The 60,948-nt window shown below is 39.7% G+C and overlaps 2 protein-coding genes across 3 annotated transcripts; one reads left to right on the forward strand and one right to left on the reverse strand.

The window, feature by feature from the left end:
- Nucleotides 1-29,567: 29,567 nt before the first annotated feature.
- Nucleotides 29,568-30,356, reverse strand: LOC308694279 (uncharacterized protein; the record flags this gene model as incomplete). Its single annotated transcript, XM_081371738.1, has 1 exon — nucleotides 29,568-30,356. The coding sequence occupies one exon, from the start codon at nucleotides 30,354-30,356 to the stop codon at nucleotides 29,568-29,570; it is 789 nt and encodes a 262-aa protein (XP_081227864.1).
- Nucleotides 30,357-49,702: 19,346 nt separating this feature from the next.
- nufip2 (nuclear FMR1 interacting protein 2) lies at nucleotides 49,703-60,730 on the forward strand. Of its 2 annotated transcripts, XM_081371300.1 has the most exons (5): nucleotides 49,884-50,103; nucleotides 53,103-54,797; nucleotides 56,554-56,667; nucleotides 57,004-57,036; nucleotides 57,220-60,730. In XM_081371300.1, exons 1-5 carry the CDS (start codon nucleotides 49,959-49,961, stop codon nucleotides 57,270-57,272), a joined length of 2,040 nt encoding a protein of 679 aa, XP_081227426.1. In that variant the 5' UTR covers nucleotides 49,884-49,958; the 3' UTR covers nucleotides 57,273-60,730. The 2 variants fall into 2 exon arrangements, with proteins under 2 accessions (XP_081227427.1, XP_081227426.1); XM_081371301.1 differs by lacking the exon at nucleotides 56,554-56,667 and having other exon boundaries at nucleotides 49,703-50,103.
- The last annotated feature ends 218 nt before the right edge of the window (nucleotides 60,731-60,948 follow it).

A 60,948-nucleotide genomic window follows, 5' to 3' on the forward strand; every position in this document is an offset into this window, starting at 1 on the left:
GCTTGCATCCTGTTCACAAGCACTATTTGCCTTGATGTTAGCGCCAGCAGCAAGCATGGACTGTTTGTGTACATTTTAGTGAACATGGCAGCAACAATTCATCAAATAATAATCAAAAGATGGAGAACAGCATTATAGCTATTATTACTACATTATAACACAAACAATGCGAGAAAATAGCGATACTCTTAGCAGACGTGTTTTCCCTACGTCCGCTAGTCAGGTTTAGTCAAGGACGTATTAGGTTTAGTCATGTTTATTATGACTAAACCTAACTGTGTCTTTATACTTCTATATTTTTTATTCTTAAATTTTTTGTTGTAGGCTATATGTTAACGGGAAGATCGGTACCAAGAAAAATGTCTTGTGTGTGCAAGCAAGCACACTTGGCAATAAAGCTCTTTCTGATTCTGAGAAAGGGTACACTCCTAAAAGTAAGGGGGTGCTGCTCATAGGTGGCATACATCCATTTACATGGCAATTATAACCGTAAACTTTGATACTAGGGGCTGAAGTGGGTCAGAGCAGGCAGCTATGTCAGTCTTTTATGCAGCATTTTATGCAGCATTATGTCTTAACAGAATTTTAGGCAGACACAGAGCAGCCTTAACTCAGCTGTGTAAATGTAACTGGTCCTACTCAAGCGGAACTCGAACTAGCGTCTCCAGCGTGGGAGGCGGGCACGAAAAAGCCCCCGTTATACTTAAAGTGAAATCAAAGGACGAACCGATGTGACATAATTTCAAACAAAATCAGGCCGTGTTTCATTCGTGTTTAATACGGTAAAGCTGCTTGATTTTAAGCAATCTATTGTATAAAGTGCGATAAATAAACATGACGTGACTGTACTAAAGTGCCGAATTGCAGCAGAGCTCGTGCAGACAAACATATCCAAGTTGCTATGATCAGTTGCTGATCCTCTTATACTTTATTTAAAATGCTTGCTGTTTTCTCAATTTTTGTTGGGTTTATTTTAACCTCGACTCGACCTGCTCCAAACGGGATTCGAATCGGCGTCTTTGGCATGGGAGGCAGACATGCTAACAAGGACGCTAAAGACCACAGCCGCTAGCATCAGTCACTAGCGCACCTCTTGAGGCCAGGGGAGTCTTACTGGCATATGTCCATTACATAAAGATACCTTTAAAAGAACCGTTATTTTCTTCGTTTGAAGAACATTTTAATCTAAAGAATGTTTTTTGTTCTATTCTTAAAAATAATTTAATGTTCTAAAAAGTTTTTTGCAGCAATGCCATAGAAGCATTTTTGGTTCCTCAAAGAACCTTTCAGTGAACAGTTCTTAAAAGAAGTGTCCTTTCGATTGGTCAGTCGTACTGCGTCTTAGCTTAAGACGCTAGGGGAAAACTCCTTTCTCCGAAATACTGAAGCCTTTATAAAATAACGCAGTGCTACTGCACAGCCATACAGTGCTGAGGCTTACTCGCATGCTATTGGCTGGTCAGTGGGAACTGCGCGAACCAATCGGTGCGAAGCCCGCCGAACTGAGCACAGGGAAATCCCCAGGGAAATTCCAGGGGAATCCGCCTATAAAAGATGCTCAAATTGCCATGGATTCAGATTTAATCTCCTTCAGCGACGATCTTCGGACCTTGCTGATCCTCTCTACATTGAAGCCTACGGAACAGCAGCGAGCCAGCAGCCGGCCTGATCCAGTAGCGAGTCAGCGGCCTGACTGATCAGCGCGCTCAATCGCCAGCAATCCCGCGAGCTGTCGCACTGTCTCCCCTGCGCTCTCTGGCGAAACACCGGCGTATCCTTTTTCATTATAAGCTTTCACAAAAAGAGCAAATGGCGTTGTAAGGCCGCGTCACACATGTGGCACATGCAGAGCCTCTATCATTGTCCGCTACCTGAAGGGAACCAGGAGGCTTAACCCTCCCACGGACCCCTACGGTGCCCTCCTGGGATCTATCAATGGTCCTTCGAGCACTGAAGGGGCCCCCGTTCGAACCACTGCAAACGGCCGAATTAAAACCATTTTCGCTGAAAACTGTGCTACTGTTAGCCTTAGCATCAGTTAAGTGAGTTGGTGACCTACAAGCGCTCTTTGTGAGCGCTTCTTGTCTGGAGTTTGGCCCAGGTGACTCTAAAGTCATCCTCAAACCAAGACACGGCTATGTGCCCAAAGTGCTTTCATAGGTGATCCAGCTCTCTGCTCTCCTCTCCACGGAGGACGAGCAGCAGTTGCACCTGCTCTGCCCAGTCATCGCTCTGAGAGCATACATTGAGCGCTCCGCCCAGTACAGGCAGTCGGAGCAGCTTTTTGTAAGCTTCGGTGGCCACACCAAAGGGCTTCCGGTTACGAAGCAGAGACTATCTAGATGGTTGGTGGATGATATCACTTTAACCTACGCTTATATGGGCCTGCAGTGCCCCATAGACGTCAGGGCCCACTCCACGAGAGGCATGGCCTCCTCCTGGGCATGGTCCAGCAGGGTATCCATTGGTGATATCTGTAGAGCGGCAGGCTGGTCTTCGCTGTCTACTTTTACCAAAGTCCTCTACGAGCCCAGCCCTTCACAGTTAGCCCTGTACAACAAATACATAACCCTTCACTAGGATGGTGGCTGGCCTCAGTGAGCCCGACCCTTTACAGTTAGGGTCCATACTCAGACACCCCTGCGCTGCAAGCACACAAGCCCCTTCATCACGATTGTGGCTTATATGATATGTCAATAAACTCTAGCTTGGGACCCTTATTAGTGTCCCAACTTGGGTGGTGTACATGTCGTTGCACTCAGTGTGACTGAATAGGTTCCCCTAGCATCTTAAGCTAAGACGCAGTACGACTGACCGTTCAAAAGCCTCAGCACTGTATGGCTGTGCACTGCATTATTTTATAAGGCTTCAATATTTCAGAGAAAGGAGTTTTCCCCTAGTGTCTTAAGCTAAGACCCAGTACTCGTTCCCTTATCTCAGGGAACCGAGGTTACGTTAGTAACCAAGTACGTTTTTCTTAGTGTGAAGAACCTTTTTCCACCATAAAGAACCTTTTGTGCAATAAAAGGGTTCTTCATGGAACCATAAATGCGAAAAAGTAAGTTTATCTTTAAGGCTATGTTCAGACTGCAAGAAAATGTTTTGCATATTCCAGATTTTATCCAGATGGGTATTTGAAAATCTGGACAGCAAAAAACTAAAGAAAACAAAAACATGAAATCTCGTAATTTTTATCAGATTCAAATCACATTTGGAGGTGGTTTGGATTGCGATTCCAATCAGATTTCTACAGATGCGTGTCAGTCTGGTCACTCTGGCTGTTTAAATTGGATTTCAAATGGTCTTTTGCATCACACTTAAGGTGACACACAACAACAATGTCAAAACCGGTGATGGAAATGCGGGAAGTATTCATCCATTCATACATATAGACATTCAGACAGAGGAGTTCTGCACCACAACTCGATGGGGCACATATTTGGAGAGTGAAATGATGCACTTCCATTTTTCCTGCATCTGTTTTGAAAGCCTTGTCACATATGGTACGTCTATGTCGTTCCCAATGCAACCCATGCAGAAAGGTTAGTTATGTCTGGACACGCATCTTATGTGTTCATTTGCAATTAATAGTGCCTAAAAAAAAATCTGATTTGCCTGTAGTCTGAAGCTTTTATGCAATGGAAAAGTTCCATAGATGATAAAGGTTCTTCATGGAATCATCAATGTCAATTAAAGAACCTTTATTTTTAATAGTGTAGAAAGAACATCTAGAAAATGCAATGCATTTCATAAAACAGTTCCACATAATTCTTCTGTTTCTTTTGCATAAATTCGTATGATTAATTGGGTATTAAGTTGTAAACATAGTTATGTAACATGCAAAATTGAATCGCATTATCTTCTTTTGTAGCAGGAAATTATCTCAAGCAGTGCACACATTATGAATCAGTTCATTTCCCATAATCCCCAGGTGTCCAAGAACAGTAGGAGCTTGATGTGGCTCCAGAAACTACCACAGAGTGTGCCAGTGGCTCATGGTGCAGCGCAAGCGTGACATGACAAGAGCAATTTATCAAACTATTACTCACGTAATGTGCTCTTAACTGGAAGCGGCATGTGCATACATATCGTCATAAATGTCTGGAGAGCGAGGACACCGCGTCTGCCATCATCACTGGAGGAGCAAGAATAACTACCCTCATCACTGACGAATACAAGACATTTAGATTTATGAGTCTGACTGAAGCTCTCTCAGGAATAGTGATGTCTTTGTGGAAACGAGTGGACTTCTGCACGTGTGAACGTATTCATGCGTTGCCATGTCTCGCTGATGCCATCCTTGTTTGCATGCAAAAAATGAGAAGCAAGAAAATGCAAGCCTGAGGACAAGAATCTTTTGTCCCTGATCATCTTGACATCCTGCTGTATCTGTAATGGTGTGATAAAGTAAGTGTTTTATGCCCACACTGATCTGATTATTAGGATTTTACAACAACAACACGGCCCCTGCTGTGAATCTGCTTTATTGTAATGATGCGAGTGAGAAGTTTTGCTGATTTATATCATCTGAGAAGAGCTGAGGTGATGTTTTTTCTATGATGGCTTATATCACTAATGTTATTTTCCCACAGCTGTCCTTTTGTTTCCGAACAAGGAAGCTTGAAACGGCTCCGCTCTCACTGTGGTGCATGAAGAACATCTGCCAGGACGTTCCCTGCCTCATAAAAAATTAAATGCTTCCTAGATGTTTTTCTTTCAGGGGTATCATCAGAAATTAACATTGACAGACATGTTGGCAAATACTCAAACTGTAGAGTAATATTATAACTACAGTTTCAATGCATGCTGTTCAATAGTCCACGTCTACATCTGCCGTTCTGCTTGATACCACCTGTCAAAAGTTTCATCCACACACACACACACACACACACACACATATATATATATATACACACACACTTTATATACTTTATATATATAAGCTGCATTTATATATTTTTATGTAAATGCAGCTTAAAGAAAAAAAAAATCAGATTGAAAATATGTGATAAACCTTAAAATGACTAAATATATTATATACAGCTAGGATCAAGAAAAAGAGAATACATTTCCAATCTCTGGATATTGGATAAATGCAAAACATTGAAAAAAAAATTATGTTGGACCATAAAAATCTATTTCAGTTGAAAACATAGATACATTTTTAGTTACTTACATGTTCTAATATGTTTTGCCCATTTTCTATGTCAATATAGTTTGAATTATTTTCCGTATGGGATGAAATAACTGATAATTCTTCTTGCTAATTTGAGGTTAAATGTATTAATTAAAAGTTATTATTAAAAGTATTATAATTGAGGAGAAAGGGAGTACCAATTTTCTTTCTTGTCATTTTTGTCACCACAAAAAGAAAGATGGATCCTAATTTAAGGTGTAAACAGGGCCAAATTGTTTGCAAGCAGCGGATACATTCTGTTATGTATAGCCAACTATGACAGATCCAAAAAAACATGTCAACTTTATTCTTCTCGATGCTCATTATTTTTTCATGCCGTGGAAAAGGCAGTGATGGTCTGGATGAAATGCAAGCTAGATTTGGGTGTCAGCCATCCCACTGTGTTTGTCCACTTGTCATTGTGAGTTAAAGCTCTCTGCTGGCTATCAGGAGAGGGGCCAGGCTATTTGTCATCACCTTTTTTGGCAAAATATCAGCCAATTTGCCAGTTCCACACTGTCTCGGACAATCGGGTCATGTTGTCCCTTGGACCTCTGGGGAGGGCATTAATGAAAACTCAGGGGAGTGCCAGATTAAAGTGCAGCCATTCTCCATCGCCTCCACCGAAATGATTTATCGGCGACAACACTAACCCCACAAACTCCTACTGAACTAATAGCCTTTGCAGGATATAAACCATGTCTCAAAGTAGATAAAAATGCTTGTGGTGTCAGATAGCACTTTCCTATCTGCCAGATTCTGTGCATGACAAATATATCACTGCATCAGCAAATAACAGCCTGATGATAGCAATTGGTTCTTTGAAACGTTACACTCTTCCTCTTGTAACATCCTCTTGTAACTAAATGACATGTCAGCTGTTTGAGTCTGGAATGAAAAATTACAATTGAACCCATTAACACCAAGGACGATAGCTACAATGAAAAATATATTGCTCTAAAAATGTTCTAAATGTAAAAGAATAACCACATCACAACTAACGGTAATGGCACAGATAAATTATTTAGTTTGAATCACTTTCAGAATGATTTTTCTTCACCTGACGAATGATAAAAAATATTGACAGCCAATCAGAATCCATCCTACTTTAAAGAGCTTGAGCATTTAAAGCATCAGACGACAAAACTGCAGTGTGTGCTTATAATAAACAGAACGATATTGTCCACTGGTATGAATGCTAAAAGTTATTATATTTATAGTTATAGTGTGAACATTTTTACCAAAAATGGGAATTCTGTCATCATTTACTTACCATTGTAATAAACCTGTATGAGTTTCTTTCTTCTGCTGAACACAAAAGATGATATTTTGGAAAAAGTTGGTAACCAAACAGTTAATGGACCCCATTGACTTCTATAGTATTTTTTCCATACTATGGAAGTCAATGGGATCCATTAACTGTTTGGTTATCCATATTTTTCAAAATATCTTCTTTTGTGTTCAGCAGTAGAAAGAAACTCATACAGGTTTGGAACAATGAGCAAATGATGACAGAATTTCCATTTTGGCTGAACTATCCCTTTAAGGCCCACCTTTTCTGATCAATCCTACCCTCGCAACTGTTGCCATCCATAATTTAACAGACCAACTTTAGGTATTTTCTGATTTAAGTCTATAGAATATATGTGTGCATGGTTACTTTAAATGTAATATTCCAAAATTATGGTAAAACATCACTGCTGTGGCCACTCAGAGAGGATATACTGTACTGATTCTGTATAACTTCAGTAAGGACAACTACATTTGAGCTAAGATAAATTCATGTTGAAGACATAATTATAATTAATTAATGTGACCTGATACACCCTTTTGTATCAGTTTAACCCAGAAACACATTTTGAGACTTATGCACAAAAGTAAAAAAGAAAGTCTTCTAATATTTCTACTCCAACCCGTTCCTGAGATACAATCATTGGCTACAATTTTTCTTTTTACTTTAGTGCATAAAACACAAAACGTGTGTCTGGGTCAAAATGACTCATTGATTCAGGTCATTGAAGAGGTGGCAGTACTAGAGTTCACAGTAAATTGGTTGTAGAAACATTAGGAAGCAATTTCTTCACTTATACCTTATCACTTGTAATCACTTTTAAATGAGGGTTTTGTCTTTTCAGCTGACGTGGGAAGGAAGCGTTTGCCTCGATTTGCCTCTCCAGTTTTAATCACATTGTAATGTCACACTTAATTCCAGCCCATGTGAGGATCATGTTACGCTTTTTCGTGAAAATCTCGATTCCTTCTGTACTGTAATGCTTGTCTATCCGAGCGACAGTAAGAGGGTGGAGCTTAGCAAAGGGACGATTATGAAAATGACAACTTGGCATTGTGCTGCATGCATTCTATGAGAATCTGTACATTGTGCCAATTTTTGAACAGCGATAGAATATGTATTGAATTGCTCACTTTAGAGTCCAAATACATATCTTTGACTTTGATGTTTTTGAAAGAAAGCCTGGATAAACCTGAAAAAAGAATATCTTGTTTATATCTCTACCATTATTTGGCAAAATTGAGCAATTTCACCCAGAAAGGTGTGATTGAGTTTAATGGGATATTACTGAAATGCGTTTGGACAATTTTCTCTCTCCCCCGCTCTAAATCCTGATGCACTTTTTATTTTATCCCATGTCTGGCTGTTGATGCGGAAAATAAGTTGAATATAAAAATTTTGATGAAGAAGAAAAAAAGGCCAATGGTGCCTGGTGTGCATAGAGAAATTAATTGTGTTGCTCAGCCAATGTCTGTCACTAGGTCCATTGAACTGTTAGCAGCTAGCCAATGATGTCATCCATTCATTGACAGGCGCTGTTAAAAGCCCTGGATTTGATGGAAATGCGGCCTAATTAATGACAAAATCCTTTGAAAAGACAAAATGCTGGCACAGGTTCTTAATCTTTTTATGAAATAACAATCATGTGTTCCTTTTTGTGCACTCTGACTCAGTTTTATCAAAAAGTTCTTGTTATTGCTGCTTATGAATTGAAATCCAAAGTGTTTGTGTGTGCGTGTGTGTGCGTGTGTGTGTAATCTTACCTCTCGATTGCATTTAAACCACTTTGTTTATCAATTCTTGAGTGAAGTTTTACATTTCAAAATTGAACAAAAAAAGTAAACTGGTTATGTGGACTGAACTGGCCCTGGTTATGACCAACGCTAAAGACATTATTTCTATACGCTTAGCCTCGGGACTATCGTAAACCCCTGGTGATGCAATCAGGAAATGACAGACAGACAGAGACAATAAAAAACATGCCACACAAGTAGTTGAATTGTGGCTGACGAGATCTTGATGACCCCTTGCACAATAGCTTTAGATTTCACATCCTAAGAGTTTACAAATGAGAAACTCCCTCTGATTGGTGTAAATGTTCCTTCTTAAAAAGGAGGCGTTAGCTTGCTGGAAAGTAAATGGGTGTAATCAAGTCTCAGCCAATCCATCTGTGCTGCTTGACGTATTCGATGAACATACACACCCACCTCTAAATATATAAATCAGTCTAAATGAAAGCATTGCTCTCTCTCTCACTCTGTCTCCCTCTTAGTCTCTTGATTTTGCAGATATTTCATCAGCAGCTATAGCCTCAGGTTTGTTTTAAAGATTTCCTCATAACTTGCACGCACCATGGTTATGAATATTAAATGACACTTTTTTAGGTTATTCACAGATCACATATCCACATGTTGCTATAATTTTGCCTGTAAGCTGCCTATTTTAAATTCAGCAGGTGAAACACAGACAGTTAGACAATTCGTCTGTGAAGAGGGCCGATGTGTCTTTTAAAATTTGTGTGAGGTATTATATTCTTTTTTTTTCTGACAGGGGCAATTTACATCTTGTTTGGAAAGACTGTTATTTGTCCATTTTTATATCCATAGTCATTTATCCATTAAACACAATACCAGTCAAAATGTAATAAAAATGCATAGATACCCTGTGGCCGACTGCGACACGGCAAGTTTGAAGCTGAAAGCAATCTAAATAATACATAAATATAATATAGTTACTACTAAATGTTTAGTAAAATATACAGTCATTATCGCAAAATAAAACTTAAAAAATTAAAATGTATATTATTCGAGTTGAAATTAACAAACAAATGAAGACTGCAACAATACTGCACTAATATCAGCCTAATACTGAAGTCTTCTGTGGTCATTTATATGACAATCAATAACTGATGCGTTTGAATGAAACAAGAGAGAGTGAGTCCACAGTGTGATACAAGTAACATTAAAATAACGCAGATTTCACAAATTTTCAGGGAATAGGCTATCACAAAATATTTGACCTCCAAGTGCTGTGACTCACCAATCAGAATTCAGTATTCCAGAGAGCCATGTAATCATAATATAATAAAACAGATTGTGGTTAAAGCCACTTCCGCACTGTGCATCAGAATCTTCCGAACTGACTGTGGTGAGAATGGCACAAGACTACTAATACTATTACAACACAGACGTCTTCTTTATGAAACGGCCCTGTTCCTGACACATTTGAATCGACAAACAAATGAACAAGACCATCTTATTAAATTACATATTTTGCCAGTTCCTATGTTCCCAAGTCCCTGTTTCATGTTAGCTGCAATTTAGAATCAGTATTTACTGTTGTGCCTGAAACCCAAATCTTGTACTCTTATTCCAAGACTGATGTATTTCTGGGAGCATAAAAACGTTTGACTTTGATATGCATCTATGTTTGTTTTTTTATCACTTGCACATCATAAACTCTGCAAAATTTACAGAACTCCACAAATGAAAAGCAGTTTGATACTTTAAGGGCCCTAGGGATAAATAAAACACAAGAAAGGATCTATCCGTCTAAAACCACTCTCCTGCAAGATACAGCTACTGAACATGAAATCTTACTATATCAAAAACATCACATTTAGCTGCTGTTTATTGCAGTAAACAGGCCAGAAGCGCCTGCAACCACACAAGAGCTGCATACTCCCAAAATGAATGAGTCTGTTTACAGAATAATTAAAATTTAACTGCCTGATCGATGGCTCTGTTTGTGTGTTTGATAGGGATGGTCCTGAGGGGGGTTGCTGGAGCCTGGAGCAGCATGCAGAAACCTATGCGCCTCAGATATTAATTAATGCATGGATTTTCTGTCAGCCACAGCAACGGTATTATAGGAGCCCAATAATGCTTTTAAATACAGTATTTTACATCTCCATTGATCTCTGGGCTTAACTTGATCAGCAGAACAACAAACTTAAGAGTTAGGAAAGTTTTCACATTAGATGAGAGTATTTAGCAGGGGGGCAGAGATTGTCTCTGCATTGCAGTATCTTCTGAGGAAGAGAGAAAGCATTGATTCTGCACCATTTCAACATCTGTGCCTGTCCAGAAAATGGATTATGGCAAAGAACTATAGTATTATAATGACACCATCACCGTGCCAGACAGTGATGATGGTATAAAACATCTGCTCAAACTGAACCCTTCCAAGCTCCAAAAGATAACACAAATATGCTTTATTTTATTCTTAACTGTTACTGCAATATCAGGAGAGTTTTATATTGTTGCGAAAGTTAGCGACCCATCCATGTTAGATTGAGATCCGGGTCGCTAAAGACCCGAATATGTAATAATGATTGGCAAAAACATTCATGCATTTATGGGTTAAATAATAACAGTTTATTTTTAATTTTTGTATTTATTTAACTCTCCATTTAACTTCTATGTTGTCCACATAACCAGTGGGTTTCAATATGAGTCCAATGAAAATCTGGGATTCAAAACATAATTTTAACAGAAAAATTATTTTAACGTGAACAGACATTCTACACTAAAATAATAATAATAATAACAACAATACGACTGGGGACAGGCCAAAAAGACACCCTTCATGATGAAAGAATAAACTGAATCTAAAATATAACATAAAAAATAAGATAAAATAAAATACAAAATACAAGATAAAAAATTCATATCTCATAATGCAAGGGGTCTAGGTAGAAGCAAGGCCCCATATCAGCGGAGAAGGCCAGCAGGGAAATAACACTGGCCCAGCCTGTGTGGGCAATATCTCCTCACTGCCATCCAAAGAGCAGTCACATTTCCCAGTCCCCATCTGTTACATTGAAAAAGCCATTGGATGCAGGATACTGGCTGCAGTGGCTGACAGTGCGGTCCCATTTCTTTCGATCAGCACATTACTCAGATAGCTCATCAGGGTGACAACTAACCTGCTCGCAGCCGCCAGGCACAACAAGCTGAGACAGTGATAAAGATGCACTTTCAAATCCCTGCAGTGGTGGTCTGCGAGTAGAGGTCTTCGCTGTCATTTCACTGATGTTGATATACGGACTGCTTGTGTGTCATGTCTATTTTTAACACTAGGGAAATTTTTGAAAGTTAGGTCAGGGACGCAGAAGGAAGGGTTGATGAATATGTTCCCGCTGTTTATCTTCTCTGTGCGCCGCTGTGTTTTATCACAAGTATTGCATCTGGATGGGAATGCCTGAAAAGTCAAAGGAGCTTTTGTGTCATTCTATAAAACAGTGCCTTTCCGGTTTGATGAGGTGATTTGATGAAGTAAATGTTTGTAAGATTTAAAAAATTCTATGAGATATAAAAAAGAAAGTGTTTAAGTGTTATTAAATTGGTATTTGCCAACTCAAGCTAAATGTACCAATTATAAATAATGTCTATATCTGCTGGCACATAATTATGGTTGATTATTTTCCAAATAATATTTAATAAATAACTATAAATTGCACACATTTGAGATGGTTGTGCAACTAAAAGTTGTTTTTAGAAATATTAAATAAAATAAAATGAAATTAAATGAAATGAAATAATTCTTGCTGCAAAATAGAAACATCTAACATACTGTAAAAGTCAATTTTATACATGTATTTATGGGAAACAAGTGGCACATGATTTGTAGAATGACCCTTAAAGCGTAGAAAGCAGACTTTTCCAAAGCTTACTAGATTGTTTTGTGTAGAAGAGCTACACAGCTTCTGCACCACATATACTGTATATGATCTATAAGAAGGACGAACACCATGACCTCCATCTGATTACATCCATCCAGGCATTTCATAAGCTGCCTCTGCTATTTGAGCTGAAATTTCATGGCTGTCACTTTAAAATGACTTTTTTTTTTTTTTCTTTTTTTTTTTTACAGCATAAGAGGTCATCAACCTTTATAAGCCTGACTATTTTCCCAATGCCAAATCGCAGAGCCTGCATCAACGTGCAATGCTGAGAGAGCAGCTGCGGGCCACATTTCATTACAGCTGTTTGCGGAAACAATATGTCAAGCAGGACATATGATGGTGGCGGGTGCTATCTGAGAGCTGAAATATTCCTCTATCTTGGTCCTGTTGGATAAGTAGATGGAAAGGCAAGAATGTGTGCGGTGCATGTCGCAAAAGACATTAATGTAATGGAAGAAGTTGAGGGCCCTCTGTCAAACTCAATGCTCTTCGCCTCTTCCTTTCCTGCTGCTTGTCTGTTGATTCATGCCAGATGAATTGCCTCTCTGCCAGCCTGCCCTCTCTAACTCGATGTAAAAGCCTTGAGCTCAGTGCATAATTCATTAGCAATGTGATTAGCTTCAAGTGCTACACTGATCGGTTGAACTGAGCTGGAGCTAGAAAAGAGCAAGGCAAGGAGACTTTCAAATAGCTCTAAGCTTAAACATTAAGCATGTTCTTCTAGGTCCTAACCACATAATTAACTAATGCAAGTATTTCAATATTTTGTTTCTTGATGTACGTAATACCAACATTATGGGATGGATGTTATTATACTAGTGCTGTTCTGTTTTGATAGAGGCCATAAACTATAATCGCTCTTGAGTACCAGCCTTATTAACCTTTTCTTAGATGGATTGGTACACAAGTCATCAATTTGCTCCAAGAAAACTTGCTTTAAGTTCGCCATCCGTCTTTGTCAGGAACAATCGCCCACTTCATCACTCAAGCCAGGAAGCCAAGCGAGCAGGATTGGCACACCGGTTCTTGTGCCTTTCTTACTCTTTGCTGCCAGATTTGGTCCTCTCCCCATCCTCTGTCAGAGGGGTTCCTCCAGAAGGTTGTCAAGGGCAAGGACAGTAGCCATGCCCCAGTGATAACATTTCTTTGCCAATACGATTATACACACTATCTGCAAGCAGTCAGGCCTTATCGGGGTGTCCTATCCAGGACCTCTCTAATCTGAATGTGTGTGGTCAGAGAGAGGTCAGGCTTCAATGCCTAGCAGAAAAAAAGAGGGCACTTTGGAAGAGACGAGAAATGCTCTTACCAGGGTGGTGGACTATTCAGAATTAAATTAGAATTTTTAAAAATTCTTAAATAATTTTTTTATTGAATTTGAATTGAGGTAGCAAACAGGACACATAATTGGAAGTTAAATGTAATTTAAATTATATCAGATAAATTCAAATAACTCTAATCTTTAACTTTAATTAAACCATTGAAGGCTTATCAGCCTGATTACGGATGGACGGATGGATGGATGGACTGATTGACTGAAAGGATGCCAATTCTTTCATTCTGAATTTTGTGCAACCCTGGAAGAAGGAAGACACAAACAAGAAGGAAGACAAATGCCCCAGTCATCTTTTTTCGCGCTCTCAGCCTATTGTTATTACAATCTCTGATTGAATGCTTCAGTTCACACCTTATTGAGTTTTGTGCAGTCTTTGCAATTTCCTGCAAAGTTGCCTCTTCCTCCATTTCACCCTGTACGAGCACGAGTCTGTCTGGAGCTGTCCGTGGTGCTGAAACATGAGCTTTGCCGAGCTAAACTTGAAGCTTTCCACTCTGTTCAACTGCTTTTGTTTCCCTCCGCAAAACTCCTGGCGTGACTGCTTCTATTTTGTCACCAAGTCTTCTGGGATGACATGCAATACTCCTAACCTCGCCTTTAATCCACAGTGCAACAGTAAAGAAATACAACTCAGAGCTGCACTAAGGGCCAATTTACACTGAGTCTGACTCTTGAGGTTTTTAAGCTCGGGGAGCAAATGAGCCAAATCGATCAGGAATGCCATCTTCTTTAGTAATGAGAAGACACAGGCCTCCCTGTGGGGAGAAGAACCTGGACTGCACGCAAGCTGGAAGGCAGCCTATTCACAATGAGATCCCCAGAGAAAAGACAGTGGTCCAAACAGCCACAAAGGGCTCTACCGGAGACCAATTAGGGACATTGCAATGTCAGGTAGAAAGTAGGTGAGCTGAAAAGGTTGCATCTTTAAAATCGACAATAACAAGGCATAGTGCATTTTTGGGTTTATTATCTTTTGACCAATGTCTATAGTTTTTACCGTGGATTTCGATCACTTAATACATCAGAATTAAGACAACTAATGGAGTTTCGCTTGGGTTTTGTTTTTAGTTACCTCGCCGAGTCTATTGTCACAGAGACTAAAGCTTGAGAGGGTTACACTCGCTCTCCTCCACACCCCCTGCCATCGCACCGGTGGAGAAATCAGCAGGAGATGACGGCTTTCATTTTCACATCCTCGCTATCTGACAGGCCTGAGGGCACTATGTTTTAATAACAAATCAATAGCTGAGAGAAACTCCATCCTAACAGCAGCCAGAGCTGACAAAGTACCAACAAAACCCAGTTTTCCTTTCAAACGTTAATCTATCCTAACATGTAGCACAGGAGGAGGCAGCTGAGAATACAATCTATGAGAGAATGGGTGCAGCGAAACAAGGTTATTCCATCAAATGTGAATGGGAGATGTAATGATGAAGATAGCAGGAAATTATTTCTTTGCATGGGAAGCTTTTCACTCGCAGATATAATATGAGTGTTTAATTGAAACATGCAGCGCTCCCCACGAGTTCTGCTTTCTAATCGATAGTTTTGCTTCAGGCTGACTTCACATTTGCTGGAGAATAGGGAGGTGGGATGGGGCAAAAGGGAAAGGAAATGTGCACGCAATTAATTATAAATGGAGCTCTGCAGATTGAGCAAACTGCACGGGTCACAGACTTCGCAAGAACGCAGTTCAGCTGCCGTTTCCCCCTGTAGATTGAAGCCCTCCATCTTGGCCATGGGCTAATGAACGGCCTGATTGCTTTCCCTAATGAGAACCGCACTCTGGGAAATAGGTTCCTGCATCAGAATGGAACAGTGGGTCAAGAATTAAGAAGAAAAAAAAACGAATTTGTCATTGATACAAAATTGCATTACTTCCGAGTCTCCCTCCTTTGGATTTTACAGGCTAATCTAGAAAAGCCAGGGATGCACCATATATCTGTACCACATCTGTGACACTGAAGACTGGAGTAATGGCTGCTGAAAGATCAGCTTTGCCATCACAAGAATAAATGACATTTTAAAATAAATTATATTCCTTACAGAACCCAAGCTTTTGAACAGTAGCTTACATTGCCATGCGTGTTTAATGTTAATCATTAAAAAATATATACTTTTACAATAGAATGAAATCTCACTATCCAAATCTCAAAATAAAACTATTTTTTATATTGTACATTATAATGTTTTCCATATATTCACTTTAGAATTTAAAGCTACCGATTTTAGTGATTTTAGTGTTTTATTAGTAGAACATCATTTCAAAATCATACCATAAAATTACAGATCACCACATAAACATAATTATCAGCTTACCTGTAGGGACCAGAACTGTAATTTCAGCGCATCCCTACACAAAATCAATACTGATAATGGTTGACAAATGGGGACCCTACATTGGAATTGGGTGTATTTTGAGCCTTAGGCCCAAATAATATAACACAGATCTTATTGTCTTGAAAGTGAAGGTAATATCAGGATTTCATCTCTGGAGAGTCAGTTGTTTGTTCTAGCAGAACAATTTACCAGGCTGGAGTCATGAATCCGGTTGTGCATTAATTGACCTGAGAACACAAAAATAACCACACCATGTCTGCACTGGTTATTGTCAATTAGATGATTCTACATGACTGCATCTCAGTTCAACCTTGCTTACAATTACAGATTGTGTCAAGCAGATGACCACAACCCTTCCACTTGCCCTGTGGGTATTAACAAGCTGATTTTACTCTCTGGTTTTAATTAACAAAGACATACCATGCTGCAGACAGTAACTCTGGGGAACAGCGGCATTTCATGGATAGATGAGGCACAAGCTACTTTTCCCTGTGCGCTGCATGTGCTTTACTCTATAAGGATGCAGTAAAAGTCAAGTGGATATATGTAGCAAATGCTCTTGCATATCAGGCCGGGCACAGCACATGCAAATGAGAGACTGCAGGAAAATTGGATTGCAGAGCTTTGAAGGTTATCACTGCATGTCTGGCCACTGGCAGCTCTCTAGTAAATAAGCATTGAGAAAAGACTGAGAGTCTATCTTAGCAAGCAAGAAGGTGAGTCACTTGAATCTAATGAAGAGATAGTGTCAAAAACTCTCTTTTCTTGAAATGCATTGCATCATATGCGGCAGCTGGACTTGTTCAGGGATTTATTTCTTAGATATCTCGAGGGGGAAGATTTTTTATTTCTTTTTTATCCATTATATAGATATAGTATACAGTATAGAGAGTATGGGGCCCAAATGTGACACTCAGTTATCATTTGAGAAACTGATGAGTCAATTAATAGCCCAATGGTGCGCAACACAACAAAATTTACAAAGTAAACAAGCACAAGGCACAACACGGAACTGAGACACATCAAATACTGTAGATAAATCCATCAAGAAATCAAGTGAGAAAACCAACATCCACTGAAAAATCAATTAAGCAATCAACAAATGGATCAATAGATGAAAGAATATGCAACTGGATCATCAAAAATAATAAATTAATTAAAACGTAGACATTGTACGTTGTATTTTCAATCTGTTAATTTTCTGTTTTTAATAAATTGGTCATTTTTGATGATCAAATTGCATATTCTTAAATCTATTTATCCACAGCTGATTTCTTGATTTGATTTCTCAATTTTAAGCTCAAATTCTTTAAAATATGCAACCACATAATGACCTCAACTCGTAGTTAAACATGTAAACATGCACAGCATGTGTTGGACATTAAAGAAGCAATGACATTGAAAGTTTAGTGATTTATTTAGTTTTTCAACTGCAGGCTGTTGATAAATGCTACCCCATTTGGCATATCACAGTTACAAATAACACCAAGCAGCTGGGTTCATCCCCCGGTGTTGCCTTCCAGGCAGATAGGCAAAGCTTGATGTCCCCAGGGAGGAAAAAGAGATAAGAATCTGCGCTTGAAGGGAGGCAGCAGAAGGCAGCACACGGCGCCTGTGAGCACTGGGCTCAAAACCTCTACACCTGCTTCCTCCGAGCAGCGCATGTCACCAGGCAGCCTGAGTGGCAGCTGATACAGTGGCCCAAAAAACTCATTAGTAACTAATAAAAATGTCTGAATGTCATATGACACTATGGCTCAGAATTGCCTTGACTTTCCTGAGCCATTGTTGCAATTAAACCATGGTTGTCTATTGGTTATCTATTACAAATAAATGATTTTCTGTGCATCAAAGAATCCTGAAAAAAACAAGTATCAGCTTTCCACAAAAATATTAAGCAGCACCACTGTTTTCAACATTGATGATAATAATAATAAATGTTTCCTTGAGTACTAAATCAGCATATTAGAATGATTTCTGAAGGATCATGTGACAATTAAGACTGGAGTTGTCACGTTTCCGTTCGTGTTTGGACTGTGTTGTCATTGTCTTCAATTCACCTGTCTCACCTGTGCCTTGTTAATCACCTCATTTAGTTATCTCGTTTGTTTTGCCCCAGCTGTGTCTTATTTCCCTGATCTGTTTCCTTGTGTATTTAAGTCCTGTGTGTTCCTTCAGTCTTTGTCGGTCGTTGTAGTGTCAAGGTTTGTGTTGAGTGTTCATGTAATCTGTGTTTGGGAATAAACCAGATGTATTGAAATCCTGTCTCCTCGTCTTCAACCTGCATTAACCCTGACAGAACGACCGACCACATCATGAGCTGGGAGCTCACTGGACAGATTGCGGCTTTGGCTCGGGATAGCCGCGATCTGTTGCATCATGCCAGTCCAGCCGAGCCTGCACTTCACGCCAGTCCAGCTGAGCCTGCACTTCACGCCAGTTCAGCCGAGCCTGCACTTCACGCCAGTCCAGCCACGCTTGCACTTCACACCAGTCCAGCCGAGCCCGCACTTCACGCCAGATCTGCCAAAGCTAAGGCAGTTCGCGTCATGCCCGCCGCGCCTGAGATTGAGAGCGTCATACCTGCCGAGCCTGAGCCAGTTGTTGGCCTAGAGAGGCCAGATCCAGTTTCGAGTCCAGTTCCGAGTCCAGCCGAGCCCGCACTTCACGCCAGATCTGCCGAAGCCAAGGCAGTTCGCATCATGCCCGCCGAGCCTGAGACAGTTGTTGGCCCAGAGAGGCCAGATCTAGTTCCGAGTCCAGTTCCAAGTCCAGCCGAGCTCGCACTTCACGCCAGATCTGCCGAAACCAAGTCAGTTTGCGTCATGCCCGCCGAGCCTGAGCCAGTTGTTGGCCTAGAGAGGCCAGATCCAGTTTCGAGTCCAGTTCCGAGTCCAGCCGAGCCCGCACTTCACGCCAGATCTGCCGAAGCCAAGGCAGTTCGCGTCATGCCCGCCGAGCCTGAGACAGTTGTTGGCCCAGAGAGACCAGATCCAGTTCCGAGTCCAGTTTCGAGTCCAGCCGAGCCCGCACTTCACGCCAGATCTGCCGAAACCAAGGCAGTTCGCGTCATGCCCGCCGAGCCTGAGACAGTTGTTGGCCTAGAGATGCCAGATCCAGTTCCGAGTCCAGTCCCGAGTCCAGTCCCGAGTCTAGTTCCGAGTCTAGTTCCGAGTCAAGAAGTCTGCTGCCCAGTCGAGCAAGAGCCAGAGCCAGTCTTCGAGCAAGAGCCAGAGCCAGTCCTCCCAAAGGCGTTTTCACCGCTGGTCCTGTCCAGCTCAGAGCCCTCTTCGCTGCTGGTCCTGTCCAGCTCAGAGCCCTCTTCGCCGCTGGTCCTGTCCAGCCCAGAGCTGCCTTCGTCACTGGCTCTGTCCAGCCCAGAGCCGCTTTCGCCCCTGACTCATCCAGCCCAGTGGGGGGGGGGCTATAAGTCCTCACCGCCATGGCCACCCAAAGGGTCGTCACCGCCATGGTCACCTGAAGGGTCTTCACCGCCATGGCCGCCCGAAGTGTCTTCTCCGCCATGGACGCCCGATGGTCCGACAGCTCCGCCATGGCCACGCCCACAGCCTGTTCTGCCCTGGTTCCCCGAGCAGCCAGCTCCGCCCTGGAGGCTTCCTGTCCTGGGCAACCACACCTTCATCTGCCTCCAGGGCGCCCACCCTCCCACCCCTTTGGATGTTATACGGCGCGAGGACGTGCCTTCAGGGAGGGGGGGGGGGAGAGAGTACTGTCACGTTTCCGTTTGTGTTTGGACTGTGTTGTCATTATCTTCAATTCACCTGTCTCACCTGTGCCTTGTTAATCACCTCATTTAGTTATCTCGTTTGTTTTGCCCCAGCTGTGTCTTATTTCCCTGATCTGTTTCCTTGTGTATTTAAGTCCTGTGTGTTCCTTCAGTCTTTGTCGGTCGTTGTAGTGTCAAGGTTTGTGTTGAGTGTTCATGTAATCTGTGTTTGGGAATAAACCAGATGTATTGAAATCCTGTCTCCTCGTCTTCAACCTGCATTAACCCTGACAGAACGACCGACCACATCATGAGCTGGGAGCTCACTGGACAGATTGCGGCTTTGGCTCGGGATAGCCGCGATCTGTTGCATCATGCCAGTCCAGCCGAGCCTGCACTTCACGCCAGTCCAGCTGAGCCTGCACTTCACGCCAGTTCAGCCGAGCCTGCACTTCACGCCAGTCCAGCCACGCTTGCACTTCACACCAGTCCAGCCGAGCCCGCACTTCACGCCAGATCTGCCAAAGCTAAGGCAGTTCGCGTCATGCCCGCCGCGCCTGAGATTGAGAGCGTCATACCTGCCGAGCCTGAGCCAGTTGTTGGCCTAGAGAGGCCAGATCCAGTTTCGAGTCCAGTTCCGAGTCCAGCCGAGCCCGCACTTCACGCCAGATCTGCCGAAGCCAAGGCAGTTCGCATCATGCCCGCCGAGCCTGAGACAGTTGTTGGCCCAGAGAGGCCAGATCTAGTTCCGAGTCCAGTTCCAAGTCCAGCCGAGCTCGCACTTCACGCCAGATCTGCCGAAACCAAGTCAGTTTGCGTCATGCCCGCCGAGCCTGAGCCAGTTGTTGGCCTAGAGAGGCCAGATCCAGTTTCGAGTCCAGTTCCGAGTCCAGCCGAGCCCGCACTTCACGCCAGATCTGCCGAAGCCAAGGCAGTTCGCGTCATGCCCGCCGAGCCTGAGACAGTTGTTGGCCCAGAGAGACCAGATCCAGTTCCGAGTCCAGTTTCGAGTCCAGCCGAGCCCGCACTTCACGCCAGATCTGCCGAAACCAAGGCAGTTCGCGTCATGCCCGCCGAGCCTGAGACAGTTGTTGGCCTAGAGATGCCAGATCCAGTTCCGAGTCCAGTCCCGAGTCCAGTCCCGAGTCTAGTTCCGAGTCTAGTTCCGAGTCAAGAAGTCTGCTGCCCAGTCGAGCAAGAGCCAGAGCCAGTCTTCGAGCAAGAGCCAGAGCCAGTCCTCCCAAAGGCGTTTTCACCGCTGGTCCTGTCCAGCTCAGAGCCCTCTTCGCTGCTGGTCCTGTCCAGCTCAGAGCCCTCTTCGCCGCTGGTCCTGTCCAGCCCAGAGCTGCCTTCGTCACTGGCTCTGTCCAGCCCAGAGCCGCTTTCGCCCCTGACTCATCCAGCCCAGTGGGGGGGGGGCTATAAGTCCTCACCGCCATGGCCACCCAAAGGGTCGTCACCGCCATGGTCACCTGAAGGGTCTTCACCGCCATGGCCGCCCGAAGTGTCTTCTCCGCCATGGACGCCCGATGGTCCGACAGCTCCGCCATGGCCACGCCCACAGCCTGTTCTGCCCTGGTTCCCCGAGCAGCCAGCTCCGCCCTGGAGGCTTCCTGTCCTGGGCAACCACACCTTCATCTGCCTCCAGGGCGCCCACCCTCCCACCCCTTTGGATGTTATACGGCGCGAGGACGTGCCTTCAGGGAGGGGGGGGGGGGAGAGAGTACTGTCACGTTTCCGTTTGTGTTTGGACTGTGTTGTCATTATCTTCAATTCACCTGTCTCACCTGTGCCTTGTTAATCACCTCATTTAGTTATCTCGTTTGTTTTGCCCCAGCTGTGTCTTATTTCCCTGATCTGTTTCCTTGTGTATTTAAGTCCTGTGTGTTCCTTCAGTCTTTGTCGGTCGTTGTAGTGTCAAGGTTTGTGTTGAGTGTTCATGTAATCTGTGTTTGGGAATAAACCAGATGTATTGAAATCCTGTCTCCTCGTCTTCAACCTGCAATAACCCTGACAGGAGTAGTGATGCTGAAAATTCAGGTTTGCCATCACAGGAATCAATTACATTTTAAAATATATTAAAATAGAACACAGTTATTTTAAATTGTAATAATATTCCACAATTTTACAGTATTTTTGATTAAATAAATGCAGCCCTGGTGAGCATCAGATACTGTACTTCTTTCAAAAACCTTACTGACCCTAAACTTTGGAATGGTAATATATAATTTAAATGTAACAAATAATACACACATTTTTTTTTTTTTAAATGACTCTTGTTTTTATATTTTATGTAATGCAGTGACATTCAAACATGAAGTGTGGCTTCAATATCCAAATATTTTGATGCCACTGAATACCCATGCTCTCTGAGCAGCTGTAAAACACAGAAATAAACAAGAACGAGCAATTTTGAAACATGGGAGAAAGGAAGAGAGAGAAAGGAAACATTAAATTCAAGGACGGCGCATTTATAGTTTGGACGGATGGCAAAACCTCTTAAATGCCCCTGAAAGATAAAAGGTAATGGAGAAAAAAACGTAATGATATCAGTCAGGAGCTCTGGCAGGTTGATATAAGATCAGGTGTCAGCTTTCTTTGGAGCCATGGCAGCATCTTCCCCCTGCCGCGCTGCTCTGAACAGACCGTGACTGAGGGACGGATGACTCCGGCTGTCTCTGTGATTGAATCGACTAATGCTACCTGGAGCACAACGCAAGGTCCCATAAAATGACTCGATGAGCACAATTTTCTTTCCTGAATCCTGTGCTGACGTATTTGCTGTTGAAATGGGAAGATGGGACTTATAGTGAAATCAAAATGGCTATTTTTTATGGAATATTCCAGTTTATTATAAATGATTTACCTGTGAACATCATTATTTTTTCTAATTCATGTGCCCTCATAATCTTCAAAATCAAAATAACTTCCCCTCCCTCATCTCGGCTGTGTCCGAAATCGCATACTCTCTTGAGTAGGTAGACTACTTTTTTAAATAAGTAATTACTTCACGACCACTAAAAAATTATGTTGTGCAAGTAATCCGGACGTACTAGATTCGCCATGTTGTCATTATCATGTGACCTAGCAGTGCCAGTTATGTCGCCATTCACAAATCCTCTCCCATGGCCTCATGGGATAATAAAGTGTCCATGCACACTTCAGAATCTCGCCAGAAGTAGAAGGTCATCCGGGTACTTACTCTTTTATGAATACTGTGAATTCGGACATACAGGTGCTGGTCATAAAATTAGAATATCATCAAAAAGTTGATTTATTTCCAGGATTTCAACTTAACAGGTGAAACTAATATATTATATAGTCTCATTACATGCAAAGTGAGATATTTCAAGCCTTTATTTGTTATAATTTTTGATGATTATGGCTTACAGCTTATGAAACCCACGAAATCAAAATCCCAGTAAATTAGAATATTACATGAAATTACACAGTGATCCCATGGTCATTGAACCAGGTTTTGGTTCTTTTGGCAGTGTGGGCAGGTGCAAATCCTGCTGGAAAATGAAGCATCTCCATAAAGCTTGTCTGCTGAAGGAAGCATGAAGTGCTCTGAAAATGTCCTGGTAGACGGCTGCGTTGAGTGGACAGCACAGTGGACCAACACCAGCCGATGACATGGCTCCCCAAACCAACACAGACTGTGGAAACTTCACACTGGACTTCAAACATCTTGGATTGTGTGTCTCTCCATTCTTCCTCCAGACTCTTGAGCACCTGCCCACACTGCCAAAAGAACCAAAACCTGGTTCAATGACCATGGATGGTATCACGGTGTAATTACTGTGTGATTTCATGTAATATTCAAATTTTTTGAAATCCTGTTTTCGTTGGTTTTATGAGCTGAAAGCCCAAATTATTTACAAATAAACAACTAAATACCTGAAATCGTTTAAGTTGTGGGCCCTGAATCTATAATTCATGGAAGTTTAACGTTTTGAATGGAATGAAATAAACTTTTCCATGATATTCTAATTTTTTGGAAAGGGTCTGTATATAGTTGGGAAGTATGCAATTTCAGATCCAGCCCTCGTCTCTTCTCTGATGGATGTGTTTACTGGCGCGAGGGCGGGACAACCTGTCACTCACATGACATCACAGGTATAGACAACAATCCAACAATCCAAACAATTCCTGATGGACAAAATCAAGTCCCACCCTACATTTTTTTCTAGTTTAAGAAGCTTCTTCACTTCTTCACAATTGTTCTTCACAATAGAGAAAGAAACGTCTATCACAACTTCCGTTTCATGACGACTTTAAATTAAAAGTGCATGCAATCATTTTTTATGCATTTTTTTGTATGTAAAAGCTAATTTTATATTACTTTTTATACCTTTATCAGTCTCTCAAAATGCTTCACTGCCAGGGAATATAAACTGAACATAACAATTTGCCAGACAATTTTTTTTAATGCAAATGTGACATGCTTTTGCGTTATTAATGACAAAATGAATTATAACTGATTCCATTGATGCTTAAACACATTTCCTCTACCTCCTCCTGCCTGCCACATCACACTGGCATTGGGATCACAAACCCAGTCCAAATTTCAAAGAATGAGATGTCATGTTGAAATAGCATGCTGTCCATTTCCCAGTACAGAGCATAACTAATTCAGCCAGTCTGTCAGTCCAGATCTGACATGTCTCTGTGGGTTGGCCATGTGTTTATGACACTGCTATTTAATGATAAACAGACCCTGTCTTTATTGTGATAGGCCACAAACTGGGCTTTTGTTGTGCTGACAGGCTCACTTATCTCTCAGTGAGTGATCAGAGGCAAGTGTAACGGGTGGTGAGTTTCAATCTGGGATTCGCAACTATCAATACAATTCGCTCTTTATGATGGACTAAGGCCTGTTGCAGAACGCATGCGAAAGCAACATGTAATTACCCCCATTAAGCCCATTCACACCAAGAAAGATAATGATAATTAGAGTCCACACCAATGGATAACAACATTCTGTTTATTATAAGCGCACAGCAGTTTTGTCAACTGCCGCTTTAAATGCTCAAGCTCAGGCTTAAAGTCAGGTGGATTCTGATTGGCTGTCAGTGTTTTTATCATTCTATAACCCTCCTAAAACCAATAAATCTATAACCTATAAATCCTAACCCTACACTTAAACCAAGTTTTTAATGTAGCACGCTACTGTAAGAAAAAACGTTATGTAAATGATTCCAACAATATTGTTCCTCTGCATCATTTTCATGTAGTTGTGGTGTGGACTTCTAATAGAATTAGAAGGATTATTAAAACGTTATAGTTCTATATCGTTCTTGGTGTGAACAGGCCTTTAACTACTCAGAAAATAAACACACAAAAAAAAGAATCCATAAATATAAGGCCCAATGTATTATGGATTACAGATCCCCTAAATGGACATGGTGATGGAAAAAAAAAGAGAGATGGAAGGAAAAAAATTAATTTCAATGCTTTTGAGTTCTCTCGCAAATGTTTTGCGTTCCCCCGAGAAACTTTTTGTGCAGGCAAAATTTCTCAGGGGAACGCAAAACAATCGCCCTTTTTTTTCACCTCATATTTTTATCCATTACCATGTCCCTTTAGGCGCTCCGTAGTACGTGTACTGTACTGGAGGATTAGGGTTAAAAGAAATGTCTGCATACTTAATGGAAAATGTCCTCGCAGAAAATGACCAGTACCATTTTTCTACAGATTGTTTTTCTTACATTTTATATGCTGACATGACCTTTAGACTTGAGTTGATATTATTTTATAATATTGCCTGTATATTATCTTAATGCAGTCTAAAACAACTTCAAAAGAAATCAGCCAAGTAACAAAATGAACACTGCAATAGTATTACAGTAATAATAGAGTTATAATAGAGTTAATAGGTTATTTTCAATATAATCGATAAATCAGGAAACGTCAGAACAATGAATGCCATGATTTATCAATCAAAATATAATTATTTTATTTATAAAAATGTAGTGTAATAATATATAATAATAAGAATATAATAAAATAGTTTGTTTCCCTTTCACCTGATGGCATTTCTTTCTTCTTTCTTTCTTTCTTTCTTCTAAATGCAAAAGAAGATATTTTGAAGAAAGTTTGATACCAAACCACTCCTTTGTTCCACAAACACACACACACACGCACACGCACACACACACACACGCACACACATTTCTCAAAAGAAAGTCATACTGTTTTGAAATGACAAAGGTGAGTGATATATAATAATAATAATAATATATAATATAATATAATGTAATAATTTAGATGTTAGCAAGCATTGCAAATCATTTTCAAAGTGATCATCTGGAAATGATAAAGGTTAGTGTGGTCAGCAAAGGGTAAGATCTGGCTAGGCAGAACAGGTTGATGGGCATGTCACCTCCTTCTCCTTCTGTCATCCATCTAGCACTGAAAAGTTCTCTCTGCATGTTTTTTTTTTGTCTTAACCTCAAGGCAATAAATCAAAGAATTAACTTTGTGCAAGTATAACTATGTGCGGTGTGGGAATAACTGCTGATCTGTCACAGGAGCTCAATGACAAGAGTGACTTTGTGGGAGGTAAAGGAAGGACACACACAGAATATTGCAGCAGAACAGTCTGGGATTTTGTGTCAGGCTCTCACACAAATCTCCTGAATGGCCTCCACACATGCGTATAGAAGGGGAGCTGGAGGGGGGTTGTGAAAGAAAAAAAACCCCAGCTGAAAATACCTAATATCTCTCCATGGACACGCCACAGCCTTGTTCAGTTATCTCTCTCTATTCAACCATGCATTATTTTTGGAGAAAATTTCAAATTAAGTTAGACCTTGTGCCAGAACTGCAGTCAACGGCATTGAAAATACCTTTTTTAGGTGACCTCATCTCCCAATTGATTTTCCTTGATGCTTGTAATGTATAGTTAGCTTTCAAAAAAGGTCCCCATGGTTACACTTTATTTTGATGGTCCACTTTAAACATAAATAACTTAGCAACTACATTCTGTGTTGTTCAATTCAGTGGTTGCTCAGTAATTTGATTATGAATTCTTTCACGGGGGGGTGGTACACTTCGGGGTTTAAGGGGTAAATGCATTCTTGTAAAAGTATTAAAATCATACTGACCCAAACTTTTGAGCCGTAATGTGTGTGGGAAGAGGCGAATCATATGGAACAGTGAAATTGCTCACAGTAACCATCTTGCTTACACACTCAGCTTGTATCTCACAGGAAATGGATCACATGAGCTCCACTGACTTCACACACACAACAAATTGCTGCTCATTTGCATAAAGAAAACATTTTCTTAACTTTGTTGTGTCGTTGAACGTGATCACAGGCGCTGTCGCTCATGTCCTTAGAAATAAACTCTCGTTACAAAAAAGAACTGCAAAATAAACATAGCTGCAAATCCCTATCTTCCCTATATTTCCAATCAAGCAGTTTCTTAGCAGTGTCACATGGGTCATTTTCCTATTCTTGGGCTCATTAGACCAGACTGGACGAAACCACCTCCTCTGTACAAGACAGTGATCATCTCCACTGTCACTGTGCAATCTGTCATTTAGCTGGCTAGCGGTTAGTCTTTGCCCAATCCATCAGGCAATGTGTGCACTCCAATGTCAGCTGGACTCTGAAAAACGAGACTCGCTGCTCACAGGGTTGTTTATGCGGCGCTGGAATCATCGGTCTTGTGTGCCGTAGCTGGCTTTGTTAGCCTTAAACTGTTTATGCTCGCATTGACATGCTGTATTAGTCATTGGAAACGTCTGAAAGAAGGTGCTGAGAGAACAGAGACCTAAAAAGAATTCATGGCAGAGACATGAACATGTTCCACACTCGCATTTGATGGAATGATAATAAGCCTTAGACGTGTGGGCAAAAAATAAATGTTAACTTTGTGCTGATGGATTTTATGGGATTCAAGTGTGAAGGCTTAATACAAGTTAATGGTATAACTGAGGTAATGGTAATGGATTTTTGGGAAGGGGAAAGATAAAGGTCAAAGGAATAGTTTATGCTCACCTCCTAGGCAGCGCTCAAATCTCATTGGTGTTTGTGTACATTCAAATAGATGTAACAGGACACGCTTTCACATCAGGTTTCATATTAATCACAGCAAATGACAGCCTTTAACACAGCAAATAACTTCTTTTTTGTTCCAGATCAGAAAATGACATGAGGCTGAGTAAATTCTAACAGTTTTTTGATCCATCAATATGTTGAGAGTTGAGCAAGACTAACCCAAAATCTACAAGTTAACTGGGTTTGTATTCTGCTTAAAAAAAAAAAAAAAAAAAAAACTTTAGATAAGAAAACATCTGATAAATTCAGTTTTGACATTGCAACTTGTCTTGTATGTAATTGCTGCCCTCAAGTGGCCATTTTGTGTAATGACTTAAAACATAGTAACCTTCAGCCTGCAAGTCAAAAAAGGACAGATTTCATACATTCCTACAATCCTTCCTTGCAATTAGTTCAATCTGACTGAACTTGAGCTCTTCTGACTCAAAAGGCAAGGCTTTTCAAAATAAGCAGTTGTTACTAGTTTGGCTGCTAGTTCTGTCAATAACGAGAGACGTGTCTCACATCATGTGATGGGGCGGAGAGGAACAGAATCTGACAAAGTTCCAAGGACAGGACGAGATTAAGAGACACAGCTGAGTCATATCTGCCTTGAGGGAGCGCTGAGCTCCTTCCTGTTCCTGTTCCCCCATCTTACTGGAATCAACTCCCTCCATCAGTCCTGAGGGGGGAGAACCTCCTGAGACAGACTATCACTTCCCCCTTTCTGCTGGAATAAGTTCTCTATTAAATACATTACTTTTTTAAAAACACTATTGCTCATTTGCAAATCTCAAATGGTTAAAAAAGGACTTTTAACAACACCTAAGGAGTTAATAGCCCTGCCATGGCCTAAGGAAACTGGGCTCCACCCCATGACCCTAGAATAAGGTCGTATAAGGAATAGAGAGAATAAGGAGATCTGTTTTGCTGTTGAACAGCATAAATTGTCTTTAAAGTCAAATTTCCATTTGCTTATAATAAGTCATCTTTGCAAAGACGCACAACAAATCCTATTAGAATAATTACAGAACATTTTACAATAGAAACCTGATTGTGACATCTTGTAGTAATCATTCGGTCATCAGTAATACAGCTTTACACTCAATTATTTTAGGCTACCTATTATACCATTTTGTATCTGTATTTTCATTATTTGCTGTCATTTTCTATATTCTAACCATTGATTGCCTGCAGCCACTTTGTTCAACAGAAAATTTGGAAAGGTTTGCAATAATTCCAACTAATTCACTGGCAGAACTCCTGCTCGACTTAAGCCATAATTAACGTTGACAGCAATTATGCATGTGTCAGATGTTTTAACACTTCACAAGGAATTTTGCAGATTAACCAGTTTTGCTGTACCACCCACAAGAATTTCAAACTGCATTACGATATTTAAAGTTATATTGTAAGAAATAAAATCACTATGAAGATAAATAAAGTTAAATTGTGACATATAAAGTCACAATTACTCTCAGATCATGATTAGATATCTGTAGTAATATTGTGAGTCTTATTGAATGTTCTCATGGTTTAATCAAAATGAATTGGATTGCACTTAATACTTTATATCTCATTGGTAGTACATGAATTGCATTACATTTACATTTAAAAGATACTTGTACTTTTAAGGACAGTGGTTTGAAAAGAGCCAGTGTCAGTTTAATAAGCTGCTTTATTTGAGGGTTTGAGCATATGACAAAAACAAAAGGTGGTAACAAAATCTTGAAGCCAGCCTTAATGCAACAACAAAATAATTCAATTTTTTTGTGACACTTTTTTTTAATATTATTTACAATGTACAATAAACTAATACTTATAAAAGACCATTTTTACCAGGCATTTGCTGTAATATACAGTATATTTTTTAACCTGAGAAATGTATCCAAATATACTCTGAATCTAAACTATTATATTAAAACATTTCTAATGCTTTTCAACATAACTAGCATAAGACAAGTTAGTGCATACTGAGAAACTGCTGGTATCCATGACATTGAAGGTGACTCAGCTGCAGAGCCAGAGACGGGTTAGCAGAATCTGCATAAGTTTCCATGTGGTTCTGATGAAAGGTGACCCTTGTCCCATGTTGATATCCAGGTCCTCCACTGTAGCAGTCACTGCTTTGGTCCTCCCAGTGGTGACCAAAGTGTCCCTGACTGTTGGTTGTGCAGTGGTTGTAGTGTTGAGATGGTGTCGAGTTTGATGAGTCCTGATACATCTCTGTAGAGACTGTAAGCTCCCGCTGATGGGGAATGTAGTTATCCATCGGTTCCTGGAAAGTTCCGGTCTTCCTAGACAGGGAACTGTTCTCTTCTGGCTGCCGGTAGCACTCCATATGGGTACACGGAGGTGCGTGTGGTTCTGTGGCTGAATGTGTCCTCAGATACAAAGACAAAGTTGAAATGTGGTGGATGGCACGGCGGAGCGTGGAGATCTTGGACAGGCGCTTTCCGCTAAGATCATGTTTGAGGACAGTGCGCAATGCATTGAAGGCCTGGTTGTAGTCCAGGATGCGCTTCCGTTCTCGGACGTTGGCAGCGACTCTCCGTGCTTTGGACCTCTTGGGCCGAGAACGGCTTTTAACTGCTTTGACGTCCTCCGTGTCACTTGGGCCGGATGACATCGAGCGCTCTGAACAAAGCTTTCCGGGGCTTTCGTCTTCACAGTCGTCATCCTGACCAAAAGGACAATCTTCCATCTCATCCTCTGAAATTTCAGATTCTGTACTGGTGCTGCCCAAACTCATTGTTGTTGACTTTTGTCTACTTCAAAACACAAATCTTGGCTTTGGTATGAGAGATGAGAACTCTTACGGTCCGTGTGAACTACAAACAGTTCTTTTTGCAAAACATCCACATGTTGAAATCTTCTCCTCACCTACCAGTTCAGATCTGTCAGTCTCAGAGAGGGTGAGAGGGGTTTTTAAACGCAATCTGTAGATGTGTCACGTGAGCAAAGGTGTATTCTGTGTTTACAAGTGCCCTCCAGGCAAGCGTAGACATCAGTCAACAGGCTTTGACACACCTCCTCAACACACAGGATCTGATCTTTCCAACTATACCATGCTGAAAACGAGGAATGACAATTGCAGAGTTGACAGATGCACGTAACTGTGGTGTGTGAAAATGAGGTGCTTTATATTTGTTTTTGACGCTTTGACAGTTAAGTATTGATATTGCAGACATGATTCTTCCTTGTAAATATTATGGAATCACAGTTCATTCATTATTTATTGTAAAATGCAAAAACATTTCTCAGAGGGATACACTCTTAAAAATAAAGGTTCTTTATTGGCATATAGTTCCGAGGAAACTTCAACATCCATATAAGCTTTCCATTGCACAAAAGGTTCTTTATATATATAAGGTTCTTCGGATTATTAAAATGTTCTTCACACTAAGACAAAATATGTTTCTTTTCAAAAGGTTCTTTGGAGATCCCAAAATGGTTCTTCTATGGCATCCCTGTGAAAACCTCCTTTTGGAACCTTAATTTTTATTATCCATTAATAAAAATGAATGAATGACACTGGGGTGTGCAAATTAAGACAAAATATTTGGGAGAACTACATCTTTAGGAAAAAGGGTTCTAAAAAGAACAAGATGATTTTTTTTTTTTTTTCAGTTTGCAACCAGTTACCAATTAAAAGTTCAAATCTAGAGAGTGTGTTGACAGTTTGTGTGGTTGAGCTCGAGAAAACCAGTCAAAAGCTACTTGAAAGAATTTTTTGACAGTTTTACAGATTTTAAAAACAAAAGGGTGGGAATAAAGGACCCTATCCCCAACACAAAGAACCAATTCAGCATAAAAGGGTTGTTCCACAGAAAATGGTTCTAAATAGAACAACAATTACAAAAAGAACCTCTGCAGAAGACTGTAACTACGAAAGTGCTGAGAACCCTGTATAGAATTCCCAATTCTGAACCATTCAAACATCGATCATTCATAATGCATAAATGACAACAGAGAAAAAGAATTTCATTGCTAGTTTTCCTTCACCTTTATCCAGATACATTGTCTAAGCCGTGTCCTGGGTGTTGAGAGAAAAATGGGAACATTTATGACAAATTACAGCTTTATCAGATAAGCCTCTTTTACCAATTTGCCTTTACACCTCTTCTCTGCCAGAGGGATGGAAAAACACTTATCATGTGTCACATAAACTCTATATCTCTGTATGGTCACAATTAGCTGTTGTGTATTAAGCGATTACTGGCCTTCCTGGGCTGCAACGAGGGACAGTGTAATTTGGTTGTCTGCAAAGTCATAAATCTAATGTGCGCTTCCTACGGGCAAGAACAGACAGTAGCCACCTCACTTCAAAGCTGGGGAAAAGGAACACAGATAATTTACAATTATTACCTGTGATGACTGTGAGTTAAGGGCTTTGGTGCTGTTGCCTTTTTATTCTCACTCACAAACGGCTTGTGTATCCCCTACTTGAACTCTCAGGTTTGTTCTTTTTGCACTGAAAGTGGATAATATTGTGAAATTTTAATTAACTGACCTCCTTCTATCATTTGAGCCATCCATTTTAAAACCATCCAACTTTTTGATCCCTACCAAATTTTTTCTATTTAGAAGCAATGACATTTTATTTACAGTCCCACTCAGTGAGGAATATTGCACAAATCAATCCACAGGTTCAATGATAATTAACTTGTACAAAGTCACAATCAACTGAAAAAGCCACTAGACAGACCGGTCATAATGGCAAAAGCGTTCCATCTTATCATGGGCTGTGCCTATTTTACAGTCAACAAGCCTCCAGTCAAACCAATGGCTCAAGAATGCCATCTAACAGCTAAGATCATATCAGCAGTGGGTGGTGGTGCAATAACCTTTAAACAAGAAATAAGGCACCATTTCGGACATTGCTTCCTTCCTGACCAGCTTTTACTGCCTAGTTATGACTTCAGCCATCTAGGTTTATGGGTTTGACTGTCATTTTACAAACAATACAATAGATTAGCTCATATTATACCAAACTACTGTGTGATAAAGTCATTTTCCAACCAAGTTTTAAATATAGCACAATTTTAGCAGAACAATTACCTGTACCAAGTCTATTCAAACATTAATCAAGACCAATCTTATTGCAGCTTAATCTGCATTGTTAAATTGTAAAAAAAAAAAAAATATATATATATATATATATATAGACAAAAAGCACCTGAAGTTATGCAAACTCTTAGTTGCTGAGAGGGGTTAGTCATTTAACTACTGTATAACTGTAAAACTACTGTTTTTGGCTGTGTATGTGTTGACTTGATGCCCCTCATGGGCGTGGGGTGTTTTCCAGATATGCAGTGAAAGGCAAATCGTTTTTTGTTAGTGGAAAATATAGTTGCTTAAGTAGGAATTACAACATCCTCTTCCTTTTCTTGTTGTGCAATTATAATCCAAAATGCAGGTTTGTTTAAACACAGGGCTCTGTATTGTGTCATACTGCATTTGCTCTATAATTTGAAATTAGTTGTAAAATGTCACAACCTTTGCATGCTAATTATAGGCTGCTTTGGGATTTTACAGTCGAACAGGAATAAAAATCAATGAGAATTTGGGTGTTGGACAGCTCTGTTGACCTGGTAAACATAATAACACTTTTGGGTAAAAACACCAAGGTTAGTAAAGACGAAAACAGGACTACCACAGCCAGACAGAGGGAGCGTGGGAATGTCAGTGTAATTGTTTTTGCCGCTTTTTCTCAGTGGTTATGAGAGAAAAAAATAGGGGTCATGAACACAGAAAGGAGAGACTGATGTATTTGGTAATTAAGGGGTTTGTTTGCGAGGTTCGGGAACTAAAACACTTAAAATAACCAGATTTTTTTGCAGGTAATATTAAAAATAACAATCACAGACCTTTTACCTAGATCTAAAATGCTTATTGAATTTAAAAAGTTACATTTCCACTTTTTCTCCCGATATCTAAACTGTCAGCCAAAAAGTCATTTATAAATGGTAACTGCTGATGGACGAGTCAAAGGTTAAAGAGCACCCTTGAGCTGGACACTTAACCTGAACTGCCCCTCAAAACAATAAGAATGGATTCCCAGCTCATCAAATCCATTATTAGCAAAGCAGGTTGGGCAATATTCAGAACTGAATTGAGAATGCCTTTTAAATTGCAATTTAAATTGATTTTGAAATAAGTTAGCAAACAGGACACAGAATGTAATTTAAATATAAGGTAGTACAATATATTAACTGTATGGCTGTAATAACTATAAAAGCAAAGTCTGAATGCTGGCATGACAGAAAAAAAAGACCTGATATTTTAAGGTTAAAGACTTTGTCCAGAAAGACGAACGGATAGACAGATAGATAAATACTTTTTAGCCATCATCCGTACGGAATTTCCTTTAATCCTAAAACACAACACAACACAATGCAATGCGAAATTCAAAATACGAGTGAAACACCTGTGAAAAATCAATACATTCATAATAATTGCCCTTTTTTAAGAGTGGGGTGTTCGATTCAACTCAAGCAAAAAATAAATAAATAAAATAAATACACTCAAATTAAAAAAGGAGACTGTAGTGAAGCAGTATTTGCACCAGTTCACAAAATAAATGTGTTTCATTTTCTCTACGACCTTGAATTTATATTTAGTCAGTTGTTCCACTCCATGACTCTGACTGCACTCCACAACCAGAAGTGTGTGATTCATTTGTAATGGAAACATTTGCACACTTAAATCACCTACTGCCCCAGACTAACTGACGTAGTCCAACACATAAACACTGGTGATTTACAAGAATTGTTGGCAGATTAATTGTCTTGTACTGAAAACTTCAAGCATACTCTTAAAACCCTTCCCCATAGTCTTTTTTTTTTTTTTTTTGACGAATGGTTAGACACTAGTAATTATCAGTCGCCATGTATAAATCACGGTCCTTTTAGATAGCCGTGCACTTGCTGAGAGAACTAGAGATAGCTCGGCCATAACTGTGAATTGTCTAAAGATTTGTAAATCTTAAGTCTGAAGTTAGATAATGAGAAGCTGCTTTCTGGCAGTTATTAGAAGTCAGTGACACAGTTATTAGGATACATGGTTTTAAAGGGGTGGTGAGGCTTGAGAAGTATGCAGGGAAATTAGAGGTCCACATGGAAAACATGAATTTGTTACAACATTCTTTGGAAAAATGTTTTAGCTGTATGTCACTGTAGGCTACTGGCCACTAATGCTTTAATGAAAGTGCTAGTATTTGTCCTATTCTATTTTTTTATTTGTTCACGCCTTTCACAACCAGTGTTGATATACACTGTTAAAGAAAAAAACATTTTGTTAACTGACATACAAATAAAAACTATAACTGGGAAAAACTGAAGCTAAGCTAAAATACATTTCATGACTCCATGAAGGTATTATACAAATTTAACAGTAAACCAGCTTTAACCCTCAGGTGCTCTTCGGTCACTTTTGACCAGAACATTTTCTGTTTTTAATCCTAAAAAAATCACAGCTTCATCGGAATGGTACAAAACTTGGTGACTTTTATGGCATTTGGAATGTGAACGCAAAAAAAATTGAGGGCATGATTCGAGCAGGCTTACTGGTCGTAAAAAAAATGACTGACCATATAGGAAATTAATGGGAAATTGACAAAAACACAAACATTCTCTACAAATTGGCCGCGATGCAGAAAAAAAGTAATTAGCAATGAAGGGGTGAAACTCTAAAACATCAATAGTGCAAAAAAGACCCACCCACTCACACACACACAAACACACACATACATAATTATAAACAAAAATAAACTGGTATGGGCTATTACCGTACAGCATAATTGAGTCAGAAGACTGAAATAAGAGGTTGAAATGAGATCAGATCTAGATAGATTAAGCTGTGATAAAGCCTGTTTATTTTTGTAAATTCTGTATTGAATTTTAATGTTACATGTAACAAAATGCTTTCTCTGTATTCAGGTTTGACTGTAGTAATAATAATGCAAAAACATGTATACTTAAAATAAAAAATGTTTCTCTTTTTTTATAAACCTTGACAAAAAGTATTATTTGAGAATTAAAAAAATAAAAAATAAAAATACATTCAAATCCACATCTTAAAAGGAAGTAATTTTGCCCAAAAACTACTAGAGAATTCACAAGCCTCTCCATAGAGAGCTATACAGTCATCTAGTGGTAACACCATGAAATGACATGTTTTATTTTATTTTCTTTCAACAGATGGCGCTAATCTGACTTCAAGTCAGAAGACTTTTTAAAGGGACAATATGTATCTTTTTAGGTATTTTATTATCTAAAATTAATATTTTTATTCATAAATATGTCCTCAATGGTGTCCAAATACCTCTGCCAATGATCTGACTTGTCCTCGTAAACGAAGAATTTATTATCTATACATACATAGGACGGGTAGGTCCACGGAGGCTTCCATGTAGTTCCGCCATCTTGAAAAACTATAATAGCAGAGAGGGACAAAAAGTAGTAGGCCAACGCGTTTCCACAACGCGTTTTCGTTCAGAGCCCGCGTCACGTGACTGAAGTCAACAGAAGCGGAGGAGCAGAGCAGTGAGAGGCGCTTGTCACTGCCCCGGCAAGTTTAAAAGGCTGCACTTCACGGTTAAGTCACAGGATAACGAGTCATCTTCGTCGAAAAAGTCCAAAATAAGACCGTAAAAGGAAACGTGACCGGAGATTACAAAAACAAGGGTTTATGTCGGGATAGCTAATGCAGGAGAAAGCTTTCAAAAGAGACGCTGAAGTTGCCTGCTTTCCTCTCGACAGGTAAGTCAATGGTCTTAATTACAGGCTTTTTATTTTTATTTTTTAATTAGCCTATATAGACCAGTGTTTCCCAGCGGGGTGACGCGGCACCCTGGGGTGCTTCTGGCGAGAGCAGGGGTGCTGTGTAAAAAAAACATTTTTTACCATCAATCTCGGATCGTCGGAAGTCTCTAATAACAACAAATAATGCGCACAAATTTATAATAAAAATGCAAATCATAAGTTTTCGCCGTTGAATTGCGGAGGTTGCGCTTGCGCATGATTTTATTCCTGTGCCTTATTCCCAGTGCGTCCACATAAAGCTGCCTATTTTTCATTGATGCGCTTACAGTCAAATACACACGAAAACATTGTCACAACGTCCGTCTTGCCGCGTATTCACATAAACACATCGGTTATTTCCGTGCTGCTGTCAACGCAATGCGTGCGATTAATGTTTGTCAGTTTAACACGTTAAAAATATTTAACGCAATTAAAGCAGCATTTTTTTCTGTCATCCTTTGGCTATCGTTATATTATATAATCACGTTCTTCTTCATGCAAATGCTTCTAACCATGCAAGCGAGAAAATACAAAAGAGAATGCGCTGTCCTGTGATGCTGACATGACGCGCGCCAGACTCGACTTCTCTTTCGCGCTTTCGCTTTGAGTAGGCTATCCTCATGAGAGCAGTCTTAAATTAGTTAAATAAAGTCTTAAATGAACGTTAAGAGTTGTGAGAAAATGGGACGCGTGTGGGATCCACATGTGACAGTGCAGCAGTGACATCAGAATCAAATAACACTTCATTCATAAAAAGATGCCATTAAACAATTATTTGAAATATACTGTCTTTATGATGTTTCTACATTAATTTGGAGATTTACTGTGAAATTATTAGGCTACATAAAATATAGTAAAAACAAGCTATCTTGTGCAATTATAACAAAATTATATATTATATAAAATTAAAAATGTTTAATTCATTCATTCATTTGTAACATGCATGAACGAAGAAAAAAAAGGAACAGGAAGAAGAAAATCTTATGTTAGCCTATCTGTCATTTATTTGTGCACATCAAAAATAAAATAAAAAAAAACCCAGCACATTTCAAGGTATAGTATCAAAGTAGTATCGTGACAACACTAGTGTAGGGTGCCACACATTTTTTAAAAATTTCAAAGGGTGCCTTGACTGAAAAAAGGTTGGGAAACACTGATATAGACAGTAGAACATAGTTAAAGTTAAACAGGCTCTTTGATGAATAGCAGCTATTGAGTAAAGTAGAGAAGGTCCTATAAACAAGGTTGTAAGTTTTGTTTGTTCAAAACTGTAACATTCGTTTGTTCGTTGTGTCAAGTTGTAGTTTGTTTGAAATAACAAACCAGTTCACCTGAAGGAAAACTCGACGAGGTGCTATTAGAAGACATCCTGTCATAGCTTTTTGGTACATATCGCTTACCGTAGATGCAACGCGCATTTGAAAATGCGAGGCGCTGGAGAGCAAAATTAGTTTGATTGCAAAATACAAATTCACCACTAGATGGGAGTAATTCCTACTTACTGTCCCTTTAAGGCCTATTTAAGGGTTTTAAAGGCCAAGTCTCTATATCAGTCTGAAATTAAATACTGCATTAAAGGGTTAGTTCACCCAAAAATTAGGCTATGTTAGTAATTACTCACTTTCATGTTGTTCCAACCCCGTAAGACTTTTGCTCCTCTTCAGAACACAAATTAAGATATTGTTGATTAAATCTGAGAGCTGGCTCACTCCTTCATATGCTGTTATAGGTAATTGATATCTGCCGGCCCAGAAAAGTTAGTAAAGACATCATTAAAATAGTCCAAGAAAATATTATATATATATATATAAAAAAAAACGACTATTCAACTATTCATTTTTTTCCGTGTGGGCCTCTGACAGTCTACTAATACTCTAATGAGAGTTATTTGACATGTAGTTGCAAAAGTAAGACCAAATACTACAACTAAGATAACTAAAAATAAGATAAGAGTCAAAATCTGCAAGGGGTTATAATGAAACAACAGTTTTAAAAAGTGTCACTATTATTTACAACAGAATCTGCATTTTCATGGGTTTTAATAAAATATTTTTGTTATAAGAGACAATAAAAAACAACTTTGTGCATCAAAACCACTCCTTTCATGGTAAAAAATTTACTTTATTCTAAAAAGTCAACGAATTTGCGACAGCCGAATGTAACATTTTTGACAAGCCAAACATGTCAGTCTCTGATTAACATGTCATTTATTTAAGCCACAAAATAAACTTTATCCCGTAAAACAAGTATAATAATACGCAAAAACATTTTGAACGTCTCTCCAGCATGTTTTATGATTACCCAAAACTCAATCATGGTTCACCCCTCACGCACATTATCACGTCCGTCAAAAACTTAGCCTGGCAGTCATTCGGACTATTAGAACTATAAACATCGGCATAAACACACTCATGGGCATCAATCACTTCACTGAATAATTGCTGGCTAAGAAATAAATAAGTATTACCTAATGATCCATCTGTTTTCAAATCCACATCATTTGAATAACACAACATCAATGTCTGTCAGAAAATAACGTGCACAATACACTGTAGTATTTACGAGAAGCAGAGATTCAGGAGTTTTCTGGAAAACTCACATTACTCTTCACTTTCCAAGAAGAGGGTGAAAATTGTGGCCTGAGCGGCTTCAACATGCTGTCTGTCAGAGACAATAACGTGCATAATACATAACACACACACACGAGTATTAATTTGTTCTTCACTCGCTGAAATTGAATCGGACTGATCAGGGAACTGAGTGAAACTTCATACTGCATGCTAATGAGAATAAACACCAATCCAATTGAAAAACTTTGAAAAAAAATTTTTATGCACGAACTACACATTCTGATTCTGACATTCCTGATTTGAATATTTTAAGTCTTATTCTTGACTGATGTTTTTTTTTTTTTATATATATATATATATATAATTTTGCCAATAAATGAACTGTTAAGTGATTGATCTTGAGACCGAGTCCCTGTAGTCATCCAATTTTACTCATATGCTGATGTAATATATTATAAACTTGACAAGTGATTTTTATAAAATGTAGTTTGATCACTATCTTCTCAGTTGTTTAAAAGACTATAAGGCAATTATCAAAGTTTGAGCAAATGTAGTTTTACTTTTACATGATTTGTTGCATTTAATTAGATCTTAGAAGATTTTGACTCATAAATAAAAAATAAAATAAACTGACATCTAAACTAGAAAGCTCAGAAAAAGCTAAAACTAAACTGAAAAATAAAAAAAAATTCTAAACTATAATAACCCTGCCCACAACTAACTGCAAGTATCTGGAGGACCATGACTTGAAACAAATGCATTTACATAATTTCATCCGCTCATTTGCATTCCTGAAGCTTTAAGAAACATCACAATCGTTCTTTTACATTACAGTACATTAATTTCAGGGGGTTCCCAAACTATATGCTACAATCGCTGCAGGCACATGTAACAGTGTAATGGAAATGTCTGGGACCTCCTTGGCCCTTCATTGAAGCCCTTGTAAAAGAGTACAACAGTACATTGTTGACACATGCCTCTTGATCTGCACTCACCCTTGTAAGTTGGCATGGTTGCCTGAGGTTTGATGAGGTTGTGTTAAAGATGGGTGTTGTGTCTTGTCAGGGGAGGATGGGCTGATCTCTCTTCGTTCCCTGACTCACCATCCACAGCACTGGCTGCTTGTGCTCCATCTACAGATGTAAAAGTAAGAGGCGGCCCAGAAAAAATGAATCATTCTCAGAAAGAGTTAGAAAGCAGAACCAATCCGAACTAAATAAACACGCTTTCATTCAGTCTTCTACCAAGCTGTATGAATATATATTTTTAAAAGGCATTATGCGCAATACATTACATTAACAATTATACTCTTAGAAAATACTTTTATCCAAAATGACTAAAACACAATTCGTCAAAGACCCAACAATATTTGTAATATGTAATGCCAGGTTTATTACACAACTATTATGAAGCAAGCTAGAGAAGAAGAGAAATGCAGAGAAGACACTGAGCACACTGTGTTATACCCTGTGTATCGCTTTCTAACAAGCCTTAATTTTTTAAACGTTCTGCTGTAAAACGAAATCTTGCTCATCAAAATAAATGCGCATGAAGACAATACTACCTGGATTAAGATGAAAGTTGTCTCAGTCAGTACTGCTATATTTGTGATGGGCTTGTCTCCATGGTGACAGTCAGCGGGTGCAAGAGTCAAACTGACTTTTTACAGCCTGCACCTCATTTCTTCCACATTTAACATCAAGTAAACAACCCTAATGATTTCCCTTTCAGGTTTACCAAAGCGAGCGCACCTTAACGTCAGACTACAGAAGTCTTCACAACAAGCCACAGACATTATAATCATACAATCATGTTTGCATTGATTCTTCCTGTAGCAAATGCTTAATATTCACATTTGTTTTTGAGAAGGTACCAGAACACTCCAGAAGAGTGAAATATGAGCTATTAATGATACTAACTGGAGTTCAGATGAAAGCGTGTTGACAAGACACAGGGGATTTGAAATCACTCGTGGCCTTTCAGGGGTAAGATGCCATGCTCAAGGCTAGTCGCCCTGATACCTGTATAACAGCATTACAGAGACAGAGGACTAGCATTATTTGAGCCAGCTCTCTGCAATTAAAAGAGCCAGTCTTTCACTCAAGCTTTGCTATTGCTAGATTAATAGAGCCGAGTTATGTGATTTATGCTCTGGCTGGAGTCTGTTTTGACAGAACTTAAAATGCGATGACATGGCCTGTAGGTAATACTTGTTATGGTCTAGGAATGTAAAGCCGTAACCTTTTTCTCATAGTTCAGACTGCCCTGAAGATATATGCATTATAGTAAGGTTTAAAAACAATTGTACCTACCCAAAACATTTCATCTTTAAGCATATTCAATTTTTTCATCTTTCCCATTCAAGTATCATTTTATACTGAGAATGATTTACTACACATCTAGATGAAAAGTTGTGCATTATTTGTTTTCTTTGAAACTTATAAAACACATAACCTATTATTTTCAGCTGGGATAGTCCAAGAGACATTCCGACAAGCTCAGCCATAAAAGAGTTTTTTGAATAGACTATTAAACCTGCTCATCAACTGCTATTAAAACAAGTCACATCAGTGTCTGACAAACAGAGTTGTTTTGCTCAAAGGTCCACCAATGCTGATTACACAAGCAGTACAGGAGGGCAAGAGAGCCCTCCAAAACATGTAAAAGAAGGGAAAATGCAGTTTACAGAGATTACGAAAGGGACATTTTGGTTTCACCTTAGAGAGGAACTTACAGAGTAACTTTTTTTTAGTGCTTTCGACAAGTACTAACACAGTGCAGGAGTTCAAACGTTCCCAGATGAGTTCACAGAGGCTGTTGTCCATGTCACTCTATCCTGATAAATCTGATCCCTTCAAAGGATTTGGACATTCTAAACATAGTTAAGGAATTTCCACTGCCTTATTATTATGAATGGGACAACATATTCAAAAATTTTAAAACAATGTCGTTTCATGATTCCATGTTATTAAAACTTATTGTATACTAAAGATACCGATTATCTTAACAGTGTTTGTCTGCCCCCCTCTGGTTAATTTCAGAGAATGCATGGAATGCAAGCTTGTAGTACACTATGATGAAAAAAACATATACACTACAATTACTAAACTTTACTACTAAAGTAAATTGTGAGACTATCTGAATTCAAGAGGTTACTTTGATGGTGCGCTACCATTCAAAAGTTTGGGGTCGGTAAGATTTTTTTAATGTAAACCTAGGCTGCATTTACTTGTTCAAAAATACAGTAAAAAACAGTAATATTGTGAAATATTATTACAATTTTAATTAATAATTTCTATTTTTTATATAGGGTATTTTAACATCATAGTTGTGGTGCTTAATATTTTTGTGGAAACTGATACTTTTTTCTGAATTCTTTTGAGAAAGTTTAAAAGAACATCAGATCTGCAATCTACCCCCACTCTGCTAAACGAGAGTTAGTCCAAAGTGCAACATTCTAGAAGGATATCCATGGCTATCTGTGGTTTATTCTATCCCCTTGACCTCTTCAAGTTTAAATAGACATGCAATTGCTTTTGATAAGCACACTGAGTGGTCAGAAGTTGGAGGTTCAGTATAAGATATGTGCAAGTGTCGACCAAACTACCAAATGTACCAAAACTGGTGTGTACAGTTTTGGTGTTTCATTTGTGAACCAAATTGTACTTTAAAATGAATATTTTAAGTTCAATATTTTAAGTTCCACACATTTACCCCTTCACTGAATGAGTCATTTCTTATGTCGCCCACACACTACATGATTTAAGCCATGATTTTACAGTCGGCGATAGCAATTGGAGACAGCAGACAAAAGCCTGAAATTGGGTGCAAATCAGTGCTCGTTCACACAGGTGATGATCGACAAAAGACAGTTGTGTGGTGTGAAAAGAACAGCAATGAAAGTCATGTAGTGTATTGGCGGCACTAAAGGGTTCACCCAAAAAAGAAAATTCTGTCATTAATTACCCTCATGTCGCTCAAAACCCTTAAGACTTTCATTCATCTCTGGAAAACAAATGAAGATCTTTTTAATGAAATCTGAGCAATTTCTGTCCCTCCATTCACAGCTACGCAACTACCAATTAGACTTCAAGAAGTAAAATAAAAAAAGAAAAGCCTAAATTAAATCTGTTCATCATATAAAATGACTAAGCCGCTCAATTCATATGGATTAGATTTAATATCTCTTTATAACGTTTTGACGTGTCAAAGTGGTAGCCTAGTTGTGTGGCTGTCAATAGAGAGTACAGAAAGCTGTCCGATTTCATTTAAGTCCGCGTGAATTAATGACAGAATTTCCCTTTTTGGGTGAACTATCCCTTTAAGCCGCCTTTCCACTATTTCTATCACCCTCGCATGCCATACGACCAGAGAATGTCTAATAGGAAGAGAATTGGAACTCTCTGCTTACTTCCGGTTTCTGGACTGGCTGCAGTAACACGTCTCTGTCCATGCGGGGGCGCTCGCAGGCGAGTGCAGAATGAATGGAGGTCTATGGCGCTATACCAGAGCCCGTCTACGGAGAGCCTACCCACTCCCTATTAAGTCCTATTGTACCGAATGTTGGTTGTAGTTCCACCAGAGTTCCACTGGGGGCGATCGCCCATGAGTGCAAAATGAATGGGAGTATATGGGGCTAGACGGCTAAATTTGTCTCTTTCACCCGATTGCTGTTGATAAATATCAGATTTGATTGTAGGTTTTGCAAGTTCAACATGGGTTATAGGTCGAAAGTTTAATGAATAAGTACTTATGTCCTTTCGATTTCTTACAGGTTGAGTTGTTGTTGCCCATAACACGCTAGCATTCTGCTAATGAACGCTGATTGGTCAGTGAAGGACTGATTACGACCAGAGATACCGCTTGATGGCATCGTGGCATCCGAAGCGGGACCAGAAACAAACTAAACAAAAACTCGTCTAGCACGTGTATTTCCCTGTGTCAGCTGTGTTGTCGATGCCTCGAGAGAAAAGAAAGTGCAGAGCGTGAACGCACCAAAGTGACTGAAGGATCTCTGGTCGTACAATGTGTATGACGTCATTGACACTTTAAAAGACTTTTTAAAGCAAATAAGTGACTCTAAAAAATCTAACACCCAGTAATGTGTAATTTCTTTGCATCTACTTTCGAATACATTCAAATTACTAGACAAAAAATTATATCCTGAGAAAAGTGGATTTTGAGGTGTATAGAGCTGGTAAGTCCCGCCCATACGTAAAACCCCAAGTGGACCTCTAGGTTGAAAAATCGTCAATGCAAGTGAATGGGAGAAAATAATTATTTTCTGGTCCCGTTTGAACTGTGCCATGAATGTGAACATATGTTGTCTGTGAATTTTTTATATAATTTTTCATGTTACGAGTTTGACAGTATATGGTATGATTCTTCGGCTAGCAGTTGTGGAAAAGACATAACGAGAAAGACTACATGTCGCCTATGTGACGTCACCCCATAAAGTTGACTTACCCGTGGTTTTCACCAACCTCCACGATTTTGTCCTCTCCCTGAAAGAAGGCGGTGAAGTGCACTAAAGACACAGCCATGTTTAGCGGGATCCGTGAGCTAGTGTCCGTGTGCGAGTGGTGGTGACGTTTCAAACGCGTCGAAAGCAGCGAAGAGTTGTAGTCCACAAAGTGCTCTCACACAAAGTCTAACCGTATCAAACTTCTACCCGCTAAATTGTAGCATTCTTCACACGAAAAATTATATTAAAAATTCACAGACAACATATGTTCACATTCATGGCACAATTGAAACGGGACCAGAAAATAATTATTTTCTCCCATTCACTTGCATTGATGATTTTTTCAACCTAAAGGTCCAGTGGGGTTAGCGGAAGGGGCGGGACTTACCAGCTCTAAAGCGCCATAGACCTCCATTCATTCTGCACTCGTCCTGTGAGCGCCCTCATATGGAAGTGTTCAGAAGCCGGAAGTTCAGAAGCCGGAAGTGTACTGAGAATGAAACTTCTCGCCTTATTAGACATTCTCTGGTTATACCAATCAAAATTCACTTTTCTCAGGATATAATTTTTTGTCAAGTAATTTGAATGTTGTATTCGAAAGGAGATGCAAAGAAATTACACATTGCTGGGTGTTAGATTTTTTAGTCACTTATTTGCTTTAAAAAGTCTTTTAAAATGTCAATGACGTCATACACATCATATGACCAAAGATACTGCTGTACGGCAATCCTTCAGTCACTCTGGTGCGTTCGCGCTCTGCACTTTCTTTTCTCTCGAGGCATCGACAACACAGCTGACACAAGTAAATACACGTGCTAGACGAGTTTTTGTTTAGTTTGTTTCTGGTCCTGCTTCAGTGCCACGATGCCATCAAGCGGTATCTCTGGTCGTAATCAGTCCTTCACTGACCAATCAGCGTTCATTAGCAGAATGCTAGTGTGTTATGGGCAACAACAACTCAACCTGTACGAAATCAAAAGGACATAAGTACTCATTCATTTAACTTTCGACCTATAACCCATGTTGAACTTGCAAAACCTACAATAAATTCTGAGATTTCTCAACGGCAATCGGACGAAAGAGGAGAGGCGGTATTAACATTAAGTGACATGGCATCTGACGCACAGAAGCCAATGGCACATGTCACTATGCGCATTGGCACATCCGGTGGCACATCCGGTCTTCATTGGCATGTGCCAGTGGATAGTGGCATGTGTCACTGACATTATTGGCATGTGCCACTGACATCGCGACACACTGACACTGACATGACACCTGACTGACACCGAGTCGCGGAACATGCCACCGTGTTGCGACACCTCCAGTAGTGACTGACAGATTAATCGAACACCTATAGCCTACTGACGTAATTGTGCCATAAAATCCTAAATAAATAGCCTAATTTTGTGATATTTAAAATATCAATTAAACGAATTAAAGTAGGCTACATTAATGTTTTTTCAAACGTGTTATTTATGTCACGTCTGTATTTGATTGGTATGTGTCACTGAATGTTTTGTAATACCAGTGCTACTTTATGTTGTTTATCTCGCAAAGTCACAAACTGGCCATTCTAGGAAAGACACGAAATAAATCTATCATGGGTCACTACGAATAACGCATGAACAGTCGCGTCCGTTACTGTAAACCTTTATTTTTGCGTGATGCTGCACAGACGCACGCCAGTGTCAGTATAAGTGATTGTAACTATGTAACACTGGCCAGCGCAAGATTCTTATCTGTGGCTTAAATATTTCAAGTCCTTCCAAAAAGTGTAAACAAATTAATTATTAAAAATCATATGTTTGTTAGGCTATGTATCTGAAAAGGAGTATACCGAGCTACTAGCAATATTCTTTATTTGTACAAGTGCAAAAAAGTCCTCAGTGCAACAAACGTTCGGTCGCGCAGGACCTTCCTCGGTACCTTTAATATTTAAAAAATAATTTTATGTAATTATTCAATAAATAAAATACATTTTTGTTCTACAAATTAACGATGTGCATATGGTACATAATCTACATTATACTACGGCAGACAGCTGCAGGTGTCACTACTGGAGGTGGCACAACATAAAGAGATGTCAGTTTTAGTGACACATGTACCAGTGGATATTGACATGTGTCACTAAAACGTGAGATGTGCCAATGGATTGCGTCATATGCCACTTGCATAACAATTTGCTTTATGCTGTCAAAAAATATGATTTATAACATCGCTAAGTTAATGTGTAGCCTACAACATACATAATTCGATACAATTATTTTGAAATATTTAAGCCACAGATAAGAATCTTGCGCTGGCCAGTGTTACACTCACTTATACTGACACCTACTGGCGTGCGTCTGTGCAGCATCACGCAAAAATAAAGGTTTACAGTAACGGACGCGACTGTTCAGTGACCCATGATAGATTTATTTCGTGTCTTTCCTAGAATGGCCAGTTTGTGACTTTGCGAGATAAACAACATAAAGTAGCACTGGTATTACAAAACATTCAGTGACACATACCAATCAAATACAGACGTGACATAAATAACACGTTTGAAAAAACATTAATGTAGCCTACTTTAATTCGTTTAATTGATATTTTAAATATCACAAAATTAGGCTATTTATTTAGGATTTTATGGCACAATTACGTCAGTAGGCTATAGGTGTTCGATTAATCTGTCAGTCACTACTGGAGGTGTCGCAACACGGTGGCATGTTCCGCGACTCGGTGTCAGTCAGGTGTCATGTCAGTGTCAGTGTGTCGCGATGTCAGTGGCACATGCCAATAATGTCAGTGACACAAGCCACTATCCACTGGCACGTGCCAATGAAGACCGGATGTGCCACCGGATGTGCCAATGCGCATAGTGACATGTGCCATTGGCTTCTGTGCGTCAGATGCCATGTCACTTAATGTTAAAACTGCTACTGGGAAAGAGACAAATTTAGCCGTCTAGCCCCATAGACTCACATTCAGTCTGCGCTCGCCCGCGATCACCTCCAGTGGAATTCTAATGGAACTGCAACCAAGATCGATACAATGGGGCTAATACAGGGGTCGGCAACCCGCGGCTCTAGAGCCGCATGCGGCTCTTAAGCGCCGCCCTAGTGGCTCCCTGGAGCTTTTTTAAAAAATATGAAAATGGAAAAAATATTTCTTGTTTTAATATAATTTCGGTAGGAGGAAAAACATGACAAACATTCTTAACCCTTTCGCACGTACGATCACATCGGTCGGTGTGATTAGAACGGTCAGTGCATGACGTGATCAACTGCTAAATTCAAATGTGCTCTCACGCGTTGGCTGGCGCTGAGCCAGAGACAGGCGCGCTCGGCTCAGAGCTGTCATATATCACAACTTTTCAGTGTTTTCAACCACATAATGTTTATTTTAGGTTTCAGACATATAAATACAAAAAAAAAAAAAAAAAAATACATTTAGAGTTTGTAAAATACACACTGATGTTAAAGGAAGAGGCAATAATAATCCTTTTCCATTATAATTAGACACGTTTTATTCATATCAGATACACATTGTGTAAGTAACTTTAAAGTTTACTCTATTCTTCTCCCAGTTCACCAGCCACTTACTTTTATGTATTTCGGGAGAAGTGGATGAATTCACATGTTGTAAATCCAACAGATCCGATTCTCTGAACTGCGTCTGCGGCACAAACTAAGATGGCGGCGCCCATCGCGCATACAGCTCAACTAACGCGATCGTTATAAAGGTGTGTTTAAACAACAAAACACTTCCAATTGCATATATTTGACAATCGGAATATCAGATATTTCATGCCATATCTAACAAATTTGTGAATATTTTGAATAAAAAAGGAAAAATGACAAAAGCAGATCATCATTCATTCAGCTCTGTTGCTGCTGCGGTGTGTCACGTCACACGCAATGAGGCGTCACCATGGAAACCATAAAGTGACACATTCTAAATAACGGTCGCCTTGAAAAACTCACGGGTCAGTCAGAACATTTTAAACTTACGTGTGAAAGGGTTAAAGTTTTTCAACGTTGTAAACATAATACACGAATAAATAAATCGAAACATAATACATTAAAATTATAATGGAAGTTAAACTTAAAGCACGATCGTACAGCAGAGTAGTCACGTGGTGCGTCATTCTCTCCAGGATGCGCTGCAGGGAAAATAAACATAATCATGAACGCTCACTATGTATTTGTAGCCTACTTATCATTTTGATACTAGGGGGCTAATAACGCTAATATAGACACTTGCAGCATGTGTTGCCTTCATTATAAGGCTTATAAGGCTTTTAATTTTTTGCGGCTCCAGACAGATTTTTTTATTTTTTTTTGGTCCAATATATCTAAACATAATACACGAATAAATAAATCGAAACATAATACATTAAAATTATAATGGAAGTTAAACTTAAAGCACGATCGTACAGCAGAGTAGTCACGTGGTGCGTCATTCTCTCCAGGATGCGCTGCAGGGAAAATAAACATAATCATGAACGCTCACTATGTATTTGTAGCCTACTTATCATTTTGATACTAGGGGGCTAATAACGCTAATATAGACACTTGCAGCATGTGTTGCCTTCATTATAAGGCTTATAAGGCTTTTAATTTTTTGCGGCTCCAGACAGATTTTTTTATTTTTTTTTGGTCCAATATGGCTCTTTCAACATTTTGGGTTGCCGACCCCTGGGCTAATAGGAAGTGCCAAGGCTCTCCGTAGACGGGCTCTGATACGACTAAAGCATTTCGCCCCCTAGTGGCAGTCGCTTGGAGCTTTCAAATTGGTCATGAAGCAGCAATTACCTTCCATATTAATGATTCTCACTTTGATTGCGCTCATACCTTCGATTAAAATAAATACCATTTGTTTGGACTGCTTTATTCAGTTTAGTCGCAAAAGATTTTAAAGCATTCAAAGCTTACATTTGTTCAGAAAATTCAGCATACGCCACACAGCTCCCGTAGGCTACTACTCTCCATTGCTAATAAATGACTTCCGTTTGTTGTTTGACGAGAAAATGTAAACAAAAGTAAACAACCTAAATTAAATGAGACATCTCGTTCGTGCAAACTGAATGAACAGTTCAATTCATCTTATGAGTTGGTATAGTTCAGAACTAAGAGAGAAAGATGGCAGAAGAAGAATTACGAATGTTAAAAACTATATTTATTACCCCTGACGGGAGCATTCAATAACCAATTCAATAAGTCGCCACCCACTGGCAGAAAGGGGCACTAAATAAATGGATTCGAGACATTTCCAAACTCCCCAACAGTGCACAACAGACAGGACTAACTGACTGACACAGCACTGACTAGGGTGATTGCACGAGTTTGCGTGACAGCTTCCTGTGGCCTTGACTGGGAAGCATCCACGCCTTGTTGTATCGCGACGCACGAAACACCGCCCGCCTCTCACTGGCACCCCCAAACGCAGGCTGTGATTGGGCAGTGCAAATGTCTCAACTCCCCTCGTCCACCGAGCACCGGTTGAGCACATTCTGTCACTTGCGCTAGCGTTAAATGGAGGAACGTCCCTGCGAAGGGGCAATCGGAGTATATATCAGTCATGGAGCAGAGAACGACCCTGATCGATCGAACATATCGGTAAACAATGATCAGAACCACAGTCAGTTCCAGAACGAGAAAACGCAGACGAAGAAAACAGGTTGGTGACCAGCAACGCTCATTGTTTTTCCTCTGACAAGCTTCAAATACATTTCGTAGTATGTTTGTTTACAGTAATACAGCTTGAGTTAAGTCAAACGCGGAGCATGTTTTGCTGACGGAACTGTTTTAAATAGTTACATCCAGGGTTAGCCGCAAAGCTAACTAGCGTGAAGGGACATTGACCTTGTGCACCGGTCTTTCAGCACGCATTACACATTTCCCTGACTTATAATTCATTCGCAAACATACCTCTCAGTTTGGGCCGTTTTAAGGGGAACGTGTCCATCAGAGACCCAGAATAGCCTGTTAGCTCTATCCTGGTGCTGCCACAGCAACATGAACCGGCTCCTGTGGAATGTTCCTGCTCGTAGCTTAAGCTTGTTCTGTTATTTCCTGTCCGCCATGATGGACGGCCAGATCTCACAAACTTCACCGCTGCCCGTTTTTCGTGCAAAACCGAATATTTTGGTGATACAAATCCGGAAACGTAGTCAGCTCTGTTAGCTTTTGTAGTCCGAGTCAGTATTAATGGTGTGTGTTTGGCCAGCTTAACTCGAAACGCGGCCTATTGCTCTTTGACAGTCATGTGAGTGGGCCTGGCAGTGACTGCCTGGGCTCGTGCTCACCGCCGATTCGAACTCGACACCGAGTGGCCTGAATAGAACGCGTCGGAACATTCTATAACTGTACGAATACAAACGTTCTAAAAGTGTAAACAGATTAAGCCAGGAAATCCTATACATTAAACGCATAGGCTTGTATATGTACAGCATATATTGATGAAATTATACAGTTTCTGTTATTTTTATATTAAAGTGCATTTTCTGACCCTGTTTAACCTGTCCTGTGTATGACTGTATGCAACGTCTCGAAAAGCTCATGGCGCCTTGCGACGAAGGCTGCCAGCTCTAGAAGCCTCACATTTTCTATTTCAAACGAAGTGACATACAGCTTTATTGTAATGTGTACATAGTGACCTATAACTGTGAGCATATGTGTTCAAACGCACCGCAAGCGTAGCTGGGTTAACTTTTGATATTAAGCCATTTGGAGGTTCTGCTGGCTATTGTGACACGTAAAAGGTCTCACAGGACTACACCGCTACACATCGCCAAAACTGTTTATATTTGATGGATAAAAACGCCTTGTGTGTTTTATAGCCCCTCTTGAAATATGTCGTTGCAGCTGTCACTTCACAAAATCGTTATAACGTATAAACAATCACAGCTACCTGCGGCTAATCATTCAGGCTGGCCACTTAGCATGCTAAGCTAGCTGATGACTTGGCCGGTTTGTTGACCGAATACGCACAGATAGTCAAGTCGTTCAATCTAAACAGAGTAAAATTGGTCTTTAAACCAACATAGCTAAACAATTTTGTAAATTATTTCATGGAGTATAAGCGTTGCTGACTGCCATGTTGCGATTAAACAACCCACCTCAACTACTGTGACTTTGCCACACAAATGAGAGCTCACGTCAGGCATGAAATGTGTTAAAGGGATTTGACGTGTATTCAGCTCAGTGTTTTTCATTAATTTCGGCATTTTAAGACATGTACATCAATGCTGGGGAACTACCCAAATATGACTGAGCACTCCATTTTGACACGTCATACCTCCGGTTAAAAATAGGGCGATGCCAGATTTGAGCCGGCCGATGAAAGCACACTTGCATGGACTACTCTCTTCACGCCTCATATTTTCAGCCTCAAAGGACAGATGTCGTGCAGACCCGTTTTAGATCTCAAACCTCTTTTTACCGCATTAATATATTACAACATTGATTTGAGTGTTGCATTGTCCTGCTAACTTGTTGGTCCAGCTTGTTTACATAAACTGTACGAAGACATATTTTCTCCTGTGTGAATTAATTTGAATCTGTATACCAGGTTGCCAGCCCAGAATGGTATTGTTACTGTCTTAAGTTCCTCTGAGGGCATTCCTTGAGCTGCCATAAATAGTTTCCACAGAAATCATGAACTCAAGCAGACCTTGTTATACACTTGCCTGACAAAGAACATCTATTTATTTTATTCCAAGCACCTCCAATATCATGATCCTGTTGCTAAGGACCCCCATGTATACATACCTGTTTATTCTGTTTGAAAATAGTAAGCGAGTGAAAACTTATATTGTACATTGTCATGTTGTGTATATTTATTTCCACAGAACATTCACTTATGTTTCAATCCAAATGTTTTTAGAGCGCTTAGACATTCAAAAGATTCTATTTCAAAAATAGATTTAAAAAATATTGTTCTTTTGAACTTAAATGTTTTCAACATTGATGAAAAAGAAAATGTTTCTTGAGTAGCAAAGCAGCATATTAGAATTATTTCTGAAGGATCGTGTGACACAGAAGACTGGAGTAAAGATGCTGAAAATTCAGTTTTGCCATCACAGGAATAAATTACAGCTTATAAAACAGATCTTTTAAATTGTAATAATATTTCAATTGTATATTTGATCTGAGAAATGCAGCCTTGGTGAAAGCCTGTGGAGAGTCCCCATAAACCACATATTTAAGAGTGTGTGTGCGTGTACATTTTGAAAAAAATAAAAAAATAACATTATATATATTCTGACTAATTTTATGCAGACCCCATTTGAAACCCACTGATCTCTGTTTTCAGTTTATTGGCAGCAGTTTCATTTTATAAACTTGCTCTGTTCAGAAGATGTGGGATTTATGGCTATCAAATCACAGATATTCCAACAGTTGAGTCATTTTAAACTGGCTTTAATTGGAAGTACACTGAATCCTCTGCAAGTGAGCTTGTCATCTGCCTGACCCTGGCTTGGTTCAACTGAACATACCTAGTCTAAATATTCCTTGGTCTTATGCAAACATTGACTAGACTTGACCTGTTTTCTTACTGGAACTTGAGATCTGATCTGGATATTTGCCAAAAAATGTTGGTTCTGTAGATCAATTGATGCAAATGTCCTGTTTGCATTCCACTTGTTTATTGCTTTTTTTCTCTTCTCTGTGCAGAAAATGGCAAAATAAATGGAACTTTGAAGGAGGGAGAGGTGACTCCCATTTCCTTTAACCCTGACAGCTCCCTGCACCCTGCAAACGGCAATGGCGACAGACACCTGCTAGACATTAACTTGAAACAGAAGCCCACTCGGCGGGCCTTCACCACTGACTCAACTGGGGACAGAAAAAGTAGAAACACTAGCAGAAACAGAATGGACTTCAAAAATGACAAGTCCTCAGAGTTGAACACACTTGAGGGCAAAAAAGAGGCTTTGGCTTCTCTGAACGGTGTGGTGTCGCTCAACTCTGTATCACTTACCAACGGTTACCCTTGCAAACCCGGGGCTGACAATGATGGCAGTGGCTCCGAGAGTGGATACACTACTCCCAAGAAGCGCCGGGCCCAGAGGAATGGCAAATCCGGGGACAATGTGACTGCTCCTGCCCAGGGAAAAGCCATGCAGCAGGGCGGCAAACAAGACCACGTAGCTGTGGCACCGGAGTCTGCCTCTGGCTCTCAGGTGGAGAGTGGCAGAGCTGGTTCAAAAGCCGAGCTGCACCCAAAAGCCAAGGATCCACCTGCCTCTGCCACCCCACCTCCTCTGCCGGTGACTGAACTTCAGCGCAAGAACTTGGACAGCAAAGCAGCTGGCAAACGGTTTGAGGATCGCTCCAGCAAGGTTAAGGTGGCTACCTCCACCAAAGAGGACTCATGGACCTTGTTCAAGCCTCCACCTGTCTTTCCTGTGGACAATAGTAGCGCTAAGATTGTGCCTAAGATCAGTTATGCAAGTAAAGTGAAGGAGAACCTCAATAAGACTGCCCAAGCTGGCGGGGAGGCTCTTACTCCTGCTCCCCAGGTGCCTGGGAGACCACCACAGGTCCCTATGTCTGCGGTGAAAACCATCACCTCTGCTAGCTTTACCAACGGTCCTCTGCCGGGGGAAGGGAATGGCTGTCCCCTGCCTGGCCCCCATTTCAGCTCTGGTCCTCTGCTAGCGACCCCAGCTGTTGCCGCTGAGAATGTAGCATCACCCCCTGGTAGCGGCACTACGGCCATCGGAAGTTCCATCACCTCTGTGGCTGAGCCCAGGAAGCCCAGCCTGTTCGTTTACCCCGTCACCCCCTCCAATATGCAACTCTCACTCCCTAGTGGCCGCCAAGCTGATCCCCCTGCTGTTGCGACAAATCAGAAGTCTCTGGGGGACATTTTTCAGAATCAGTGGGGCTTGTCCTTTATCAACGAGCCTAGCGCTGGACCAGAGGGCGTGGCGTGCTGCTCGAACGGAAAGGACGTGCCAGTAGAGGTGAGCTTTCAGGGAGGCTGTCCTGCTACAGTGGCCACTCAGACCTCCAGTACCTCTCAGAGACCGGATCAACCACCCTTCCCCAAGGCTCACGAGCCAGATAAACGGACTAACGCTCAGAATCTTAGTCGAGGTGTGAGCGGCGGTGCCACGGCAGCAAGCAGGGCCGTACCCGAGATGCCTGTCTTTAGCTTGGATGCTCAGAGAGATGAAACTGGGGTTCATGGTGCAATAGTGTTTTGTTCTTCCTCTAAGGACATTTGTGCTGAGCTGCCTCCCACCTCCCCAGCTGCACCCAAGGTGGCTTCGACCAAGGAGCAGGGCCATACTAAGGGCTTTGACCGGAGGTCTAGTTGGGGATCATTTGATCTAAAAGCTGCTGTATATTATCACACTAAAGGTAAGTCACTATTTTATCCTCTTGCTAAGTACTTTCACTTATATTACAAGTATATTCTTTATTATGAACAGTGTTGGGTGTAATGCATTACTAAGTAATTAATGTAATTTAATTAAAAAATACATTACTTTTCCCCTACAAAAGTAAAGTAAGAGATTACTCTTTAAAGGTTAGTTCACCCAAAAATAAATATCATCCAATAATTTACTCACCCTCAAGCCATCATAGGTGTATATGACTTTCTTCTTTTAGCCAAACACAATTGGAGTCATATCAAAATATATCCTGGCTTTTCCAGGCTTTATAATGGGAGTTAATAGTAACTGAGATCAAAGCCCAAAAAATCCATCCATCATAAAAGTATTACACAGTGCTCCAGGTGGTTAATAAGGGCCTTCTGAATCGACGTGATGTGTTTTTGTTAGAAAAATATCCATATTTATAACTTTATAAAATGTAAATGAGAGTCAAGTTCTGGCGTATGACAGGATGTAGGAGTAGCGCATGTAGGAGTAGCGTAAGGTTTAGGTGAGAGTAGACGCCTCGCGTGGTTCAAACAAATAGGGCTGGGCAACAAACTCAAGCTCCTCCGGCATTTCTCTTTAAAAAATCTCGTTTTAGACTTCTAATTCATGACCGGTGTTTTATTTTGCTCTGTCCTCTGCGCTTCCACGTTCGTCAATACATCGATCAGAGTTCACTCTTCGGCTGAAACTCGACTTGCGTACAAAAATGCATCGCTTCGCTTTGAAGGACTTTATTAACCCCCGGAAGCCGTATGAATTACTTTTATGATGGATGGGTGTGCTGTTGTGGGCTCCAAAATCTCAGTTACTATTCATTCCCATTATAAAGCTTGGAAGAGACAGGATATCTTTTAATATATGACTGAGAGAAGAAAGTCATATATACACATAGAATGGCTTAAGGGTGAATAAATTACGGGATAATTTTCATTTTTGAAAAGGGTGAACTAACCCTTCAATTACAGTTTCTTCTGATATAACTGCATTAAATACTGTATAGACTAGAACAATTCTATAAACAATAGTGGATTCAACATCAAAATTCAACATCTAATAATAAAAATTTATGTTTTTAATGTAACTTTCTCTCTTTAAATACTTTGGTCAGTTCAAGAATAATTTATGCAATTTTATATTTATTTGAGAGAATTAAGAGTAGTTTCATGTCTTTCGTTGCATTGTTCAACTGGTCAAGATTAATATTGGATTTAGAAAGTAGTGTAATACTTCTTGTATTTCATCAAAGATGTAATTAAAAGCTAGGAATTAATTACTTTTTTAGAGTAACTTACCCAACACTAATTATAAATGTGTACTAGAGATGGAGGTCTGATAACCAATATGCAGAAATGCTTTTTAATTGTTCTATTTCTGATCATTAGACGACAATGATAAAACATTAATTTATAAAATTTCACTAGTATTGATAATTGTTTATTTATGCCATTATAGTATTGCAAAGTTTTGTCAAATTTATTTTCTTCTGTTTTTGTTTGTCTGATTGTTAAAGTCAACATGAGATGAAAATGAATCCTATCTTTTATGTAAATGCATGTGAACGATTTATCCATGCATAGTTTTCTTTCTTTTTTTTAAATTTGATCCCATAAATTTTAATCAAAATGTCATAAATCAATCTACCTGTGAAATGACAAACTTCTCTGGTGTCGTTTTGTCGGGCTTCTCTAATCATTTGGTCTGCTTTACCTTTTTGTACAATCGACTGCAAGCTTGCATTCAGATACGCCTCCCATATCTCAAAATTCAATCAACAACAGACCGATGGATCCCGCCCTACTTTTTTTTTTTTCCACTCGGATGTTCATCACAATTCAAAAGAAAAGGTCTGTCGTTTCATCGCGACTTTAAATTGGAAAAAAAGCGTGTTATCAGTTAGTGTGCTGCAGATAAATTGGTTTAGACTAGATCTTACGAGTATGTTACTTAGCCTTCTCAAATTAGAATGTTACTTGTTACTCATGCACACAAAATGATACCCTGGGACTGAATATATATATAAATATTATTTCTGTCTGTTTATATAAAGAAACAAAATAGCAGTATTTTGAAGCTTTCCTCTTAGTGTGAGTTGAAACAGCTCAGTTATTTAGTTCTTTCAAGTCAAATAAAAATGATAGATCTATTTTTACACTGAACTTTCATCTTTCTCTTCTTTGCAGAAATGGAATATATTTTGAATTTGCAAAAACAAGGTAAGCTTCGTTGACATGGTTATAGACAATTCTTGCATCAGCATGTAATCAAACCCTTAAATGATTCAGCATTTAAATATTGAAACCCAGTGCCCCATCTGCTCACATCCCTTAAATATTTCCATATCATTTTGTTTGTGGTTTTTAAAGTTCCAAACTCTCACCTCTCTCACTTTTCCGTAGATCCAAATCGAGTAGTCCTCTACAGCGAGTCATGGGACGGACCTGCTCAGTGAAGCTGTGTCTGGACACTATATCTCAGATGAACACTGCTGCAAAAAGATGTGCTTGAGGAACCATGGTTGCTGCCTCTGAACATCCTGAATCAGAACCAATCCAATCTTAAGATGGTTTAGAAAGGACCTTGTTACCCGTTAACAGTCAAGGCTGAGCACAGAGGAACAGACGGGTTAGCTGGTTATAGAATATTAGAACGGGAGCTGTGGAACTCAACTCTAATGCGGTCTAGCGGATATGTTGCTGAAGACAATTTAAATGACTTTGGGGACATACAACTCACACGTCAAACACTCATGATAACCCTGTCATGACATTTGGCTGGGCGGAAGCTTCAAATTTGAGTACTCACGGACCTAAAGAAAGCGTCCTGGAGAAAAGCATGTCACCATGTGTCCCCTCTTGAATTCAAATAATCATGTAGACTCAAAGTGGTCACATCGAATTCATTTGGGCACAAAACCGAAGAGTGTCGCTCTCCAGTGAATTAACATACTGTAGCCAGAGGAACTACATTGTGTGTTCTTTTTTTTTTTTCTTTTTTTTTTGAGATTCAGGGGAATCAAGCTCCATATATGTGTGGGGGGCAGTTAGTTCAAGCCTTTGGGATTAATTAATTGTCTTAATTTAATTGCTGGACAAGATTTGGTCAGTCCTGTTCGTGACGCATCTCCATTTCTTTTCTTTTTTCTTTTTTTTTCTTCCTTCTTATACTTTTCATTGAAATACTTAAAAACTCCAAGGGCAGGTTAACTTATGAGGTACACTCGGAATGGGAAACCGTACGCCCTGTAGTGTGCATGTGCAGTATGCTGCTCTGTGTGTCCTCTTTTGGAAGAGTTCAAAGTGCTATCGTTTAATAGTCTTATTGTCGTCTCTTCACGCTTCCGTCACCTGACAGCCGTTCGAGTCTCTTGCTCGTTGTGTGAGAGTGTGTAAACGGAGGGCAGAGATCATGCTATACTCTTTTCTCTTGAGTGTTTTATGTTTTTAATTTTTTAAGTAGCAGTTAGAACCCACAACTAATCGATAAGATGTGCCACACCACACAGTTGCTTTAACTTTAATGCTAATAAGGTACATTACGGATATTTTTTCGTTTTGGTTTAGTAATGTAGAGCTGCTCTGCTCTGAACTGGAGAGCAATCGCTGGCAAACGATCTGGACTTTTTATTTTTGCTTGAGAGACTAGAAGCCCCTAGCTTTTTTATTGAGCACCACAATCACACTTTTATGCTTTTAATTTCCGTTGTTTTAATTTCTTCCTGTTTTTCCATGCTTATTGGTTAAGTTTGCTACAGCACACATGAGCCTCATCAATAGAGCCGCTGTTGACAGGAATTCTGCTGTTGTGTAAATGTTTCTGTTTCTAATGTCAGAAAATGCTTTCCAAACTTAAAGTCTATCCTCTGCTTTATCATTTCACAGATTAATTGATTTATACGTAAGAATCAGTAGCACTTTATGTATTATGTTCTTGAATTGTATTTCCTTAAACATTGACATATCAGTACATATTTGAAATTCTAGTTATTAATCATAGGCTACTAACTTTAACCTCTACCTAAGGACTGTCGGTCCACAATCTCAAAAGAAATGTATACGAAACAAAATAAAAAAAAATAAAAAAATAAAAAAAAGTGAAAAAGGAAAGAAAATAAAAAGACACTCAGGTAGAATTAGGGCAGTGTTCTTCTATCTAACAAAAAAATGCACCAACAGTGTTATTGCCAAAAACGAAATGAACGTCCCATGTTTGTACCAGCTGTTTTTTTTTTTTTTAACTAACCTTTTGAGGGGTTTAATTTTTGACTGAAAGCCAATGTTTGCATCTTTACAGGTATCATTTGGCATCCATGTTCTCTGTTCATGACCATGAAACACTGCCAGGTGAAAAGATTTAAGTACACATGGAAGAAGTTAACCACACTACGTATCTGTATGTCTTTCCTTTGCAAGAGTTTTCAGGTTTTAAATGCAGCATGTAAGGGTTTCCAATGTGGTCCGTCTTCTTCACGAAACGTGGGATGTTTTGCAATAGTTCTTAATCTGTTTCTGTTCTTGAGGTGTCTGAAGCCTGTTCAGTGTCTTAGTTCAAAAGATATTGGGAAAAAGAACTCGAAACAGATGTAAGGTTGTTAAATTCTGCTTCATCTTCTCTAATTCCGTTTGGATTCCACTTAAAAGCTTTGTGCAATGCAGAGAAATCATGCGATCGATAATTAGCTTGTTTCTTGGCTTTTTAGATGCACATCTCTTCATTGCTTCATTTGAGTTTTATTGTAGTTTGCTAAATTTTGTCTTTAAACAGCTCACATAGAGCATTTTTCTTTTTCTTATTTTTTTGTATCCAAGGGATTTGCTTAAGGAGTTACTGATGTAAGCATAATTTATAACTGTCTGTTATTAGATTAAGTTAATTATGAAATACCTCTGTGAACACATTGTCCCAGTATCCCTGTTTTCCCATTAAAGGGATTGTTCACATAAAAATGAAGATTCTGTCGTCATTTGCTCAACTTTATGTTGTTCCAAACCTGCAAGAGGGAAAGTCAATGGGGCGAAGTGCTGTTTTGGACCCCACTGACTTTCATTATATAGACACAACCAGTGTAAATGGGTTTGGAACCTGAGGGTGAGTAAATAATGGCATGATTCTCATTTTTGGGTGAACTGTTCCCTTAACTCAGTTACATCTTTGTAAACGCTCTCAGCAGAATGAACTTAACCTGGCCTTTGTTTTCCAAACTCAACTCCAGGGTTCAAATGCACATATAGAGGTTCTATGCACAGAATGCAAACAGAACGAAGTTTATATTTTGGGGGGTTGCACATTAGCTTCATTTCCTCAATTTAAAATAAGCACTTACTACTCCACAAATGATATAATTGCAATATAAATTATTTACATAAATCTTAAATGGTGCCCCTTAGTGTTTAAAGCAATGACAGAACGTACGGATGGGAGAGTGGTACAGTGATCTTTAAATGGTGTGTTTGATTGCGAAATCTGTACCAAGAAAATGCATCGTTGTTGACATATTCAAATTTCATGTGTTTTCTTGATGTATGAATGATTCTTGTCCTGTCCTGACAACTCAACTTATGCGTGTGGATGCATATGTGTGTTCGTGTGCAAGCATGTGTATTTGTCTTCATTCATGCGCTCAATTATATGCAAAGTTAATAATGTGAACTTTTCAAGTTCAGGGTGCCTGTGTTAAGCGATATATTAAACGGAATCACATCAGAACATGAAAAACTCTTGCTTTTATTTTGCCCCCGTCCCCACACCCCCATTACCCCCAACGATCTTCAGTTGTGCCATGTTTTGACTGTTAAAAGTTTGAATTAATATGTCATTTTTATGTTGCTCTCTCTGAATTTCCTAGTGGTCATGAAGAGGGGGTTACATTTTGTCTCAAGAATCTTTGTCACTGCTAATAAACTTGTTGAAAAAGTTATTGTTCTCTTAGTCTTCTTTTGAATTAAACATCAGAATCTGTGGCCAATAATGTTGATTACCCCAAAAATTCATACAGATTACAGTGAGCACTTACAGTGGAAGTGAATGGGGCCAATTGGTATATGTTTATCCTATACGTAAACCTATGTAAAAATGATTTTAATAAAATTGCTTCCTGACAATTCCTGCGTTTATATACATAGGCCTAT

The sequence above is a fragment of the Scardinius erythrophthalmus genome, assembly GCF_964197995.2.
Source record: "Scardinius erythrophthalmus genome assembly, chromosome: 7".
Classification (NCBI taxonomy): domain Eukaryota; kingdom Metazoa; phylum Chordata; class Actinopteri; order Cypriniformes; family Leuciscidae; genus Scardinius; species Scardinius erythrophthalmus.

Excerpts from the sequence above, each read along its gene's own strand:
- nufip2 (XM_081371300.1), top strand. The coding sequence starts at position 49,959 with ATGGAGGAACGTCCCTGCGAAGGGGCAATCGGAGTATATATCAGTCAT. Across the intron at positions 56,668-57,003 it reads ATCACAATTCAAAAGAAAAG|AAATGGAATATATTTTGAAT; the intron begins GTCTGTCGTTTC and ends TCTTCTTTGCAG. Across the intron at positions 57,037-57,219 it reads TTTGAATTTGCAAAAACAAG|ATCCAAATCGAGTAGTCCTC; the intron begins GTAAGCTTCGTT and ends ACTTTTCCGTAG.